This window comes from Coregonus lavaretus, assembly GCF_964263955.1.
Source record: "Coregonus lavaretus genome assembly, chromosome: 27".
NCBI lineage: Eukaryota > Metazoa > Chordata > Actinopteri > Salmoniformes > Salmonidae > Coregonus > Coregonus lavaretus.
The window spans coordinates 10,225,878-10,297,966 of record NC_140014.1 but is presented as its reverse complement, the minus strand read 5'-3'; the positions used below and the strand labels follow the sequence as shown (position 1 = coordinate 10,297,966).

The following is a 72,089-nucleotide window of genomic DNA, read 5'->3' as shown; positions in this document are numbered from 1 at the left end:
TATTTATTTTATGCAGTCTTTTTTGCTCATCTTTATCAAGGGGGCCAATAATTTGTATTAATCAAATATCCTCAAAAAACCCACATTGCAAAGAATCCCACTCTCATCCATGGACAATTTATATCTCATTACTGGTCGCCATATTCATTTATACAGCAGGATGCTTACTGAGGCAATTCAGACTACGTACCTTAGCTCAAGGGTACCATCTGGGACAGGAACCACTATCCTCTCCAACACTCCCATGAACTGCTGACTAAGGGGGAAATGTTTTGGAAACTCACACTTTTCAGGGATCGGAGAATGTATCGGATCATGTCTCCTACCGATTAGGGAACATTAAGCATCAAGAAAGAGCCTGAATGTTGGCAAGCATGAGTTCAGGGATGCCATTTAGGTCAGAGACAGATGGCAAAAGAGCTACATTATACTGAGTGTACTGGACTCAGATAGCTACCTCACGCAGCAACATTATTTGGGGCATTGGTTGGGATGACCTGCATATTGTAGGCTAGTGAAGGGGTTGATTCTCTGACTCAGGGGTTCCCAACCTAGGAGGCGGGGACCTTCAATGACTTGAGGGGTTCGATTATATAGAGATTTTAATTTAGAGATGTTTTACAATTTGTGATTGTTTATACCGATCTTAAATGTTGCATAAATCCATGATGCTTTAGGCTACAAACAAGCTGTAAAATGCCAGAGGAAGACAAGACTCTTATGCACATGAGAATATCTTGGTTTGTCTCTATGACATTCAGAAGCTGAGCTAAGACCTTTTAAAGTCGAGGAGTCAAAGAAATTGGACTTGGGAAGTCATCTTTGTTTACCTCTTTTTCGTGATATCCAATTGGTAGTTACAGTCTTGCCCCATCGCTGCAACTCCCCTGCGGACTCGGGAGAGGCGAAGGTCGAGAGCCATGCGTCCTCCGAAACCCGACACTGCCAAGCCGCACTGCTTCTTGACACACTGCTCGCTTAACCCAGAAGCACCAATATGTCAGAGTAAACATCGTCCAGCTGACGACCAAAGTCAGCTTGCAGGCATCTGGCCCACCACAAGGAGTCGCTAAAGCGCAATGGGACAAGGAAATCCCAGCCGGCCAAACCCGCCCCTAACCCATTTACATTTACGTCATTTAGCAGACGCTCTTATCCAGAGCGACTTACAAATTGGTGCATTCACCTTATAGCCAGTGGGATAACCACTTTACAATATGTTTTTTTCTTCTTTTTTTTTCTTTGGGTTGGGGTAAGGGGGGGTAGAAGGATTACTTTATCCTATCCCAGGTATTCCTTAAAGAGGTGGGGTTTCAAGTGTCTCCGGAAGGTGGTGAGTGACTCCGCTGTCCTGGCGTCGTGAGGGAGCTTGTTCCACCATTGGGGTGCCAGAGAACAACAGTTTTGACTGGGCTGAGCGGGAACTGTGCTTCCGCAGAGGTAGGGGGGCCAGCAGGCCAGAGGTGGATGAACGCAATGCCCTCGTTTGGGTGTAGGGACTGATCAGAGCCTGAAGGTACGGAGGTGCCGTTCCCCTCACAGTTCCGTAGGCAAGCACCATGGTCTTGTAGCAGATGCGAACTTCAACTGGAAGCCAGTGGAGTGTGCGGAGGAGCGGGGTGACGTGAGAGAACTTGGGAAGGTTGAACACCAGACGGGCTGCAGCATTCTGGATGAGTTGTAGGGGTTTAATGGCACAGGCAGGGAGCCCAGCCAACAGCAAATTGCAGTAATCCAGACGGGAGATGACAAGTGCCTGGATTAGGACCTGTGCCGCTTCCTGTGTAAGGCATGGTCATACTCTCCGAATGTTGTAGAGCATGAACCTACAGAACCCGGACCACGCTGGGCCAATTGTGCGCTGCCTCATGGGTCTCCAGGTCACGGATTGAACCCAGGTCTGTAGTGACACCTCAAGGACTGCGATGCAGTGGCTTAGACCTCTGCACCACTCAGGAAGCTGGGAAGTAATGTTATACAATTTGTGACTGTTGCTATAAATTGATCTAATCACTTTCTTTAAAAGAGAATATGTATCATTCAATTGAGGGGTGTATAAATTGTCATAATAAAACATATGATTAGCGGAATAACATTTGGGAAATCAGGGCTAGACTTTATTTTCCTTATCCATTATTATTATTATAATTAAATAGCCTACCTCATGAGTCTTATTAAACTGAGTAGAATTGCAGGAAAAGCTTCAAAACAAAAAACAATTCTAGGTCCCTCAAATACAACAAATTCAAGCTGGTTGTATTTAATATAGGCTCAATAAACAATCAGAAATGTGAATTTCTCAAATGTAAAAAAAAAAAAAAAAAAAAAAAAAAGGAACATGTTTGGGAACCCCTGCTCTGACTCAAACACTGACAACAGCCTATATCCAATGGGTGATCATTGATGCTCATCTGCATGAACCTATGGGGAGTTGATGTTCATTAATAGTAATGTCATGCATATGCATGTTTTGCGCAAAGGAACACAAAAGCTACTACTGTATTATGCATATACTTTTATGGCATGGCGGGAAAGTTCCGTCCGTCCCCAATGCACAAGCGTGACTATGTTGCTAACATCTCACGCAATGGAGTAGCCTAACGTCAGCTTTTGTACTCCAGGAGCCCTACCTTCACTCTGTTCGAAAATATTGCTCCCTCATTGGCGCGCGCGCGGCAGTTGGATAGTGCCAAACTCCCGCGCTTGCGATTTCGTGAGTTCCTCTGAAGTGATGGAGGTCTGTCTGACAGGTCTTTACTCGTGAGATGAGGAATATCTCGAGGTGCGATTGATACTGCCGACTTCAGACATATTTGAGAGTTCCATCACCAACACAACATTTATTTGGATACTTTCAAAGGATGGAAATACATTTGTTGTGATGGATAAACGAAGATTGGACCATTCAGAAGGTAGGCTATGTTCTCACATTTGTAGCATGACTTATGTTGCCCAATTTGATAGCATACCATATAAGATAACGTTGTTTTATTTTTTATCTATTTTTTTTACATTGTTTCATTTTATCATACTGAGACTAGGCCGCTATCATATTATAACATCTAATATTTATATGTAGCCTATTTTATTATGTTGTTACAGTATGTTGGTTAGGGATCAGCTCCCATTTTAATGCTTTTGTTTTGCTCCTTCATCTTCTTTGAATGCATTACGGCATTGCCAGAAGCAAAAATGATAAGTTATAACCTCTACAATATAGGTTATTGAGTTTAATTAGAGATATCAGAACCAACTCAAACAGCACCATGCCAAGCTTTCACCGTGGCACAGGTGCTGCAATGTCTAGAATAGAAGGCATGCGTGTCCTAACAACTGTATGTTCAATGTGTGCAAATGAAAAATAATTGAGGAAAAGTCAGATAACACCCAGCACAAATATTTCATATTTATCAATGGAAGTGACTGAGTGAACTGCATGTGTATGTATGAGCAGTAGACAAAGTGATGAAGGGTGATGACCTTGAATGACCAGTCTCTTTAGCATGAGTCATGCCAGTCACTTGTGGACACAATGCTCTTCAGAGTATGGGACACAGGATGACCATTGTTGTTATGCCACAGAGCGGCTTGGATTGACTTCCAAAATGAAACTATTTTGATGTATAACGCAGCTCAGCTGCTGCCTTGACAAAATAGTTGAAATGCTATAGTGTAAGCCACAGTATGTGATGGCAGGTATTTCTACTCAACAAAGTGGTTAAACTTGAAGAGCTACTAGCTGAAATTACGTAGTTATGACACCATTCAATTATTTGAAGAACAATGATTGCACAGGGCATATATCAATTCTTAATTTGAAAGGGAAAGTGGCATATGCACAAGAAACCATTTGAATATTGTTCATATTAGGCTTCCCTTGCTCAATGGATACACACATCAGGCTAGACATGTTTGTCAATTCTCTTTTCATAATTGTTGTTTTTGTATCAACAGTTGAAACCTTTGGAAGTGTCACTCTGACTGAAATGTGTCATTTTTAACATGGTCTTTAAAACCAATATGCCCCGTATGTAAAACAGCATCTACTCCTGCTCCTTAGTAGGCAATAATAACGTTGTGTGTGCTCCCCATGCTCCTAAATTGAGTTTAGGGCAAAATGATTACATTTAGGGATTTATGCTGAGTATTGACATTAATGTCATGGGGCTGCAATGAGTTAGGATTCTGAACATAACTGCCTCCAATATGACTGAATATTTGGCTCACTGATTTACTTGGCTCACAGATTCCCTGATCAGTTCTGCCACCGTGTGGAGAAAAGTTGTCTGAGTGATCTACTCATCGAGAAGAAGTGACATTTTGAATACAAATAACTAAAACATGTATCTTATTCAATGTACTGTGTCATACAGTGGAAGTCGGAAGTTTACATACACTTAGGTTGGAGTCATTAAAACTCGTTTTTCAACCACTCCACAAATTTCTTGTTAACAAACTATAGTTTTGGCAAGTCGTTTAGGACATATACTTTGTGCATGACACAAGTAATTTTTCCAACAATTGTTTACAGACAGATTATTTCACTTATAATTCACTGTATCACAATTCCAGTGGGTCAGAAGTTTACATACACTAAGTTGACTGTGCCTTTAAACAGCTTGGAAAATTCCAGAAAATGATGTCATGGCTTTAGAAGCTTCTGATAGGCTAATTGACATCATTTGAGTCAATTGGAGCTGTACCTGTGGATGTATTTCAAGGCCTACCTTCACACTCAGTTCCTCTTTGCTTGACATCATGGGAAAATCAAAAGAAATCAGCCAAGTCCTCAGATTTTTTTTTTTTTTGTGGGCAGAACTGAAAAAGCGTGTGCGAGCAAGGAGGCCTACAAACCTGACTCAGTTACACCAGCTCTGTCAGGATGAATGGGCCAAAATGTACCCAACTTATTGTGGGAAGCTTGTGGAAGGCTACCCGACACATTTGACCCAAGTTAAACAATTTAAAGGCAATGCTACCAAATACTTATTGAGTGTATGTAAACTTCTGACCCACTGGGAATGTGATGAAAGAAATAAAAGCTGAAATAAATCATTCTCTCTACTATTATTCTGACATTTCACATTCTTAAAATAAAGTGGTGATCCTAACTGACCTAAGACAGGGAATTTTTACTAGAATTAAATGTCAGGAATTGTGAAAAACTGAGTTTAAATGTATTTGGCTAAGGTGTATGTAAACTTCCGACTTCAACTGTACATAACTTACTCAAATCAATGTTTTGTCACACAAAAATAATAATAAATAATACCCTATTTTTTTTATTTTATTTTTACAGTGGCTTCAAATAACGGAACGCATGGAAGTAAGAAAGAGAAAATAATCTGCATTGGACTAGGTACACAGCCAAATGTAACCTAATGAGAGAAAGAGGAATATATGGTGGATAGTTGTGGAGCTTAAAAGTTTAAACAAACTGCATGTCAGAACCAGGAGGCTGCTTCTAAATGAAACCAGAGAATGATATGGTGCTTGTTGTGATCCTCCTCAGCATTGTGACCCTGATCACTGCCTTATTGAACGTTTCAGTCATACTTGCTATCATGTACACCAAAAAACTCCACCTGCCCGCCAACTACCTGATCTGCTCTTTGGCTGTCACTGACTTCCTAGTGGCCATCCTGGTGATGCCCCTAAGCGTCCTCTACATCGCCACAAAGAGGTGGATGTTGGGATGTGTAGTCTGTGAGGCGTGGCTGAGCGTGGACATGATCTGCTGCACCTGCTCCATCCTGCATCTGTGTGCCATTGCCCTCGACCGCCACTGGGCCATCACCAACGCCCTGGAGTACGCCTGCAAGAGATCCCCGCGCCGCGCCGCCATCATGGTCACCATCGTGTGGACCATCTCCATCCTGATCTCAGTGCCACCTCTGTTCTGGAGGCACAGCGGGGATGACAACTTCGGCAACTACACCAAGTGTATCATCGAGCATGACCACATCGGCTACACCATCTACTCCACCTTCGGGGCCTTCTACATCCCCATGGCCCTCATCCTCATCCTCTACTACAGGATATTCATCACTGCCCGGACCTTGTACCACAAACAGAGCTCCTCTGGGAGCCTGTGTAAGAGGAGAGCTAGCAGCCACAACTGCCTCAGTAGCTGCCGCATCACACCAATGTCTCTCTGTGCGACTGAGCTATCTACCTCAGATCCCGCGCTAAACACAGAGCTGAATAGAGTCAACGGTCCCACCTGCCTAAGTCAGGTGGCATGGGACCGGGGGACTTGTGATGAGAGGACCCAGATCTGTGCCTCCAGAGAGAGGAAGGCTGCCCGCACACTGGGCCTCATCCTGGGGGCTTTTATCCTATGCTGGCTGCCTTTCTTTGTTAAAGAGTTGCTGGTGGGCCTCCGGGTGTTTCATGCCTCAGCACAGGTGTCAGACTTCCTCACGTGGCTGGGATACGTTAACTCACTCATCAACCCCCTGCTCTACACCAGCTTCAATGAGGACTTCAAAAAGGCTTTTAAGAAACTGCTCCGATGTAACAAGTGCAAATAGGACTGCTTTCGTGGCTATGTCTGGGCTGATTGTTGATTGGCTGTAAACAATGTATTAAAGAAGCCATATATCCAAAAAAAATTATACATGAAGAATACATTTTGCTTTTGGAATAAAAGAGGGTTTCATTTGAACTGAGAAAATTGTAGTGTTGTCACGACTTCCTCCGAAGCTGCCTCCTCTCCTCGTTCGTCGTCACCGGCCTTCTAGCCACTGCCGCTCCTCGTCTCATCATTCCATTTGTTTTGTCTTGTCTATTACACACACCTGGTTCATATCCCCTCATTAGTACATGTATAAGTGTTCCCTCTGCCCCCTTGTCCTTGTGGGTGATTGTTTAATGTGAGGAGAGAGTAGCTCGGTTGAGCTACGTGTACTTTGTATTGCAGGGGTATATTTTCCCTGTGTGCCTGTTTTGTTCCAGTGCGCCTGTTTTGCGCACTGGACTGTTTGACGCTATCCAGCGTAACTCTGTACTACGGAATAAACTCTGTATTCTGTGATTTACCCTCCTGCGCCTGACTTCTTCAAATCACCTCTCACAATGTGCCTTTTATCCAGAACAGTAAATAACAGATAATATAGGCTACAGCATGTTACAATTACAAAAGCACTGTACTGTACTGTTCTGTGTTATGCATTTAGTTGTCAATATAAGTAATAAATCACCAATAGCAATTAGTCTTAGTGATTTACAGCAGCCTATACAATTAACATTATGAATCCAGGAATACAATTACTGTAAGAGTGGAGATAAAATAGTTATGATTCATGACATGGTTGCGCCATAAGCTAAAAAGAGCCTTTAAATCTCAGAGATTTCATGTGCCATCCTCAATGCTTATTGAGTTACATCTGCCAGGGCCTAGTCTCCAACGCAACCAAGGCCGGGAGATTTAAAAACACACCGGTAAACAGAAAGATGAAGCGATAGTACTGCATCTTAATGGGGCAAACTGCAGTTTAAACAATAAAAAGCGGCCACCCCACCACTGTTTTGGTAAACAGCTGAAGGATGGGGCTGGAGAAATGTAACCACTCAAATTCATAGACAGAGCAATGGATGCAAGGACTGACCGTCCATGATATCAACATTCTAGTTGTATCTATGTTTTGAGGCTATAAAGTGTTAGTTTACAATTACATTGTTTACAAACAATGGAGTAAAACAAGCTTATATTTTGGGTTCTGATGGGGTACAACAGTTGAAATATTACGTTTAGATGTTATGTGATACTAGGAATGTCGTCATGTCAGATGATCAAACTTTATGTAGCTGAAGATATCAATCCCAACTCCTTTACCTAAATAGTTCATCATTGTCTTACCCTTTTCCCTTCTTTTGCAACGCAGCATGTGGCTTCAGAGGTGATGTTCTTTGGGACCACCATGGTTTTCTTGGACCTTAGTGGGGTTGGATAAGCTCTGGAGAAGCAGCAGCCTGTACACTGGTAGACAGGGGCGCACGGGTTTGGGGGGGAGTCAATATTAGGAAGGTGTTCTTAATGTTTTGTACACTCAGTGTTTATCATTAATATAAAAGTCAAAACATTTATGTAGCAATCACAGATTGCCCCTTTAATATTCATCCTTGACATTTCCAACATTCAGAGGTGGATGGATACACATTCATTAGCATCTAATTTAATTGAGGATACACTGAATCATTAATGTTATTATATGAATATAAACATATAACATTGAACGTCTCTGATGTAAATATATATTTGTCTCTCTGGGATGATAACATTATTTCACATACAATATTCATTGCTTGCACTCATGTTAGCACTGTCCTAGAGGATTACAAAGCACGGCCAGGGACTAGTCCTCATGGTTTATATCACTTTTGTGTGTACATATTTATTTATTTTTGGGGGGTTATAATCCCGAATGGAAAGATGAATCAGATATTAAAAGTATTAAAAATGACTTTAGATGTAATGATTTACAAAGCAAAAGACCATGAACATAAGTTCAACTAATGAACCAATGACCCTGCCTCGCCCTCTGAGACATAACAGCAGTTACCTAGTAACAACATCCCATCTGTTTAAGGGATTAGAAGCTCCCATCCATAGTCAGGATGGAAGGATGGAAGTGTGTTTTGACTTGCGACCGCGTGTGCCATACCTTTTTTCATTTCAAGGATTATGAGGCAGGTAGCTAAGTGGTCAATGCCTCGCAGAGATCACTGATAAGGTTGGAGGGGTTTACCTAATGCCCGTTGAGCACATGGGTAGAGGGACAGCGGTATAAAAGTTCATGGTGGGAGCAGTAGGCTCTTCACTGAACACTGAACAGGCTTCTACCAAGAGACACATACAACAGGTAATGCTTTTTCCACTCAGTATATTGGGTTTCCATTGTATTGTTTCACTGCTGTTTTTGTGTTTATGTGTTTTCAACTATGGTTTCTAAATTTTTCTTGTCAGGTTATTGCCACCCACCACTATGATGTGCTTGTTGAAATTAACTGGAGTATCCCTCATCCTGTCCATTCTTCTGTACATCGCAGACTCTTATCCAAACAGTGACATGACAAACAGTAAGTTTTACATTACTTTGAATGTACTGTTTTTGTTAATGGTATACATGTTCTGGAAACAAAATGACCAGTGAGTTGTTCTTGGAGTAGGTTGTCATTAGAGAGAATATAAATTGGTACATGACCTCCTTACTCCCAAAGTGTGTGCTTACAAGGAAGAGAGACAACACATTGGTGTTGCATGGTGCATCAAGTTTACAGATCAGACTGTTCAATAGATTTTCTATTAATGTATTGTTTTATTATCTTTACAGTGGGCTGTGAGGAATGCAAACTGAAGGAGAACAAAGTCTTCTCAAACCCGGGTGCCCCTGTCTACCAGTGTACAGGCTGCTGCTTCTCCAGAGCTTATCCAACCCCACTAAGGTCCAAGAAAACCATGGTGGTCCCAAAGAACATCACCTCTGAAGCCACATGCTGCGTTGCAAAAGAAGGGAAAAGGGTAAGACAATGATGAACTATTTAGGTAAAGGAGTTGGGATTGATATCTTCAGCTACATAAAGTTTGATCATCTGACATGACGACATTCCTAGTATCACATAACATCTAAACGTAATATTAAAGAACAACTTGAATTTACCGAATGTGTTTTTTAAAACCATCTCACTTTCTCTTGATTCTCTCTCTCCTCTCAGGTGGTGGTCGACAACATCAAGCTGACGAACCACACAGAGTGTCACTGCAGCACTTGTTATCACCATAAGTCATAAACTCTCTGTGAGGGCTGGAAATCTCCTTGTCGCAGAAGTAAAAGCTTGGCAACAGATACTATATATTTTGCACAACTTATTCCTGAAGTTCCTTGTGTTTTAAAAGCCCAGTGCAGTCAAACATGTGATTTTTCTGTGTTTTATATATATTTTCACACTATAAGGTTGAAAAATACTTTGAAACTGTGAAAATGATGATAATGCCCTTTTAGTGTAAGTGCTGTTTGAAAAGACCGCCTGAAATATCAGCTTCTTTTGGTGGGATGGATTTTGGCCTGCCTGGTAATGTCACCAGGCGGTAAATTAGTTAATAGACAAATAAGAGAGTTTCAAACCTCACTGCCAATAACAGCTAGTTTTCATTTTTCCCTTACACTCAGACCACTCCCAGGCAGTCCTAGCAAATTCTTGCTTGAGAAATTGCTCTTTGCTAAGAAGCTATTTTTGTTTCTTTTTGACCATTTGAATTGAAAAAAATCACAGTAAGGTACTTAATTGTTACCCAGAAATGATTTGATATTGAGATAAAAACAGTTGCATTGGACCATCAAGAGAAATCACATATGAGGAAATCATTGCGATCCACCAAAGGTGATGGTCTGCTGAGAATATTTGTAGTGCTCTAATGGTTGCAATTATATAAAGTTGTATTCCTGTACTGTGTTGATCAAATGTAGACTTTACTGTATGAATTGAATAATTATTAAATTGTCCTTAACATGCATATTATTTTGACACATTATCTCTCTGCTTCTTTGAGAAACTGATGCCTTGAGTAAAACCAATGGTTTATGGTTTTACGAGAACAAAAAAATATGGTTCCTCTCCGAAACCACACCACACTCAATAGCATATAGATCAACAAAACATGTGTATAATCACACAGCCTCAGGTAGGCCTAGTATGGCCTATGTTTATATGTCCTCAAGTAGCCTAACAAGCTGTAGGTTAAGCATCATATTTACTCAAATACTTCAGAACTCTGTAGTATTAGATTGCATGAGGGGAACATTATTTGATTACAACAACAGGCCTAGGCTGATGTTCTTTTTATGGGCAATATGCAGTGTGTAGGCTAGGTTATAGCTGGGACGCCTATTAACATAATTATCAACATCTTATAGGAATCTTTCATTAAATAAGTGATTTATTATGTTTTTTTGTTTAGCTCATTTTTATATAAGGTCATGCATGCTTGTGCTGGGGACACCAATGTAGCACTTCTATCGTTGTCTCTCCCCTCCCCCTGTCCGTGCGTGTGCAAGTCTGGCAGCGTAACATCTGTGCGTACGCGGTCGTGATTGTTGTGAAGATGGCGGAGGGAGAGACAGAGAAGGAATATGAAATAAGGAAAGCTATCGAGGGGCTCCGAGAACGGTTCCAGGAATTGACCACAACGCTAAAAGAAAGCTCGGAATCACCGTCTGATACCTCTTTGCGTTTCTGCCAGGAATTCTGCCAGGTCAGCATTTTTGTCCAACTACCCATCCTAGTGGTTTGCAGCCTTCCATCCAGCTTCCAGGCTGATGATGCGCGTGTACGTTAGGTACAACAATGTAGCTAGCTAGCGCTAGCCACATCAGAACATAAAAAAACACAATTACTCCCTGTTTTAACGTCCAATGATAGTAGTTAGTTGACTATATACATCATAAGTGTTTTCCGATATTTAGTTCAATCTCTTACTTTGGAATTATACCATAGCATCACTAATTTTCCCAAGCTAGTTAGCGAGTAGCTAGTTGAATGTTGGCTAGCCAGCTAGTTAAGGCTCCTTAATGCTGGGAAGAGGTAGTTCGCTTTTTGTGCAGACTTGTATTCAAATGCACTAGTGTTTTAGGTTTTGCACTAGACGAAACAAATTTCATCCATGTAAATGTGCATATTTAACTTGAAATTATGGCAGCAGAACGTTTTTCCATTCGTCCATTGTGTTAGTGGATCAATATTGAGTGTGCCTGCAAAAGTATTCTATAGGGCCTGGTAAACCTAATAGTATTCATTTTCATGCACAGCATAGGTTAACTACGTTTGCATAGTTTTAATTGTTAGAAAAACAATATTAACTAATCAGCCTGTTTTGTGGGTAGGTTTATTCGGTTTTGTGCTTCATATATAGTCTTTGGTTTTTTGTGTAGTGTGGCAAACCTGGTGGGCCTTGTTTGAAGCCCAATCTGTGCAAAGTGATGAATTCATTGATCACATTAGTGATTTATGTATGAAGCCCAATCTCATATCAGGCTACATTTGGAGATAAAACGACAATAGTGTTTAAACATCTGACACTGCCTGAGTAATAACAATACACACAAGATCGGCTAGATGGTTACAAGGTTATGTTAACTTACTAAGAAATAGGGTTTTCTCTGCAACCTCTACTCAATTTTGTTGTGTGTTATTATCATGTGCTAAGAATTGTTTTAAAAAATCTTTATTTTTACATGTTGGAGATGCAATGAAATACCATGATATGTTAGGCTACATTTAGCAATAGCCTGAGTTGTAGCCTACTTAGGACTGGCCTTTGAAGACCCATACTCATTGAGCAGAGATTAGGCTTTTCCTTGACTGGGGGAAGGGATGACAGGCAGGGAAAATATTGTCAGTGCTTGTAGTATTCAAGCTCGTCTCACTCAACTTTGAATGTTAGGCCTGCGTCCTGCATGGGTAGCCTACAAACTACTCAGTGTGGTTTAGCCTATTGTAGACTACTGCATTAATTCCATTTGGCCCTCACTATAGGCTCAATTCAGCAGCCGGGTTTATAGAAGTCAAAGCAGCCTCCTGTATAACGCTACAGTGCCTTCAGAAAGTATTCAGACCCCATTACTTTTTCCACATTTTGTTGTTACAGCCTGAATACAAAATGTATTACATTTAGATGTTTTGGTCACTGACACTCAATATCCCATAATGCCTAAGTGGAATTATGTTTTTAGATTTCTTTTACAAATTAATGAAAACTGAAAAGTGGAAATGTCTTGTCAATAAGTATTCAACCCCTTTTATGGCAAGCTTAAGTTCAGGAGTACAAATTTGATTAACAAATCTCACAAGTTGCATGGACTCACTCTGTGCAGTAGTAGTATTTAACATGATTTTTGAATGACTACTTCATCCCTTTGAGCATGGTGAAATTATTCATTACACATTGGATGGTGTATTAATACCACAAACAACATGCTGATTTAGGTCTACACCATCACTGGTATTATCAGGCTGTATAGTTAATTACATTTTCTCTGACTCAGTACATTTATTAGCTAGCCAGCTAACTAGCGATTAGAAGCTAACAAGATTTAGGCCGAGCTTGCAAAGAAAATACAAACTATCTATTTGCAGATGTAAGAAACACAAACGAAGTGTAATTATAGAATGCTAGTGGATTTAACATTGTTGCATGTGCTGCATTGACCATGCAGACTGGACGCAAGTGTCATGTGGTCGAGGAACAACAAATGCGCTCCTTGAGTGACAGGTGTTACGAACCGGCTCGTAGCCCAAAACAGAGGGAGACAACGCGGAGATAAATAAATTAAACATATTTATTAAATAAAGTAAACTATATCCAAGTAACAATGGTGTGTGTAGTCAGAAGAATTTGGCAGACAGTTGGAGGGTCGTCACACATCAATACCGGCATATCGTAAAATACGGTATACCGCCCAGCCCTACTCAGGGATGTGAGATATTTCTGTATTTCATTCTCAATAAATTTGCAATCATTTCAAAAAACATGTTTTCACTTCGCCATTATGGGGTATATTTTGTGTAGATGGGTGAGCTTTAAAAATAAATAAAAAAAAATCCATTTTGAGTTCAGGCTGTAACTCAACAAATGTGGAATAAGTCTAAGGGTTAAGTCTTTTTTTTTATTAGACCACAGAGATGAAGAGGTGAATGTTTGCAGTCCAACAGTGATAGATATAAATATTCCTACAGGAGACTGCAATAGGATTTATACAGTGCATTTGGAAAGTATTCAGACCCCTTGACTTTTTCCACATTTTGTTGTTACAGCCTTATTCTAAATTGGATTAAATTCTTTGTTTTTTTCCCTCATCAATCTACTCACAATACCCCATAATGACAAAGCAAAAACTGTTTTTTATAAATTTTTGCAAATGTGTATAAAAACAAAAAAGAACTGAAATATGACATTTACATAAGTATTCAGACCCTTTACTCAGTACTTTGTTGAAGCACCTTTGGCAGCAATTACAGCCTTGAGTCTTCTTGGTATGATGCTACAAGCTTGGAACACCTGTATTTGGAGAGTTTCTCCCATTCTTCTCTGCAGATCCTCTTAAGCTCTGTCAGGTTGGATGGGAAGCGTCGCTGCACAGCTATTTTCAGGTCTCTCCAAAGATGTTCGATCGGGTTCTGGCTGGGCCACTCCAGGACATTCAGAGACTTGTCCTGAAGCCACTCCTGCGTTGTCTTGGCTGTGTGCTTAGGATCATTGTCCTGTTGGAAGGTGAACCTTCGCCCCAGTCTGAGGTCCTGAGCGCTCTGGAGCAGGTTTTCATCAAGGATCTCTCTGTACTTTGCTCCGTTCATCTTTCCCTTGATCCTGACTAGTCTCCCAGTCCCTGCCGCTGAAAAACATCCCCACAGCATGATGCTGCCACCACCATGCTTCACCATAGGGATGGTGCCAGGTTTCCTCCAGAAGTGACGTTTGGCATTCAGGCCAAAGAGTTCAATCTTGGTTTCATGGTTTCACCAGAGAATCTTGTTTCTCATGGTCAGACTCCTTTAGGTGCCTTTTGGCAAATTCCAAGCGGGCTGTGATGTGCCTTTTTACTGAGGAGTGCCTTCTGTCTGGTCACTCTACCGTAAAGGCCTGATTGGTGGAGTGCTGCAGAGATGGTTGTCCTTCTGGAAGGTTCTCCCATCTCCACAGAGGAACTCTGGACTGCTGTCAGAGTGACCATCGGGTTCTTGCTCTACGGACAATTCCTTCGACCTCATGGCTTGGTTTTTGCTCTGACATGCACTGTCAACTGTGGGACCTTTATATAGACAGGTGTGTGCCTTTCCAAATCAAGTCCAATCAATTGAATTTACCACAGGTGGACACCGATCAAGTTTTAGAAACATCTCAAAGATGATCAATGGAAACAAGATGCACCTGAGCCTCAATATCGAGTCTCATAGAAAAGGGTCTGAATACTTACGGTACCAGTCAAAAGTTTGGACACACCTACTCATTCAAGTGTTTTTTCTTTATTTTTACTATTTTATACATTGTAGAATAATAGTGAAGACATCAAAACTATGAAAAAAAAAACATTGTAAAGTGGTTATCCCACTGGCTATAAGGTGAATGCACCTATTTGTAAGTCGCTCTGGATAAATCCAGGCTCTGTCGCAGCCGGCCGCGACCGGGAGACTCATGGGCGGCGCACAATTGGTCCAGGGTAGGGGAGGGAATGGCCGGCAGGGATGTAGCTCAGTTGATAGAGCATGGCGTTTGCAACGCCAGGGTTGTGGGTTTGATTCCCACGGGGGGCCAGTATAAAATTTAAAAAAATGTATTCACTAACTGTAAGTCGCTCTGGATAAGAGCGTCTGCTAAATGACAAAAAATGTAAATGTAAAATGATAAGAGCGTCTGCTAAATGACGTAAATGTACATGTAAATGAAATAACACATGGAATCATGTAGTAACCAAAAAAGTGCTAAACAAATCAAAATATGTTTGAGATTCTTCAAATAGCCACCCTTTGCCTTGATGACAGCTTTGCACACTTGGCATTCTCTCTACAAGCTTCACCTGGAATACTTTTCCAACAGTCTTGAAGGAGTTCCCACATATGCTGAGCACTTGTTGGCTGCTTTTCCTTCACTCTGTGCTCCGACTTATCCCAAACCATCTCAATTGGGTTGAGGTTGGGGGGTTGTGGAGGCCAGGTCATCTGATGCAGCACTCCATCACTCTCCTTCTTGGTAAAATAGGCCTTACACAGCCTGGAGGTGTGTTGGGTCATTGTACTGTTGAGAAACAAATTATAGTCCCACTAAGCCCAAACCAGATGGGATGGCGTATCGCTGCAGAATGCTGTGGTAGCCATGCTGGTTAAGTGTGCCTTGAATTCTAAATAAATCACAGTGTCACCAGCAAAGCATCCCCACACCATAACACCACCTCCTCCATGCTTTACGGTGGGAAATACACATGCGGAGATCATCCGTTCACCCACACCGCGTCTCACAAAGCCACGGCGGTTGGAACCAAAAATCTTCAAATTGGACTCTAGACCAAAGGACACATTTCTAATGTGCATTGCTCGTGTTTCTTTGCCAAATCAAGTCTCTTCTTCTTATTGGTGTCCTTTAGTGGTTTCTTTGCAGCAATTCGACCATGAAGGCCTGATTCACACAATCCCATCTGAACAGTTGATGTTGAGATGTGTCTGTTACTTGAACTCTGTGAAGCATTTATTTGGGATGCAATTTCTGAGGCTGGTAACTCTAATGAACTTATCCTCTGCAGCAGAGGTAACTCTGGTTCTTCCATTCCTGTGGCGGTCCTCATGATAGCCAGTTTCATCATAGCGCTTGATGATTTTTGCGACTGCACTTGAAGAAACGTTCAAAGTTCTTGAAATGTTCCATATTGACTGACCTTTGTCTGAAAGTGTTGATGGACTGTCGTTTCTCTTTGCTTAATTGAGCTGTTCTTGCCATAATATGGACTTGGTCTTTTACCAAATAGGGCTATCTTCTGTATACCCCCCTACCTTGTCACAACACAACTGATTGGCTCAAATAAATTCCACAAATTCCCTTTTAAGAAGGCACAGCTGTTAATTGAAATGCATTCCAGGTGACTACCTCATGAAGCTGGTTGAGAGAATGCCAAGAGTGTGCAAAGCTGTCATCAAGGCTACTTTGAAGAAACTCTAATATAAAATATATTTTGTTTGGTTACTACATGATTCCATATGTGTTATTTAATAGTTTGGATGTCTTCACTATTATTCTACAATGTAATTTAAAAAATAAATAATATAACAACTTTGAATGTGTATGTTTGTCAACTTTTGACTGGTAGTGTATGTAAATAAGATTTCGGTTTCTAAAAACGTGTTTTTGCTTTTTGGGGAATTGTGTGTAGATTGATGAGGGGAAAAAATAAATTTCATCAATTTTAGAATAAAGCTGTACGTAACAAAATGTGGAAAAAGTTAAGGGGTCTGAATACTTTCCGAATGGCTGTTGAATGGAGTGTCCCAGGACTGAGTCTCAATAGGCTAGGTTTTGGCTTGACACATTTCAAGACATAAAGGAAAATGAACTAGCCGATAACATCCAAGGGGTGCTGCTAGACAGGCCATTGCCTAATATATCTGGCTGTGATACCTTTTTGGTTGGTTACATAGTCTGAAACGTTGCACTGCAAACATATGTTTTTTTACGTTTCCTCTCAGAACCTCTACAAGCCAGAATGTTGAATAAAATTACATTTGAATTTACTCTACCAGTTATCGGTTCGGTTGGTCCTTTTGTTTCTCGAAATCTGAGAAGAAATATCCACAGGAAAGTATTATTAAAGCTGCAATATGTAACTTTTTGGCCGACCCGACCAAATTCACATAGAAATGTGAGTTATCTAGATCTGTCATTCGCATTGAAAGCAAATCTAAGAAGCAGTAGATCTGTTCTATGGCGCTATTTCTATGCTTCCCGTTATAACGTTGTTCATTTTTGCGTCTTTTACTTTCAGTTTTGTACACCAGCTTCAAGCAGCTGAAAATACAATATTTTTGGTTATATAAAATATATTTCACAGCGGTTTAGATGGTAATGATTCTCTACACTATACTTGCTTGTTTTGTCACATACTGAAATTAGCAACCAGCTGCATAGTGCTGCTTTAAACCGACTTCAAAACAAGGGTCTCTGTGGCTCTCACAATTTGTTTGTTCATCGCCTGAGGCAAGCGCACAAGACGTAAGTACATGTACGCGATGCACGCATGCTAACCGATGTCTTGCAGGTGTTTACATGGTTTTGAGCATGTGCCAAGTAATAGAAATTGCAACAGCAGTAACAGCGTTTGAAAAGGCGGTTTAATACTTTCCTGTGGATTTATTTTTCTAAAATTGAGAGAGAAAAGGATAATCCGCACAGGTATCTGGTAGAGTAAATTCAAATGTAATTTTATTCAACATTCTTGCAAGTAGATGTTGTGAGTTTTAACTTTCCAATTTTGTGCAGTGCATTGTTTGACTGTGTAACCAAAGGTATCACAAACCATGTTTCCAGCCACAGTTTTATGCGCGTAAAGTCATACCGTATTTATAAAAATCACAACAACTGTGATTGAAACAAAGTTTCGGTTACATTTTATAAATGCTGACAGATAATTAGTATGTGGGGGGATCTTTTTGTCAGTTAAATTAATTATGAGAAATGGCGGTGGAAACGCCTTTTTAATGCGCAAATATTGATATAATAACCATCCTATCGAAGTTAACTTGGAGTCACGCGATGACTCGGGAAACCATGCACTTTATTAGGCTACAGATAAAATAAGTTATGAACTTCACAGGGTGGTGAAAGTGCACTGTGATTAGTTTGATGCTCCTTTCCAATAAATATTAAGGTGACATGATGATCGATTTTTGGCTCCGTTTTACAAATAGAAATATTCTCACTGTTATCCATAATAATCTCAAGCCTACCCGCACAGCCTACCCGCTGGATCTGCGAGCTGTTGGCTAGAGCACACGTGCCAAGATCAGAGTGGGCACATTTGCACTAGGTCATCATGCACTGACGTTTATCCACAACAAGTCCGTTTGGTGAAAACACCACTGGTGGGAAAATGTGTATATTTTCTTTATGCAGATTTTAGGATATTCGCATGAACATCTAATTGGATGGAAACCTAGTTACGATCTGATTATATTAGGTATGACAGGGCCATAGGCTAGCGCAGGGATGCGCAGGGATGGGGAACTCTAGTCCTCGGGGGCCTGATTGGTGACACTTTTGCCTCATCACCTGCTAACACACCTGACTCCAATAATCAACTAACCATGGTCTTCAGTTTAGAATTTAATTTGTTTAATCAGGTGTGTTCGCTGTAGGGCTGGGGGGGAAAGTGTGACACCAATCAGGCCCCTGAGGGCAGGAATTGCTTATCCCTGGGCTAGAGTATGGATTATTATTTCTAGGGCTGGGACGATACTAGAATCGCAGTATGTTTTCCATGGCAAAAATGTAAACACTAAGCAGGCCAAACCCTTTGGTCCTTTAAAAACCTGCTGTATGTGCTATTGCTTAAAAAAATTAATAAAATGTGACTCTGGATGAGGGCTGTTAGAGCTGTTTTCCTAAAGAAGTTAAATCCTTGTTTCGTTGCTATCGATACTGGTATCGTCCCGGTTCTAATTATTTCACAATTGTTTTGGTAGTTGTGGTTTTCTCAATTTGCTATTTTAATGGAATGTAGCCTAATTTACCTGGAAGGACTAATAATTAATGAAATTAGGCCATTTGTCATTTTGTATGATAATTGTCAAGTAGTTGGAAAGTTGAAGAAATACTAATTTAATAGCAAGCACTAATCAGCTTGCTACACTTCATTCCAGACTCTGAGAGCATGCCATGATTTTGTCATTTGTTTCCAGATCCTTGTGGAACATGCAGGCCGATGGAAGACTGAGGAGGAGCCACTGCCTTTACTGGAGGCGTACATAGTGGCTATACTCAGTTATGCCAAGGCCACCTCCTGTCTCTCCTCCGAATGTGAAAATGTGCCACTCGTACTTGAAAACCTAGCACTGTGAGTACTCAGAGAAAATGTCAATATCTGATTTAAATGCATGGTTGCTTCATGGAGCCAGCTGTGCAGTATTTCAGATGGTGCTAGGCCTATGCTGTTGAATGACCGTGAGCATTCCACTTTGACTAGTGCTACTGACCAATAAAACTGTATCCTGCCTAGGGCTGTTATGTTGACCGTATTACTGCCACACCAGCGGTCATGAGTCATGATGGCAGTCAAATTCAAGGTGACCGTTTAGTCACAGTAATTAGGCTTCTCCAAGCTCTGATGCTCTGATGGTCATTAGGAGCCTACCAAACTTGCTAACTGCCTGGTACTCAGCACTCTGTTGTCCCCCTAATCACTCTGACAAAAATCTAATCAAACACTTCATGAGCTCATGTTCTGCAACATTTCTATAGGTTATGCAATTACGTAAGAAAACAGAGTGATGACCTCTATTAAAAAGAGGAGGATTCCATCTGCTTTCTATAGACTAGGCCTACTATTTATTTCTCAACTTTCCTAATATTAAGCACTTTGCTACACTTTACAACAGGAGAATAGTCTACCTGGCTGGCAAAAATGAAAATGAACCACGGGAAAAGCATCCTCCATTCGGTATTTAAGTGCATAGATGACTTGTATTTTTTCCCGCTGTCCCTGTTTCGAGACAGGTGCATGATAATAGTCCATTCTAAATCAAACAAATTTCACACACATATTATTTAGTATATGTAAAGACAATATTAAATCAATAATAGTGTGATGGGTGACAATATTAGCCTATCACTTGTGAATGATATATTATTACTTGTGAATGATGCCCAGCTTAAGGCAAGAAACAGCGCATTTTCAAATCATAGTCGCACACCTCATGTAGCCTACGGGTGTAGAGCCTAACTGGCATACATGCACAGCGCATGAGTATCAAGTTTGGGGAAGATAATTTCCCCCTTAAAAATGCACCTTTATGGGCCTCCCGAGTGGCGCAGCGGTCTAAGGCACTGCATCACAGTGCGAGAGGCGTCACTACAGACCCGGGTTTGATCCCAGGCTGTGTCGCAGCCGGAAGCGACCAGGAGACCTATGAGGCGGCGCACATTTGGCCCAGCGTCATAAGGGGAGGGTTTGGCCGGCTGGGATGTCCATGTCCCATCGCGCTCTAGCGACTCCTTGTGGCAGGCACATGCACGCTGAATTCGGTCGCCAGTTGTACGGTGTTTCCTCCGACACATTGGTGCGGCTGGCTTCCGGGTTAAGCGAGCAGTTCGTCAAGAAGCAGTGCGGCTTGGCAGGGTTGTGTTTCGGAGGACGCATGGCTCTCTACCTTGGCCTTTCCCGAGTCCGTATGGGAGTTGCAGCGATGGGACAAGACTGTAACTACCAATTGGATATCACGAAATTGGGGCATTGCTGCGCTTATAATGTGAAGAAATAGCCTAATAGTTTATCAATATTTTAAGCTAAACGTTCTCATCTATTGTGTCAGGCTCATTGCTTAAAATAGTTTTTTTATGCTAGTGGTTGTATTAATTTGGCATCTATCGCACCCCACAACTGTCCGAGACTATGTTTGGAATATTTATTTCTCGCACAGAATAGGTCAACTTTGGTACTATGGGGGATAGTAGATTGACATAGGCTAGTGCCTTTGCTGTTTGTTAGGCCTACTCCTCTTGTTGGCTGACGAAAAGTAAATGTGGACAGCTGACGAAAAGTAAATGTGGACAAATGTGGACATATCTTCAATATGCTCCTCGGAATTGGATAAGGACACGCGCAGTTGCTTCCCCGATGTGTCCGTCTTCACTTGTAGCCTGTGAGAAAGACCCGATCACGTGACGGAGAGCCATGTGAGTGAGAGGTGCCGAGTGCTTCGGCACACAGCTGGGAGAAGGGAATTATAATTATTATATTCAGCCCAAGGGCACAACGGCCACTGGCTGCAAAAGGCATGGATTTCTTTAGGGGGCATTACGGCCACGCAAAGGGGATGCAGCCGGGAAATGTAAGTGCTTGTCAAATTGTGAATGAGAGACTGATGACGTGTGTACAGCCTGCGCAAAAATTAAAAAAGCAGAGCTCATGCAACTTTTTTCAAATCATCATTAGTCGCATCATGCAGCCTTAGCATGTATAAAAAATCAAAACATATAGCCCAACATTTGTATTACAACTAAAGTTATATAAATAATTCTAAATTAAGCATATAGGAGTACCTGTTTCTTTGTTAAACGCTCAATATCCTTTCTATTTTATTCAGCTTTGTTCAGTTGTATTCTTCATACTATAAAATAATGCTACGGAATTCTAAGCAAATGTTATCTGCTAAATGAACTAGTGTAGCCTACAGCCATATGGCATAGCCAGATCAGGACCTAACGTAAGGACAACTCAGAGTATGCTATTCTATTATTCTGAAATAGACTACATTTCCTTCATATTATGTTTCTTTAGACCTGTCTAAAATAAATAATGGATTTATTGTGATGGTGTAGGTTATATTAAATGGATTTATTAGACTTTTTGTAAATGTAGATGTTCCAAAGGTCCGCATCAATGGCTTGTAGGCTATGCGTGGAAGCCAGGAGATGCTAAATGTGTTTATGTTAATTTACGGTCAATTACCGTGAGACCGGCAGTTATTTGCTTGACAATCACCGGCTGACAATTTCATGACTGCTACAGCCCTAATCCTGCCTCACTCATTTCACAAGCTAAATAAATGAGGCTTCTCTTATAAGATCTGCGGCAGAAGGGGGTAGTGCTTCTTTCATTTTAGTCATCTGCACACACAACTTTAGCATCATTTAGCATGAACCTAAACAAACTAATTGAATGACCCTGTTTTACTTGCAGGAGCTGTCTGGAGCTCCTGCTCTCACTGCCTGAGCATGTCCCTGGTGCCTTATGGGGGGAGTTTCAGTCCTCTGTCAAGGTTAGTCTCCAATGCTCAGTAAACCTACATTTATTTTATTTTATTTCTACTGCCAATTCTCTCTAGAAAAAGAATGACATGGTGACCCAATGAAAGTACAATGAAAACATGAAGTCGCTTCTTTGAAGCTGAATTGGAACATGCATGCACATATCACAAACCCTATTTGACATAATTAGAGAATCTTATGTTTTGAAAAGTTTTGGTTTGTATAGCTGAAAAGTTTTGTGAAGTTATTTCCTCTCCTTTACAGTCGGCACACAGCCTTTTGCTAGAAAATGGGAACACACAGCTTCACATGCTATCAGCTATGGCACAGGAGCCTGGTGTGTGGACCAACACCACTCTGTGCAGCATTCTGTCTAATGAGATACCGGAAATTGACAGAGGTTAGTTTTAGCCTACCTGTGTTTTTTTCCTAATAGCAAAAACGTTCTACATGTGAGATGACTGATTAAATGTTGTGGTGACTGCTCAGTAATGCTATCTGTAACAGTGTTCTCTTTCTCTACTCCCCAGTTAATGAGTTCCTGCAGATGGAAGGTCCTACACTCCTTAATATGCGAATAAAGCACCTTATCAAACAGAATCGAGCAGAGAAAGCAGCTGTCTTAGCGAAGATGTGCTCTGAGTATCCAGAGTACGAAGGAAAAGGGAACTTCAAGCAGACATACCTTGTTTGCCTGTGTATGACAAAAACACAAGAACAACTCATGCAAGAGGTGAGTGAATAGCATTTACATAAAGTCGTTTACCAGACAAGTGCGTTCAAAAAAAGGGGCTGACCAACGGCTTGTCTTTTAAGCACTGATGGAGATTTGCTGAGCAAATGAAAAACTCCTGTTTGATAATGAAAATGACCCTAATGGAAAACGATAAACTGTGGGTGGCAATGAATTACCATCATTATGACATATGTTTTCTCTGGGCCAGATCACTCAGGTAGACTGTAAGGAGGCATTGGAGATGATTTGTAACCTGGAGTCGGATGGGGATGAAAAAGGAGCCGTTTGTTTGTGCTCTGCATTCCTCAAGCGGCAGCTTCTCCAGGGAGATGTGTATTGTGCCTGGTGAGTATTGCCCTCTTTTCATTTTCCACTCGCTCTCACAGTTTAGTGCAGATATTGTATGTTGACAACAAACTATCTCTTGTAAAGCCCTTCATGTGAGGCAGACCAATAATGATATACTTTTCTTCTTACAGGGAGCTCACACTATTCTGGAGTAAGCTTTTAATCCGGTCCGAGTCTTCAGCAGATTCATTTCTTGATCAATGCAAAAAGTTGGTCCTGCTTTCAAGGAACGTCTGTCATATCCTCTTCCTCATCAAGGTTATACAATCCGAGGTGAATTTTTTTGTGTAAAATTGTGTATGTTTCTGCCTGGATATAGCCTGTAGCGATTTATATTCTCATGACTGACTTTGGATTTATTATTATCTCAGGTTGGAGAAGTGGGACTGCCTGTGTGCATTGAAATGTGCATTCGAGCTCTACAAATGGCATCCAGTGACAACACGGACAGCAGGACCACCATCTGCAAAACTATTTCCTGCCTTTTGCCCACTGATTTCGAGGTGAAACAGGCATGCCAACTAACAGAGTTCCTCATTCAGCCTACTGTGGACTCATATTATGCTGTTGAATCACTCTATAATGAACCTGATGAAAAGCGTGAGGATGAGAATCTTCCAGTACCCAACTCACTACGCTGTGAGTTACTGTTGGCCTTGAAGACACAGTGGCCTTTTGATCCAGAATTCTGGGACTGGAGAACTTTGAAGCGCAATTGTTTGGCATTGATGGGTGAGGAGGCATCCATTGTGTCATCTATCGACACTCTCAATGACACTGAGGGACTTGAAGACGATGCAGCAGAAAAAGGTCCAGAGTTCAAAGACCTTGAGGACTTTATTTTGAACACAACAAATGAATTGAATGAAATTGCAGATGAAAAAGAGAAAAATAGGGAAGCTAAGAAATTAAGGGAGAAAGGGTTTGTATCGGCAAGATTTAGGAATTGGCGAGCATATATGCAGTATTGTGTTCTATGTGATAAAGAGTTCCTTGGCCACAGGATAGTCCGTCATGCACAGAAGCATTTTAAAGATGGGGTCTACACCTGTCCAATTTGTGCTGACAGCTTTAACACGAAGGAGATCCTTGAGCCACATGTAGCGTCACATGTAAAGGAATCTTGCAAAGAGCGACTTGCTGCTATGAAAGCAACTAGGAAATTGCCCAAGCCAATGCAATCCACCAGCACTCATTGGAATAATTTGAAAGATAGAGCTGTGGTTAAGCTTGAGGCAGAGACCAATGTCAGTCCAAATGAGGCACATTTTCTGGATGGAAATCACAACAGTGCTGAAACTGTCCAAGTCAGTCCTAAAAAGCCAATACAAAATCAAGTAACTCCTCCAAAGCCTGTACCAACTAGATATGAAGTGGAATTTACAGAGGATTGTGTCTGCCCTGTTACATACTGTCAGAAGGTATTCAAGTTTTTTCGGAGTCTTGTAACACATGTAAAAGCCCACAAAAATGACGAGGAAGCAACACGGTTTTTGGAGATACAACGACAGAAGGTTGTTTGTCAGTATTGTCGTCGGCAGTTTGTTAATGCCAGACATCTCAATGATCATTTGCAAATGCACTGTGGTGCTAAGCCATACTATTGCATACAGCTGAATTGCACAGCCAGCTTTCACTGCAATTCGGAACTTCTCATGCACAAAAGACAACACACTGACTTTAAGGCACGGTGTATGTTCCCTAATTGTGGAAGGATTTTCAATGAGGCCTACCTGTTGTATGATCATGAGGCACAACATTACCTTACATTCACTTGCAAAATAGCTAATTGTGGGAAGATTTTCTATTCACAGTCCCAACTAAATTTGCATCAGCAGAACCATGATAAAAATGAAGTGCCCATCACAAGTGAGAACCATCCTGTACCTAAAATGGAACCTTCCACCCAGTGCTCCGCTAGGCAAGAGGAAACCTGCTCTGCCTCTGTCAGTCTAGATCAGAAGACTGCACAGGATTATGTGAAGGAAGGAGTGGTTAAATCGGGTTCATCAACATCAACAGTTCCTGAGAACCCAAATGGCCCAGTGAAAATAAAACATTCAGTCGAGAGCATGTTGAATTCTGTTATCAATCCTAAAAAGGAGTTACAGAAGTGTTATGTTCCACTCATCAAAACTAAACTCGGATTGGAGAATGCAAAACTATCTCCTGCTGTCCCACACCCATGCCAAGATATGATTGGCAATTGTGAGGATCCCCAAAATCACTGTGGAACCAATCCCTTGAAAGGGTACCCAAAAGAGGAGCTGGATAACCGACCAACTCAAGCTGTTCAGAAAGTGTTACCACAGGCCTTTCCTCTACCAGAAATTAAGAGTGAACCCCCATTTTTGCTACATCCATATCAAAGCACTCCTGCAATAACTGGTAGAGATGAGGACACACATAGTTGTCCACTTGAAGCATGTGACCGCAAATACAGCACCCCCAAAAGTCTCTCCCGACATGTAAAGAAAAACCATCCAGACATTTTTGAAGACTGGAAACTGGCAAAGAAGTACAAGAAAGTTGCCAAAATAACTTCGAGAAAGGTTCCATCCGTGAACAGGACTTCACAGGACCCAAAGGACAAAACATCACTTCATCAAGTATCACAATGCAGAAATGCTGGACTACAGCAGTTCGAATATCCGATGGCATGTTCAAGTTTACCTGCTGTTTGCCCCCCTTGGGAAGCCCCACCAAATCAGACTGGGCTAATGCAGTCAGAGATGGGTGAAGGATGGACATCTACATTGAACAACTGCTATGCAGATGCCTTCCATCTGAATGAATACCCCAATAAGAGCGTAGCTCCTTGGCAATCAGAACCGCATCAAACTGGCTATCCATTAGAAAGGGGCAGAGAACATCCACCAGCAAATATGCATGGTAGTGCCATCCAACCCATTAAATCAGAATCAAGTTTGATGAATCAGATGTCAGAATATGTGTCAAGCTCACTTATGCTAGATAATGGAGGACACATGCACAGTGGAGGACAACACTATGAGATAATTAACTCTGGGATTAATGCAGAAAGTGTTGATGTTTCCCTAATGAGAAAAAACTATTCCAATATGTTTGCCCAAGAAAGTAATGGTAACAATTTGTCAGCTGGAGGTTTCCATGCTTCATATGTCCCAGATGAATCTTCCAATCTTAATTCAAGATCAAGGCCATCAACAGACATTCCAAGCAATGTATTGAGTCATGATGGCCAAGTAGCACCAATAAACATAGTGGAGATGACCAACATGGAGAACATAACCCATTTTACATCACCCAATTATGAGAATCAGATGAACAGCTCTGTAGGTGACATGCTTCTTAGTCCACATGCTTCTATCCAAACAGATTTCCCGTATGATGAGGGCACATGTCATACAGAATCTGAAGCTATCCCTGCAGACGCCAAGAATGTTGATCATGAGACACAGACAGTAAAACGCTGCAGACTCAGCAAGAGAACGAAATGGCCTGCTATTATAAAGGATGGTAAAGTTATCTGCCGAAGATGCTTTAGAGAATTCTCAAGCACGAAATCTCTCGGAGGTCATCTTTCAAAACGCTCCCAGTGCAAACCATTAGATGAAATGGACTTAACAGCAGATTTGCCTACGTCATTTCTCGACTTTCTCAATGACCCAAATGTTCCTGAAACCAATGGATCAATATACAACTTGCTAAATGTTGAATTCCCAAATCTCTCCACACCAAATCCCTCTGATTTGGCACAAAAGGAAACCCCAACACCACTGGATTCTCATTCATTAAACACCAGTCCTTCAGTTTTGACCGGTGGACAATCCAAACTCTGCCCAAATAAAACAGAAGTTTGGATAGAATTGATACAGTCAAAAAACTATGCTGGTAGTCAGCAGAAGGATGGAGAGTCGAATGATAGTCTTGCTGAAAAAAGGTCAAATACAACTTCCATTGCAGCATGTCAAGATGACAACGTTATAGAAATTCAAAATGCCTTACAAATGTTGGATTTAGTTGAAGCTGCACATGAGAAAAGTTTGCAGGAAAATTGTTCCTCAAAGTACAATGACCGCCAAATCAATGCGATCTCAAACGATAATGTCTGTCAAAAAGATAGTGATCAAAGCACGACAACAAAACCGATTGTAAAGGAGGACCAGAATCGTGACAATGGCCCCAAGCCGTACAAGTGTGAAATGGATAATTGTGAGTATGGGTTCATGACAAAAGAGGCATTGTTCAGACACCTTGCTAGAGTTCATGATTACACAATTGAGATGATCGAGGACCTCAAGAAAACCCCAGTCAAATTCTCTCCATATCCTTGTCACATTTGCCCAAAAACATTTACCAGAACCACAGGCCTAAGAATTCACTATGAAAAAGTTCACCACCTGACGCAGGCAGAGATGAACAAGTTAAAGGTTGGAAGTCGCAAAAAAAAGTCAAGCAACTCTACTATCGAAACAGAGATAGAGAGTAGTAACGGAACTGGATCTTCTGTTGTGTCGACCTTCATCAAACAAGAGCCACTTGATATTGACATTGGCTGTCCAATGCAAAGCACAAATCAAGAGGGACATGCACAGTCCTCTGAGATCATTACAGCAGGAGATGTAGTACAAGAGGATTCCTTCCATCGGTTAACAGTTGAGAGAGTGCAATCACCACAAGATACTCTGGAGGACCTTGACAAGTCATTTTACCAATTAGAATCACCATCAAAGACAGGATACACCAAGAATGAGCCATCAATGACAGCCATGCATATGAACCACACCCCAGTGTTGAAGCAGAAATGTGATGCAACAGAGGCGATATCCAACCAGGCTGTGAAACCCTCACCAGAAAAAGCAAGTTGTTCAAAAAACACAATATCTAAAGATGAGGTTTATGTGCAAAAGAAAGAAAAGGTTCAGAAAAGGTTGGGGCTTCAACTGTGCGATGCTGACAATTCTTTCAGCCCATATAGGCCGTACCGTTGTGTTCATGAAGGATGCGCTGCAGCTTTTACCATCCAGCAAAATTTGATACTTCACTGTAGGGCTATGCATCAGTCATCCCTTCCCCTGCCTTCAGGAGACCTTGATACTGAAATCCCTGGTGAACAAGCTGCTGAAGTCCAGAATAATGAAATCAGATGTCAAGTGAAAGACTGTTCAAGGATATTCCCGGGGATCACAACCTTAGTGCAGCATTACCTCTTACTTCATAAATTCACTCGAGATAAAGCCACTGCTATGATGTCAAGCATCAATGTAGGGACATTCCAGTGTGACCGGTCAGAATGTACACTCTCCTTCACCTCTGTGGAGAAATACATTGACCACATAAAAAACTTTCACATGGAAATAAACATCTCTGAGCGAGGCAGTGTGGATCAGACTTTCAAGTGTGAGTATGATGGCTGTGACCGGGTCTACACTACAAAGTCAAACCTCCTTCGCCATGAGATGAAAAAGCATGATTTAATTTATATACCCAGAACACAGCAACAGAGAACAACAGGCGTCATTCCCAATAATGGTAAAGAGAACATTGAAAACAAATTCAAAGTGAAGAAGAAAAACACTAAGAAGAAAGATGACAAATCACCTGACCACTGGACTAGCTTTGGAAAACCCTCTCTGAAATCTATGGATGAAGCATCTGCCATGTGCACAAAAAACTTCTCTTTGCAATACCCATGCATGATAAAAGGCTGTGATGCTGTTGAACGGGCTGAACGGAATATATTCAGACATTACACCACACATGGCCTCACTGAGAGATATATAGAGGATCAGAGAAGTCAGTTCATATTCTGCAAAAAGTACCCACGCTCAAGATTCAAAGATGCAAACAAATCCGAGGGTATGTCAACAGACGCCTCCGCTGAGGAAACTGACCCTATTGAAAGTGAACCTGAGATTTCAAAGACCAACTGTCAGAGGCAAGAAGCGTTGGATGGTATCATTCAAGCAGAGGCTAAACTGTCAACTGATGCTAGTTCTGAATTGCAGTCTTCTACTTCAGAGGTCAAAAAGAGGGGGCGTCCACTAAAATCGGAGCGGCGAGCATTAGCTTGTCCGGACAGAAGGTTGACTCTGAGAAATCGTCCGGCAGATAAAGTTTACCAGTTGACAGACACTTCAGATCAGGGCTTCACTGCTTCTCAAGAGGAAGAAACAGAGGATGGTGTTGCACTGGACACTTTCCTAAAGTTCCTGGAAACTTCACCATCGACCCACACTCCCAAAAGAAAAATGAGTGGAGGTTCAAGGACTGAGTTGCCATTAAAACGGCAGCGTACCCCTCAGCAGAAGACGGCCAATATTACATGCAAAACACCTGATATATTTATTGGAGCCTGTCAAAACCTTGTAGACTTCAGAAATCCTCTCAGTCTTCAATCGGTGAACAATGTGAAGATAGTAATGGACAAAACTTTTTCCAATGGTGCTGATCTTTTGCTAAAGCAACTTCAAGATATGCGACCCATGGTTTTAATAAAAAAAGTGGCTTCATAGTTGATGGATCGCTCACAGCCTGATGTTTTTATGTTTTACTCTTAACTCAGGATTAGAAAAGTAACATGCTGCAAACATATGTTAATATTAATCAGATATCCAATGGTAAACAGTTTTGACCATTAAACAATTGAAGATAGAGTATTTTCTACTTATGACATGTTATGGTTGATTTTAAGTTTGGATAATGTTAGTCATATAAGAACCAGGTAATCTATAGGAACATAGACTTTAGAACATGTTTGTATTTATGAGGCTTCTAGTACTAAAATTGTTTTTGCTAAATGAAGAATTTTAAGGAAAAACAAAGTTTTTATATATCCCTATGGGATTATATTTTTTGTTTATTTATTTTGTTTTTTCGACACTAGTATCTGTAATATTTACATGTCTTCCACAAAGTGTTCAATAAAATGTAACTGTTTGCTTTTGTAAAACTTTGTTTGCAGGATGTTATTTACATTCAGTATTATAAAGCAACTATGTGGAGAGCTCATTTGATATCATTACATTTGACTGGTGGTTTTGACACACACACATTGAGTTAAACACAGCCATAACCCTGACCCTTATTGAATGCATAAGAGCTGACTTTTTATTTGTCATTGATGTATTTATTCAGCCAGACCATTTGAGCCCTGATTCTGCAGTCCCACCCTTCACATGGCTTCATCTACTACTAGGTCCATACAGTGCCTCAGCTAAGTAATAAAATAGTGGTTTCAGAGCATTGGGTTTATGATGACAAAACAATAACTCAAGACATTGCATCATTTTTGTTAATTCGTTGGTTTGTCCCTTTACATTATATTGTTGGGTGAGTGTTTTAAAGAATAATCAAAGATTGTTGAAAATGTGCTATAATGATCTTGTCAATCTTGAATGAACCCCAAATAGAGTACCACCGTATGAGTCATAATAGGGAAATGGTCAAACACGGAAATGGTTCCAATCGTTTTTCGACCATTTATTTTTCTCATAGGGGATTTTAGAAACACTTCAAATAAGGGCTGTGTGTTATGTAGGTTTACCCAGGTGTGATGTTTTTATAACCGTGTAAATCTCTCGGACAAGGTGACTTATCAATAGATTTATCCCCCCCCCCGAAAAAAATTATGAAATGCTAATGTGGCTATCATACAGAACTACAAATGCCTGTCTCAAGCTTCACATCACTCACAAGGGCCATGATTATCTGGATGATACTGCCAAATTGAGGTAAAGGTAAGAATCTCTGGATTAACGTTAATGTTAGCAACATTTTGTAAGAAATAAATGTGTTACATTTGTTTAAATGGACAATTCTGTTAACTGTCTTGAGCTAGTTTTACATTTACACTAGCTGTTATCTTGCTAGCTTAAAACGGGAACCCTGGGGAAGTCCATGGCACAAAATCAGCTAAAAAAGGGGTGGGAACCCAGTGTAAATCAGTGATGCCTTGCAATATGTCAAACCAATCAAAAGCCTTGTTTGGACGGATGCCTGGGGAAGTTACTAGATTAGTGTCATAGGTGCAACTGTGTGAGGATGGCCGTGAAGTCGCAGATTTAAAACCCCATCAAAATATGTTAATGTAGGTGTGTTTGTGGTGAACCATACGACTTTAACAGGAAGAAACATAACCTTTTGCAAGGTAAATCGTCTTCATTGCGATTGGACTACACACTGGCTTTAGAAAAGATAACAGGACCTGTCATGCAGAGCGATTGGGTTTTCAAAAGCAGTATGTGGCTGCTGTCGCAATCTTCTACTCAAATATAAAAGAAGTACCAATGATGTGGAAAGAATCAGCTGTTTTGTGAGGGAAAGAGTAAAGAACGAAAAGATGTGCTGCGGCTGTCTCGACCCCCAGAATTACCAATAGTGTCTGTTCAGGAAAGCACCGAGAGGCCTATTCAGGGACCCAGTGACAGATGACCAGCCGCCAGAATTAACCCGCTACACGCACCGGTTTTTGGTGCATCATCGGCTGTAGGTGACAATAACTATGTGGTGATCACTTTAGTTGAAGTGCTCTACATTTGAACAACAAAGCTATCTACAGCTAACTTGTCAATGCAATAGGCCATGCAGTTACAGGTGAACATTTGTTTGATTGTTTGTTTATCCTGGTATGAATCATTACACTCTTCATAGACTTATCATAGAAAACAGTGTTGCACAAGTCCTACAGGCTCACATTTGTAGGCTACATTTAATATCTTCAGTTGATCATAGTGACAATTGCAGCCTAGATAATTTATACCGTTTTTTTCTTTTGACTATGAAGTAACTGATGAAGCCCATTTTATGTGGCACATACAAAGTTTATCATTGCAAATGTGTTGCAAAATGCATGTTCCAGGTTTGTCACAAGTTGTTATCAAGCAAGCACTAAATATTGTGACTGCGGCGTGTAGAGGATTGACCAGTAACATGGTGGACTTTATACTGCAACACACAAGTCCCTCAGTACTGAAAGAGTGTTCATGTGATAAAGTTTGAGTGGAAAAAGTCAGCCCCAAGATTTCTGGAATCTTGGCGTTACAAGCGCCGTGCTCTACCGGCTGAGCTACAGAGGACAGGAACAAGGAAGAGGCTTCAGAATGCGCAAATAAGTGTACAATGGCCATGGCAGGTGCCACCATTTTAAGGGCATATTCAAAATGTATGTGTACACCAATGTTTCGTAATGCGCTTGTCATACATCATGATGGGGCCAAAAAGAGATGGTCTGTGTGTCCAGGAAGAGTACAATGACAAAATTTAAACAGATTGGCGAGTCACAGGATGAGAAATGCCTCCAGTGGAAGAGAGATATGGGACATACTGTACAGTTGTGGTCAAAAGTTTTGAGAATGACACAAATATTACTTTTCACAAAGTCTGCTGCCTCAGTTTTTATGATGGCAATTTGCATATACTCCAGAATGTTATGAAGAGTGATCAGATGAATTGCAATTAATTGCAAAGTCCCTCTTTGCCATGAAAATGAACTTAATCCCCCAAAAACATTTCCACTGCATTTCAGCCCTTCCACAAAAGGACCAGCTGACATCATGTCAATGATTCTCTCGTTAACACGGGTGAGAGTGTTGACGAGGACAAGGCTGGAGATCACTCTGTCATGCTGATTGAGTTAGAATAACAGACTGGAAGCATTAAAAGGAGGGTGGTGCTTGAAATAATTGTTCTTCCTCTGTTAACCATGGTTACCTGCAAGGAAACACGTGCCGTCATCATTGCTTTGCACAAAAAGGGCTTCACAGGCAAGGATATTGCTGCTAGTAAGATTGCACCTAAATCAACCATTTATCGGATCATCAAGAACTTCAAAGAGAGAGGTTCAATTGTTGTGAAGAAGGCTTCAGGGCGCCCAAGAAAGTCCAGGGCTACCATCAGTCCTGTGTCATGCCAACAGTAAAGCATCCTGAGACCATTCATGTGTGGGGTTGCTTCTCAGCCAAGGAAGTGGGCTCACTCACAATTTTGCCTAAGAACACAGCCATGAATAAAGAATGGTACCAACACATCCTCCGAGAGCAACTTCTCCCAACCATCCAAGAACAGTTTGGTGACGAACAATGCCTTTTCCAGCATGATGGAGCACCTTGCCATAAGGCAAAAGTGATAACTAAGTGGCTCGGGGAACAAAACATCGACATTTTGGGTCCATGGCCAGGAAACTCCTCAGACCTTAATCCCATTGAGAACTTGTGGTCAATCCTCAAAAGGCAGGTGGACAAACAAAACCCCACAAATTCTGACAAACTCCAAGCATTGATTATGCAAGAGTGGGCTGCCATCAGTCAGGATGTGGCCCAGAAGTTAATTGACAGCATGCCAGGGCGGATTGTAGAGGTCTTGAAAAAGAAAGGTCAACACTGCAAATATTGACTCTTTGCATAAACGTAATGTAATTGTCAATAAAAGCCTTTGACACTTATGGAATGCTTGTAATTATACTTCATTATACCATAGTAACATCTGACAACAATATCTAAAAACAAATCAAATCAAATCAAATCAAATCAAATTTTATTGGTCACATGCGCCGAATACAACAGGTGCAGACATTACAGTGAAATGCTTACTTACAGCCCTTAACCAACAGTGCATTTATTTTAAACAAAAAAAGTAAGAATAAAACAACAACAAAAAAAGTGTTGAGAAAAAAAGAGCAGAAGTAAAATAAAGTGACAGTAGGGAGGCTATATATACAGTAAAATAAAGTGACAGTAGGGAGGCTATATATACAGGGGGGTACCGTTGCAGAGTCAATGTGCGGGGGCACCGGCTAGTTGAGGTAGTTGAGGTAATATGTACATGTGGGTAGAGTTAAAGTGACTATGCATAAATACTTAACAGAGTAGCAGCAGCGTAAAAAGGATGGGGTGGGGGGGCAGTGCAAATAGTCCGGGTAGCCATGATTAGCTGTTCAGGAGTCTTATGGCTTGGGGGTAGAAGCTGTTGAGAAGTCTTTTGGACCTAGACTTGGCACTCCGGTACTGCTTGCCGTGCGGTAGCAGAGAGAACAGTCTATGACTAGGGTGGCTGGAGTCTTTGACAATTTTGAGGGCCTTCCTCTGACACCGCCTGGTATAGAGGTCCTGAATGGCAGGGAGCTTTGCCCCAGTGATGTACTGGGCCGTACGCACTACCCTCTGTAGTGCCTTGCGGTCAGAGGCCAAGCAGTTGCCATACCAGGCGGTGATGCAACCAGTCAGGATGCTCTCGATGGTGCAGCTGTAGAATTTTTTGAGGATCTGAGGACCCATGCCAAATCTTTTTAGTCTCCTGAGGGGGAATAGGAAAACACTGAAGCAGCAAACTTTGTGAAGACCAATAATTGTGTCATTCTCAAAACTTTTGACCACGACTGTACACACATACATAGCCTATTAGCTTGAAAAAGGTAACTCCCAATTTGTTTTCGCGAAAAGCAGCTGTTTAGCTGGTTAAAAAAAGGTGAGCCATGTGTTGGCAAAAATGTATGTCCAGGGCCCTGTTTCCCGATAGCGATGGAATTTAGGCTTACAAGGAAACACTGTCACCAACGATAAATCTACAATCATCGAGAATTTCAACAAGCATTTTGCTACGGCTGGCCATGCTTTCCACCTGGCTACCACTACCCCACGGCCACCAGCTCTGCACCCTCCGCTGCAACTTGCCCGTGCCCCCACCGCTTCTCCTTCACACAAATTCAGACAGCTGATGTTCTGAAAGAGCTGAAAAATCTGGACCCCTACAAATAAGCTGGGCTAGACAATCTGGACCCTTTCTTCCTAAAATTAGCCGCCGAAATTGTCGCAACCCCTATTACTAGCCTGTTCAACCTCTCTTTCGTAACGTCTGAGATCCCCAGAGATTCAAAGGGGGTGACACTCTAGATCCAAACTGTTACAGACCTATATCCATCCTGCCCTGCCTTTCGGAAGTATTTGAAAGCCAAGTTAACAAACAGATCACCGACCATTTCGAATCCCACCGTACCTTCTCCGCTATGCAATCCGGTTTTTCCGAGCTGGTCATGGGTGCACCTCAGCCACGCTCAAGGTCCTAAACGATATTATAACCGCGATCGATAAAAGACAGTACTGCGCAGCCATCTTCATCGACCTGGCCAAGGCTTTCGACTCTGTCAACCACCGCATTCTTATTGGCAGACTAAATAGCCTTGGTTTCTCTAATGACTGCCTCGCCTGGTTCATCAACTACTTCTCAGATAGAGTTCAATGTGTCAAATCGGAGGGCCTGTTGCCTGCCGTCTCTATGGGGGTGCCACAGGGTTCAATTCTCGGGCCGACTCTGTCGCTCTTGCTGCTGGTGACGCTCGGATCCACCTCTATGCGGACGACACCATTTTGTATACATCTGGCCCTTCATTGGACACTGTGTTAACAAACCTCCAAACAAGCTTCAACGCCATACAACACTCTTTCCGTAGCCTCCAACTGCTCTTAAACACTAGTAAAAATAAATGCATGCTCTTCAACCGAACACTGCTTGCACCCGCCCACCCGACTAGAATCACTACTCTCGGCGGGTCTGACCTAGAGTATGTGGACAACTACAAATACCTAGGTGTCTGGTTAGATTGTAAACTCTCCTTCCAGACTCACATTAAGCATCTCCAATCAAAAGTTAGATCTAGAATCGGCTTCCTATTTCGCAACAAAGCCTCCTTCACTCATGCTGCCAAACATGCCCTCGTAAAACGTACTATCCTACCGATCCTTGACTTCGGCGATGTCATTTACAAAATAGCCTCCAACACTCTACTCAGCAAATTGGATATAGTCTATCACAGTGCCATCCGTTTTGTCACCAAAGCCCCATATACTACCCACCATTGTGACCTGTACGCTCTTGTTGGCTGGCCCTCACTACATATTCATCGCCAAACCCACTGGCTCCAGGTCATCTATAAATCACTGCTAGGCAAATCCTGTTTTATCTTAGCTCACTGGTCACCATAGCAACACCCATCCGTAGTCAGCGCTCCAGCAGGTATATCTCATTGGTCATCCCCAAAGCCAACACCTCCTTTGGCCGCCACTCCTTCCAGTTCACTGCTGCCAATGACTGGAACGAACTGCAAAAATCTCTGAAGCTGGAGACTCTTATCTCCCTCACTAACTTTATGCATCAGTTGTCAGAGCAGCTTACCGATCACTGCACCTGTACACAGCCATTATGAAATTAGCCCACTCAACTACCTCATCCCCATATTGTTATTTATTTTGCACCCCAGTTTCTCTATTTGCACATCATCTTTTGCACATCTATAATTCCAGTGTTAATACGAAATTGTAACTATTTTGCACTATGGCCTATTTATTGCCTTACCTCCATAACTTACTACATTCGCACACACTGTATATATATATTTTCTGTAGTATTTTTGACTTTATGTTTTGTTTACCCCATATGTAACTCTGTGTTGTTGTTTTTATCGCACTGCTTTGCTTTATCTTGGCCAGGTCGACGTTGTAAATGAGAACTTGTTCTCAACTGGCTTACCTGGTTAAATAAAGGTGAAATAAAAATAAATACAATAAAATTACAAGTGTTTTAACATGCATCTTCCCAACAACGGCCAAAGATGTAACATGCGTTTCCCAAAACACCATGCAAAACGAACGGTCTCTAAGTGCGAAGTTGGGGCATGTGTCGATCCTAATAGGATCGAAAGAAAGGGAGCGCTGCTCTCAGATCAGCTTTCTCCATTCAAATCTTAGCAGAGAGAACAGTCTATGACTTGGGTGGCTAGAGTCTTTGACAATTTTTAGGGCCTTCCTCTGACACTGCCTGGTATAGATCCTGGATGGCAGGGAGCTCGGCCCCAGTGATGTACTAGGCCGTACGCACTACCCTCTAGCGCCTTGCGGTCGAATGCCAAACAGTTGCTATACCAAGTGGTGATGCAGCCAGTCAAGATGCTCTCAATGATGCAGCTATATAACTTTTTGAGGATCTGAGGGCACATGCTGAATCTGAAGGGGAAGAGGCGTTGTCGATTTAAAACAAAAAAGAATCTGAGGGAACGAATACAAAATCAGAGGGAATGGATTTTAAGAAATGAGGGAATTGGATTAGTCTGGTCGTTTTTTCTCCTCTACCATGACCCCTAAGGGGCTCCTTACAATCGGTTTGTCAAATAATAAATAATATCTTACAGAATATAGTCTGTCTGAGACAGTCACATTTCGGCTGGAAATGACAACTTCATCGGTTTCAAACGTAAACTAATGAGTTTATTTTTATTGAGATTTCCTTAGTTCACCACTCTCTCCGAATACGCCATCTTGCCAATTTTTTTTTACATTTTCGTCATTTAGCAGACGCTCTTATCCAGAGCGACTTACAAATTGGTGCATTCACCTTATGATAGCCAGTGGGACAACCACTTTACAATGTTTTTTTTGTTGGGGGGGGGCCTAGTACATCACTGGGGCCGAGCTCCCTGCCATCCAGGACCTATACCAGGCAGTGTCAGATGAAGGCCCTAAAAATTGTAGGGTTTCAAGTGTCTCCGGAAGGTGGTGAGTGACTCCGCTGTCCTGGCGTCGTGAGGGAGCTTGTTCCACCATTGGGGTGCCAGAGCAGCGAACAGTTTTGACTGGGCTGAGCGGGAACTATGCTTCCGCAGAGGTAGGGGGGCCAGCAGGCCAGAGGTGGATGAACGCAATGCCCTCGTTTGGGTGTAGGGACTGATCAGAGCCTGAAGGTACGGAGGTGCCGTTCTCCTCACAGCTCCGTAGGCAAGCACCATGGTCTTGTAGCAGATGCGAGCTTCAACTGGAAGCCAGTGGAGTGTGCGGAGGAGCGGGGTGACGAGCTTCTACCCCCAAGCCATAAGACTCCTGAACAGCTAATCATGGCTACCCGGACTATTTGCACTGCCCCCCCACCCCATCCTTTTTACGCTGCTGCTACTCTGTTAAGTATTTATGCATAGTCACTTTAACTCTACCCACATGTACATATTACCTCAACTAGCCGGTGCCCCCGCACATTGACTATGCAACGGTACCCCCCTGTATATATAGCCTCCCTACTGTCACTTTATTCTATTGTACAGGTAAAAGTCAGTAAATTAGAATATTTTGAAAAACTTGATTTATTTCAGTAATTGCATTCAAAAGGTGTAACTTGTACATTATATTTATTCATTGCACACAGACTGATGCATTCAAATGTTTATTTCATTTAATTTTGATGATTTGAAGTGGCAACAAATGAAAATCCAAAATTCCGTGTGTCACAAAATTAGAATATTGTGTAAGGGTTACATTTTGAAGACACCTGGTGCCACAAATTAATCAGCTGATTAACTCAAAACACCTGCAAAGGGCTTTAAATGGTCTCTCAGTCCAGTTCTGAAGCCTACACAAACATGGGGAAGACTTCAGATTTGACAGCTGTCCAAAAGGCGACCATCGACACATTGCACAAGGAGGGAAAGACACAAAAGGTTATTGCAGAAGAGGCTGGCTGTTCTCAGAGCTCTGTGTCCAAACACATTAATAGAGAGGCAAAGGGAAGGAAAAACTGTGGTCAGAAAAAGTGTACAAGCGATAGGGATCACCGCGCCCTAGTCAAGATTGTGAAAAAAAACCCATTCAAAAATGTGGGGGAGATTCACAAGGAGTGGACAGCTGCTGGAGTCAGGGCTTCAAGATCCACCACCAAGAGACGCTTGAAAGACATGGGTTTCAACTGCCGCATACCTCGTGTCAAGCCACTGTTGACCAAGAAACAGCGCGAAAAGCGTCTCACCTGGGCTAAGGAAAAAAAGAGCTGGACTGCTGCTGAGTGGTCTAAAGTCATGTTTTCTGACGAAAGCAAATTTTGCATTTCCTTTGGAAATCGAGGTCCCAGAGTCTGGAGGAAGACAGGAGAGGCACAGGATCCACGTTGCCTGAAGTCTAGTGTAAAGTTTCCACCATCAGTGATGGTTTGGGGTGCCATGTCATCTGCTGGTGTCGGTCCACTCTGTTTCCTGAGATCAAGGGTCAACGCAGCCGTCTACCAGCAAGTTTTAGAGCACTTCATGCTTCCTGCTGCTGACCTGCTCTATGGAGATGGAGATTTCAGGTTCCAACAGGACTTGGCGCCTGCACACAGCGCAAAATCTACCCGTGCCTGGTTTACGGACCATGGTATTTCTGTTCTAAATTGGCCAGCCAACTCCCCTGACCTTAGCCCCATAGAAAATCTGTGGGGTATTGTGAAAAGGAAGATGCAGAATGCCAGACCCAACAACGCAGAAGAGTTGAAGGCCACTATCAGAGCAACCTGGGCTCTCATAACACCTGAGCAGTGCCAGAAACTCATCGACTCCATGCCACGCCGCATTAATGCAGTAATTGAGGCAAAAGGAGCTCCAACCAAGTATTGAGTATTGTACATGCTCATATTTTTCATTTTCATACTTTTCAGTTGGCCAACATTTCTAAAAAATCCCTTTTTTGTATTAGCCTTAAGTAATATTCTAATTTTGTGACACACGGAATTTTGGATTTTCATTTGTTGCCACTTCAAATCATCAAAATTAAATGAAATAAACATTTGAATGCATCAGTCTGTGTGCAATGAATAAATATAATGTACAAGTTACACCTTTTGAATGCAATTACTGAAATAAATCAAGTTTTTCAAAATATTCTAATTTACTGACTTTTACCTGTATATATAGCCTCCCTACTGTCACTTTATTTTTTACTTCTGCTCTTTTTTTTCTCAACACTTTTTTGTTGTTGTTTTATTCTTACTTTTTTGTTTAAAATAAATGCACTGTTGGTTAAGGGCTGTAAGTAAGCATTTCACTGTAATGTCTGCACCTGTTGTATTCGGCGCATGTGACCAATAAAATTTGATTTGATTTGATTTGATTTGATTTGACGTGATGTGTACATCTTTCCCACGTATGTCAGCTGGTTTACTAACTTTAGCCTTACCTATCATTTGTTATCTAGCCACAATACTTGTTTGTTAAGTTATTGCTTGTTGTCAGCCCACTGAAGTCACAATCATCGTGTCATCATGTGTACATTCCCCGCATGGCTAGGGTTGCTTTGTGTTCAAGCCCAGTGCCAAAAAGGAAAAGAAGAGACCAACTGTGGGTGGGTGATCTAATAGATAACTATCAGGGTCGCTGGACATATTTAAACAATAGTATTTGAATAATATGTATACTTTGTTTTGTGAAAACGGAATATTCAAAGTATCCTGTAGTATTGACTGCCAGTGCCATTTGTATTTATCGCGCGTGCGTGTGTGTCTGTTCTCCAGAGGATTATTTCGCTCATGGCAGTGAGGACACAGAGAACAGCATACATTATGGAAGAAAATGAAGGCAGACAGAGGTGAGAGTCTACCTGCACTCAGTTCATTATCCTCTCAACATTGGGCATTGCCATCATTGTGCTTATGCCAGTCAGCAGTGCCCTGTTTAGGAGGAAGCAACGTTACGATATAAATATATTATATTGAACAGATATAGTTGTCTGTCATGCAGAATAGGGAATTGTGTCGGCTCTATTTATTACATTTCTATCTGTAACGTTGTGAATGTTTTACCTCACTGAAAAGTTACAAGCTTTTATCAGGCATGAAGAGTTTATTAGAAAGAGTGCCTCCACTTTCCAGCTTGGCATGGATGACTGGGCATCACATATGAGAGCCAATGAGATTCCCACAGCTGCTCTAGTGCTTGGTATGTTACTCAAAAGATAGGGTGCACATGCAAAAGTCTTTGGTATGAACAGGGCTCATGCGATATGCCTAAATTAGTGTATTTTGATATGTTGTCTATGGGATAGGGATTAACTAAGTAACTGCCTGTCTCCTCTCTTCTTCCTGTGTAGGAGTGAATGTGCCAGATCATGAAATGACCTTCCAGAGCCTCTCTGACCAGCTGCAGCAGTCGGTGACTCCTTTTGTTGTCTCCATACAAGCCAAAGAGTGTGCAGGTCAGTCCCATGTATGTGGTACTTGACAAATACATCTTATTTCTATTATTAGGCAACAAGGGAATTTGTACAACAGATATTATGGCTATTTGAGGTTGGTAATTGGGTAGATTTGATTTATTTATTTATACTTTGATCTAATAACATTTGACATTTTAGTCATTTAGCAGATGCTCTTATCCAGAGCGACTTACAGTTAGTGAGTGCATACATTTTTCATACTGGCCCCCCGTGGGAATCGAACCCACAACCCTGGCGTTGCAAGCGCCATGCACTACCAACTGAGCTACACGGGGCCCTGTGTATGTGCATGCCTTTTTTATTATGACACGTGGATACTACCTAACTCAATTCATAATCTTTTCATTTCGTTATGTCCTCAGCCCTGAAGCACCTGATGCAGAGGGTTCTAGAGAGACTGATGGGTACTGGTGTGTCAGTGGATGTTGAGGATGAGCCTGAGCAACACAGTACCAATGTTAACCAGAAGAGGGTGCACTGCTCCCTTGGCACGCTCTGTGACCGGTACAAGAGCGTAACACAGGTACGAAGCTACTGCACTCGATTAAGGACTAATATGAGGCTTTTATGTAAAACTGTCACATTTGCTCTTGGCATTCTCTCAACCAGCTTCACCTGGAATGCATTTCCAACAGTCTTGAAGGAGTTCCCACATATGCTGAGCACTTGTTGGCTGCTTTTCCTTCACTCTGCTGTCCGACTCATCCCAAACCATCTCAATTGGGTTGAGGTCGGGGGATTGTGGAGGCCAGGTCATCTGATGCAGCACTCCATCACTCTCCTTCTTGGTAAAATAGCCCTAACACAGCCTGGAGGTGTGTTGGGTCATTGTCCTGTTGAAAAACAAATGATAGTCCCACTAAGCCCAAAACAGATGGGATGGCGTATCGCTGCAGAATGCTGTGGTAGCCATGCTGGTTAAGTGTGCCTTGAATTCTAAATAAATAACAGTGTCATCAGCAAAGCACCCCCACACCATAACACCTCCTCCTCCATGCTTTACGGTGAGAACTACACATGCAGAGATCATCCGTTCACCCACATCGCATCTCACAAAGACATGGCGGTTGGAACCAAAAATCTCAGATTTGGACTCCAAACCAAAGGACAGATCTCCACCGGTCTAATGTCCATTGCTCGTGTTTCTTGGCCCAAGCAGGTCTCTTCTTCTTATTGGTGTCCTTTAGTAGTGGTTTCTTTGCAGCAATTCGACCATGAAGGCCTGATTCACACAGTCTCCTCTGAACAGTTGATGTTGAGATGTGTCTGTTACTTGAACTCTGTGAAGCATTTATTTGGGCTGCAATTTCTGAGGCTGGTAACTAATGAACTTATCCTCAGCAGCAGAGGTAACTCTGGGTCTTCCATTCCTGTGGCGGTCCTCATGAGAGCCAGTTTCATCATAGCGCTTGATGGTTTTTGCGACTGCACTTGAAGAAACTTTCAAAGTTCTTGAGATTTTCCAGATTGACTGACCTTCATGTCTTAAAGTAATGATGGACTGTTGTTTCTCTTTGCTTATTTGAGCTGTTCTAGCCATAATATGGACTTGGTCTTTTACCTAATAGGGCTATCTTCTGTATACCCCCCCCCCCCCCCATTAAGAAGGAAATTCCACAAATTAACTTTTAAGAAGGCACACCTGTTAATTGAAATGCATTCCAGGTGACTACCTCATGAAGCTGGTTGAGAGAATGCCAAGAGTGTGCAAAGCTGTCATCAAGGCAAAGGGTGGCTATTTGAAGAATCTCAAATATAAAATATATTTAGATTTGTTTAACACTTTTTTGTTTACTACATGATTCCATAGTTTTGATGTCTTCACTATTATTCTACAATGTAGAAAATAGTAAAAATAAAGAAAAACCCTTGAATGAGTAGGTGTGTCCAAACTTTTGACTGGTAGTGTAGTTGTATTGGACACATAGTGCTCATGCTCCTCTGTGCCCTATTCCTAAACCCAATAGTGTTCTAAAGTTGCAGTTGAATACCAACTAGAGATCAACGTACATAACGCACATTTTCACTCAAGACCCCCATTGATGATGGCATGATTTTTTAGTTGCACATGTCTATCTCAAGTTAGAATTCAGACTTTAGTGTGAGTATTGCTTTTCCCCTATGTCTCAAGGTGATCCTGACCCCACTGTTTCCCTTTAAGCCCAGTGGCAAGGTGCTGCAGGTGCTGGTCAGCATCTTCCTCTTCCACGACTTCTCTGTACGCAACTTCATCAAAGGCCTTCTGGTGAGGACTGCCCTCTGATTGTTGGTGTGATTATTTTAGAACTGTTCAAATGTGCTGAAATGGAATTCTCCTTTAACTGATGTTTAACTGACTGACTGAACACCGAATGTTGATTGTGCTCTGTAGTGTCTTTCAAAGACTAACTTTGAGATATGTGGGCTGGATGTATTATTTTGGACTGTGTATTCCTGTGAATAGTTACCTTATCTTTTGCATTGCTTGTTCTCAAGTTTGTTTGTGTGTGTGTTGACCTTGGGGACCCCTCCCCAGTTATCTCTGCTGGAGCACTTCCACAGCCAGCGTCTGAGCGTGCTGTGCTGTAAGAAGGAGGAGGCCCTGGGCCACGCCACTGGGCTCAGCCGCCGGGATGTAGAGAGGATCCAACAGCTGCGCTCCTTCATGAGGTGACTGTCACACACACACACACGCAGGCCAACGAGTCCCCAACACACACACTCTTCTACCCATATGATGGTTGAGTAACATTATTTAAATGTTGTGTGGTTTGTCTGTATAAACAATTGTAAGGTAAATATTATTGAGTGCTGTTGAGAGGTACTGAACCTCATATTGACAAGACTGAATTATGCGCTTAACGTAATGTATTGACACTGGTCTTGGGTGATTGTGTGTCCTGCCACTCCTTTTAGAAAGTGTGTCAGAAACGACTGAAAGTTCTTCGCAAATACCATAAGAACTACTACCCCATTCTGAGTTGTCTCCACAGTCTAACATCTTCTCTATCCAAATACCCTCTGGGGAAACAGGTTTGAACATTTTGTATATCAAGGTTGCCATTGAAATAATACATAATATGTTAGGAATGTAATTGTAGAGCATGGCACCGACTGTCTCGCCTGTTCTACACATGTCTCTATTTTCAGATAAGGGAACTGCACATATCCTGTCTGGAGAAGAATGTCTGGGAGAATGAAGAAGATGCGTCTGCCATGCAATTTCTGAGGTAATGATGGATTCCCAAATCGTTGTTTAACGTTGATATAAAGCACAAACATTGCTTTACGAAACATATTTCAAAGTTCTGTACAAGTTGTAATTTACTCGGTTACCTGCTAAGATAAGAAAGTTCAGTTTGTTTGCTCTCCTTTCTTTTGAGAACACTCTACGTTTCACCCCAGGATGATGGCCAAAGAGGAACTTGTAGCAGCGCTGCAAAACCTGAAACCTGGCAAGACCAAGAAAATGAGAGCTGCACTGCTCCAACTGGAGGATTTACTCGCCAAATTTGACCAGCCGGACAGTAAGTAGCAATGATGATGAGTTTTTTACCTTGACCATTTAAATGGATCTCTGACACATTAAAATAGCAGACTTTAAATATATTTCTATAGAGGTCAAACTTACTTTTTGATTGCTTCTACCCTATCAGATGTTGCTGCTGCAGAGGGTGCAGCTGGGGAGGACATATCTTCTCCAGGGAAAGGCCTCCAGAAGAAAACAGGCCTGTTCCAACTGCAAAAGGTAACATTTTTGTAATGTAAGAGAAAGAAAACGATTGAATACACTTCTGATATGTAGTGCCCCCACCCGAATCCCAGTCGCTGTATGAGGTGTGCTACTACAGCTCCTCTGCTGTCCTGAGACCCCACCTCAACGCCACACCCCGCACCGCCATCCAGACTGCCCTCAGCAACCCCTACCATTACCTGAAGGTAAACAACTTACCACTGAGAGGCTTTGTCTCAATAGTGTCTAGTAAACTCCTTTCCTCATATCCTCTCCCTAATCTGGAAAGACTTGATGGGTGTAAGCAATATGGTGGACTACTATCATTGGGCTTACTTTCACCTGTTCACAATTCTTTCAGATCAGTGCAGATGAAGCAAAAGGAAAGGAGATAAGCCAAGTCTCTTTAGACAGCTGAGTATCAGCCAAAGCTTTAAGTGTTGAAGCTACAACAGCAGCTGATACTGATGCTAATGTTGTGTGGTTCAGAATGAAAACCTGCGGACCGAGGACGGGACAGTCTCCAATGCGGCTCCAGACATCTGCATTGTGTACAAACTCCATCTGGAGTGTGGGAGGGTCATCAACCTGTAGGACTGGTTGGAGGTAGATTTTTTATAAAGAATCAAATGAAACACCATTGTTGGTATTCTTTACTGAACAAAAATATAAATGTAACATGCAACAATTTCAAAGATTTTACTGAGTTACAGTTCATATAAGGAAATCAGTCAATTGAAATAAATTCATTAGGCCCTAATCTATGGATTTCACATGACTGGGAATGCAGATATGCATCTGTTGGTCACAGATACCTTAAAAAAAAGGTAGGAGCGTGGATCAGAAAACCAGTCAGTATCTGTTGTGACCACCATTTGCCTCATGGAGCACGACACATCTCATTCGCATAGAGTTGATCAGGCTGTTGATTGTGGCCTGTGGAATGTTGACCTACTCCTCTTCAATGGATGTGCGAAGTTGCTGGATATTGGCGGGAACTGGAACACGCTGTCGTACATGTCGATCCAGAGCATCCCAAATGTGCTCAATGGTGTGGTGACATGTCTGATGAGTATGCAGGCCATGGAAGAACTGGGACATTTTTAGCTTCCAGGAATTGTGTACTGATCATTGGATGCGACAAACCGCTCGCCGACACAACGCCATACACGCTGTCTGCCATGTACAGTTGAAACCGGGATTCATCTGTGAAGAGCACACTTCTCCAGCTTGCCAGTGGCCATCGAAGGTGAGCATTTCCCCACTGAAGCTTGAGAAAATGTTTACTTGTGAAACAAAATCTCTTTATCTGATATTGTTAGTAAAATACATGGCCCCTTGTTTTTTTGCATACAATCTACAAGTGTAGAAAACATTAGGAACACCTTCCTAATATTGAGTTGCACCCCCTTTTGCCCTCAGAACAGCCTCATTTCATCGGGGCATGGACTCTACAAGGTGTTGAAAGCGTTCCACAGGGATGCTGGCCCATGTTGACTCCAATGCATCCCACATTTGTCAAGTTGGATGGATGTCCTTTGGGAGGTGGACCATTCTTGATACACACGGGAAACTGTTGAGCGTGAAAAACCCAGCAGCGTTGCTGTTCTTTACACACTCAAACAGGTGCGCCTGGCACATACTCCCATACCCCGTTCAAAGGCACTTAAATATTGTCTTACCCATTCACCCTATGAATGGCACACATACACAATCCATGTATCAATTGTCAAAAATCCTTCTTTAACCGGTCTCCTCCCCTTCAAACACTGATTTTGAAGTGGATTTAACAAGTGACATCAGTAAGGGATCATAGCATTCACCTGGTCAGTCTGTCATGGAAAGAGGTGTTTCTAATTTTTTGTACACAGTATTTGCATTGTCTTTTTTTCTCATCTTTATCAAGGGTACAAATCATTTTGGACCTGACTGTACATAATTAAATTATGCCTTTTCCACATTGTTGTTCCTCAACTCCTTGAAGTGTTTGTTTTATCCAGGGATTCATAAAATCCACCAAGCAGAAGACTGATCACGTGTCATGACTGACCTGGGGAGGCTGCTGATTCACTGTCTCTGAGCTTGTGTTGTGTAGTATGTATGTGTCAATTGTTTTTGAATAAAAGGTGACTTCAATTGAGTATCATGATTTGCTCCACAGTGTGTTCTTAAAGGGTGTGGAAAATGTAAACATGTTTACAGTTTACCCCAGTAACAAACACTGACTCAAAGAGAAGTGTATATACAATATTATATAAAACATTGTCATCAAGTAGCAGTATCACAAAATGCAAAAACAATAAAAGCAGAAAACCACCCATGTTAACAAGTTCTAAGGGGTGCATTCATATGTAATGAACAGATGGGTCCTCATGCGGTGGTTGAAAATGGGTGATGAAACAGCTGCAACAGGATCATTCCACCACTTCAGGGCTAAATGAAGATGAAGTGCAACTGGGATGAGCATTCAGATAATCCTTACACGCAGGGGTGTCAAACTCATTCCACGGAGGGCCGAGTGTCTGCAGGTTTTAGGTTTTCCTTTTTTTTTATTTTTCTATTCAGACCTAGACAACCAGGTCAGGGGAGTTCACTACTACAGACCTTAATTCACCGATCAAGTACAAGGGTGGAGCGAAAACCCGTAGACACTTGGCCCTCCGTGGAATGAGTTTGACATGTGCCTTACAGTGATTTGGTAACTCCATAGTGGGGGCAGGGAGCTGTGGTGGAACACAAGCGACTGAGTTGACAGATCCTGATATCGTAGCTATTATTTCTACTTGATTACTTTATTAGCTATTTACCATTGAAATATTACAGTTAGTACTTCAGTTAAAGCATTACCCTGTTATGACGGCATGAAACGTAACATTTTTATTGTTTGGTTTTTCTACTAAGTACATATGTTTGAAAGTAATACCAGGAAAACAATGTCAATGAAATAAAGAAAAACATTTTGAAAGGGAAAAAATCGAATGAATTCTAGTTAGTCTTTGTAAAGCCCCATACAAAAAAGGCTCTGGGGCATTGCAAATTCTCTTCTGCAAACCGTACTAACCTGTATCTTCCACTTGCTCATAGATTGACCAGCAAACCTTGGATTTCTACATTGCTTTATCATATATACATGTGTAACAAATAAATAAAACAGTGAATGAAGTCTGGAATGCCAGATGTCTTTATAAAAGTAAGAGTGACAACTTATTGATACAGGTGCAGCAGAAGAAACGTAGGCCACTGGTAGAAGGGGTCCATAAATTTACATTAGGAAGCACCTAGTTGCTTACGCAAGAGAGAGATTACCACTGATAACGGCTTAGATAAACCTTTGCCCAAAGGAGAAATATGGCACAGTAAGAAGTTTCATTAAACCAACAATCTCTTGCAGGGATTTCCAAAGATTTAAACTTGATAGCTTGCAGCAAGAGAAGGTCGACTGGCAAAGTCTGGGTCTCTCAGGAAACATCTGGAATATAATAGATAAAAGCAGAAAACCAGCCATGTTAGCATAACCTTTAGAGGTTTTCCATTCAGGTGTCACAGTTGCCTTCTCACATTCAGCAATGGAATGGTACATGCACTGAGAATTGAATAGAAAAATGGGCAGAACAATACTCACAGCTTGCAGGTTGCTCTCCAAATCTCCGCATCAACTGGTCATGTGTAAACTTAACAAAAGTGTCATATTGTTCTGTAATAGAAATGTGGGAGGAAAGGGAGGGATTTAATTAGCCTGTAACTGTAAAAATCACATATTGCCACATGGTGCACTTTGTGAATTGTGTTTGACTGTACACACCTGCCAACTTGGAAGTCATGGTCTCCTCATATTCCTCCCGCACTTTCTCTTCACGCTCCTTCAGTAGACGTTCACAAATCATTCCAACTTGTCTAAGAGTAAATAAGGGCTGTTCTTTCTTTGATGGAGAAGAACCTCCAGCAGATGTGCCTGCAGAGGACACAAGTAGAGCAATTAGGTCATTTGCATGTTGGGGGGGAAAAAAGGAGTCTAGTTCCTTTAGTACATCATCTATTGTGGATCTCCCCTACTCACCAGGGTTTAGGCTAACAGTACACTATAAGCTCATATAACAAACCTGGCATACTGGATCCACTAAGAGGGGGTGGAGACTCTGGGGAGTAGCAACCCTCCGTCTGTTGGTAAACTCCATCGATGTGCTTTCGCTTCTGAATGCGTTTGTACTCCTGCTTGATGTTGTTCAGAATTTGCTCTAGAATAAGATAGTACACAGAGAGTCTAAATTATTCAGAGAGTTGGTCAAACAACTGTTGTCACATCTAATGGAGGCCTCGCTCTACAGTGCAATCCTTATCACTCCTTATGGCCGACAACATGTCAACATCATGTTATCAAAGACCGTACAGTATGCTTTCTCAAACAGCTGTAACTGTATATGCATTCGTAAATCAGGTCCTTTCTTGAGTTGGGCTCTGGGATGTAACAACCGTTGAGCATCTGAGCTTATGTTTGATTGTGGAGGAAAGGATTTGAGTATGTAAGTGTGTGTGTGTGTGTGTGTGTGTGTCCGACATCTGTTGCAAGGGGGTAAGGATGTTAGGGAGAATATAGGATGAACCACAATAATTGTTTGCTAAAATAATAATTGCTTGACAAAAATGTTATGTAATACAATGGCAATCCGGGTTATAGGTAACAATCCTTCTCATGAACTGCCAACATTATTACGCATATTAATTGATAATGAAATTAAGATATGCAAGATATTGTAATAGATACAGTGGGGGAAAAAAGTCTTTAGTCAGCCACCAATTGTGCAAGTTCTCCCACTTAAAAATATGAGAGAGGCCTGTAATTTTCATCATAGGTACACGTCAACTATGACAGACAAAATGAGAAAAAAATATCCAGAAAATCACATTGTAGGATTTTTAATGAATTTATTTGCAAATTATGGTGGAAAATAAGTATTTGGTCAATAACAAAAGTTTCTCAATACTTTGTTATATACCCTTTGTTGGCAATGACACAGGTCAAACGTTTTCTGTAAGTCTTCACAAGGTTTTCACACACTGTTGCTGGTATTTTGGCTCATTCCTCCATGCAGATCTCCTCTAGAGCAGTGATGTTTTGGGGCTGTTGCTGGCCAACACGGACTTTCAACTCCCTCCAAAGATTTTCTATGGGGTTGAGATCTGGAGACTGGCTAGGCCACTCCAGGACCTTGAAATGCTTCTTACGAAGCCACTCCTTCGTTGCCCGGGCGGTGTGTTTGGGATCATTGTCATGCTGAAAGACCCAGCCACGTTTCATCTTCAATGCCCTTGCTGATGGAAGGAGGTTTTCACTCAAAATCTCACGATACATGGCCCCATTCATTCTTTCCTTTACACGGATCAGTCGTCCTTGTCCCTTTGCAGAAAAACAGCCCCAAAGCATGATGTTTCCACCCCCATGCTTCACAGTAGGTATGGTGTTCTTTGGATGCAACTCAGCATTCTTTGTCCTCCAAACACGACGAGTTGAGTTTTTACCAAAAAGTTATATTTTGGTTTCATCTGACCATATGACATTCTCCCAATCATCTTCTGGATCGTCCAAATGCACTCTAGCAAACTTCAGACGGGCCTGGACATGTACTGGCTTAAGCAGGGGGACACGTCTCGCACTGCAGGATTTTAGTCCCTGGCGGCGTAGTGTGTTACTGATGGTAGGCTTTGTTAATTTGGTCCCAGCTCTCTGCAGGTCATTCACTAGGTCCCCCCGTGTGGTTCTGGGATTTTTGCTCACCGTTCTTGTGATAATTTTGACGCCACGGGGTGAGATCTTGCGTGGAGCCCCAGATCGAGGGAGATTATCAGTGGTCTTGTATGTCTTCCATTTCCTAATAATTGCTCCCACAGTTGATTTCTTCAAACCAAGCTGCTTACCTATTGCAGATTCAGTCTTCCCAGCCTGGTGCAGGTCTACAATTTTGTTTCTGGTGTCCTTTGACAGCTCTTTGGTCTTGGCCATAGTGGAGTTTGGAGTGTGACTGTTTGAGGTTGTGGACAGGTGTCTTTTATACTGATAACAAGTTCAAACAGGTGCCATTAATACAGGTAACGAGTGGAGGACAGAGGAGCCTCTTAAAGAAGAAGTTACAGGTCTGTGAGAGCCAGAAATCTTGCTTGTTTGTAGGTGACCAAATACTTATTTTCCACCATAATTTGCAAATAAATTCATAAAAAATCCTACAATGTGATTTTCTGGATTTTTTTCCCTCTCTTTGTCTGTCATAGTTGACGTGTACCTATGATGGAAATTACAGGCCTCTATCATCTTTTTAAGTGGGAGAACTTGCACAATTGGTGGCTGACTAAATACTTTTTTCCCCCACTGTATATATTTTTAATAGCTATATACACACTTGGGATGGGGATGGGGAGGGGCTTTAACGGGGGGAATAGTGGTGAACAATTGGAGGGTTACTTAGTAGCAATGCAAATATCATGGTACAGCTATATGGACACTCAATCACTATGGTACTTTTTATTGGTACATTTACAGACATTAAGTTCAAGTGTAATATATTATAAAAATAAAGCAAACTGGATGGAATATGGTGAAAAATGCATCAAATTATTTTTTTATCTTCAACATAGAAATGCTACCAAAAGAATTTACTGAAACTGGTTACAAATGACGGGAGTCACCCATGATTCACCAAATTATATTTTGAAGGAGGAAGTAAAGTACTTTAAGCATATGATTTCGTTTCAGTCGCCTCCATCTCCTCTAACTGAAGCTAATTGTAGGGATTTTCTTTCTATTGATAATGTAAAATTAACAGCCATACAGAAAGACTCATGTGAAGGTGGAATTACAGAGGAGGAACTTCTGGATGCAATTAAAGACTAAGTCCGGGAAAACTCCAGGGTTGGATGGCATACCAGTCGAGGTATACCAAACCTTTTTTGATATACTCAGAGGACCGTTATTAGCATGTCTTAACCACTCCTATGTAAATGGTAGATTATCAGACACTCAAGAAGAAGGTCTGATTTCATTATTACTGAAACAGGATACAAGTGGGAAATATAAAAGATCCAGTCCATTTTAAAAAATGGAGGCCCCTTACACTTCAGTGTTGTGATGCAAAAATTCTAGCAAAATGTATAGCGCATAGAATTAAAAAGGTATTGTCGGACATTATTCATTCTAATCAGACAGGTTTTTTTTACATGGACAATACATTGAAGATAATATAAGGCAAGTACTGGAAACAATAGAACAGTATGAAAAATCTGGGAAACCAGGCCTGCTATTCATAGCAGACTATGAAAATACATTTGATAATGTATGACTGGAGTTTATATATAAATACCTGGAGCATTTCAATTTTGGAGAATCTCTTATAAAATGGGTTAAAATCATGTATAGTAACCCTAGGTGTAAAATAGTAAATAATGGCTATTTCTCCAAAAGTTTTAAACTGTCAAGAGGAGTAAAACAAGGTTGTCCACTATCGGCATATCTATTTATTATGGCCATCAAAATGTTAGCTATTAAAATCAGATCCAACAATAATATCAAGGGACTACAAATCCAGGGCTTAAAAACAAAGGTGTCATTGTACGCTGATTCATGTTTTCTTTTAAATCCACAACTTGAATCCCTCCACAGCCTCATATAGGATCTAGATAAATGTTCTAACCTCTGGATTACAACCAAATTATGATAAATGTACTATATTACGTATTGGATCACTTTTTTTTTTTTTTTTTACAATTTTTACATTACCATGTAGTTTACCAATAAAACGGTCTGATGGTGATGTGGATATACTCGGAATACATATCTCAAATGAAATAAATGATCTCACTCCAATACATTTTAATAGAAAGTTAGCAAAAAATAGATAAGATCTTGCTACCATGGAAAGGTAAATACCTGTCTATTTGTGGAAAAATCACCCTGATTAACGCTTTAGCATTATCCCAGTTTACCTATTTGCTTATGGTCTTGCCTACGCCTAGCGAACAGTTTTTTAAATTATATGAGAAAAAAAGATTCCCTTTTATTTGGAACGGCAAGCCAAAAAAAATTAAACGGGCCTATTTATATAATTAATATGAATTCGGAGGACAGAAATTATTAAATATTAAAGCATTTGACCTATCACTAAAAGCTTCAGTCATACAAAAGTTATACTTAAATCAGAACTGGTTCTCTAGCAAATTAGTAAGATTGTCTCATCCCATGTTCAAGAATGGCCTTTTTCCCTTTATTCAGATTACAACCTCTCACTTTCAGTTATTTGAAAAGGAAATAATTTCCCAAATATCACTATTTCTAAAACAAGCCATAGAAAGTTGGATGCAATTTCAATTTAATCCTCCAGAAACGACAGAACAAATAATGCAACAAATATTGATGTTAAACTCAAATATACTAATTGATAAAAAACCATTATATTTTGAAATAATGTTTAAAAAAGGTATAATCTTCGTAAATTATATAGGTAGGACTGGTGGAGTTATGTCGCACATGCAGCTAACAAAAACATATGGAAATGTCTGCTCTACCCAAAATTACAACCAAATAATTGCAGCATTACCGCAAAAATGGAAGAGGAAAGTGGAAAGGGGAAAAAGTAAGGAACTTGTCTGTCGGCCCTGCATTAAAGACCATAATTGGTTAAAGAAAATTGTGATAAATAAAAAAGTATACCAGTTTCATTTAAGGACCAAAGGATTGACAGCCGTCCCATATAGATTGCAAAATAGTTGGGAAGAGATTTTTGACGTACCGATTCCATGGCATAGTGTTGATGAACTGATACGCAAAACGATGCCGGATTCAAAACTTAGAATTTTTCCATTTAAATTATTATACAAAATTCTTGCTACCAATATAATTATTTATATGGGGGATACAATCTTCCCAGCTCTGCAGATTTTGCTGCGAAGAGACAGAATCATTAGATCATTTGTTTTGGTACTGTCCATTTGTAGCTTGTTTTTGGTCACAGGTCAAGGAATGGCTGAAGGATTGCAATATTTACCTGAGCTAACCCTGCAGATAGCACTACTGGGTGATCTGAAAAATAATAGTCAATCGATCAATAATATAATAATACTTTTAGCAAAAATAATTATTTTCAATTTACAATCTGTAGAAACAATGAGAATAGAAGGGTTCAGAACTTTTGTGAAACATCACAGTACAGTTGAAAAATATATGGCAAATAGAAATCCAATATGGATGGTGTTAAGAGATAGATGGGAGGTGTTGAATGGAGCTGAAGGATGGGACTAATAACAACAACTAATAACAACAAGATAACTAATGTAAAGCATACTGTTTCCATAATAAGTATATAGGTTATAGGTTGAGAGCTTTTGTGAAAGAGCACAGTTAGAAAGATATGGCATATCGGATATATGGCAAACCGGATGGACATCATGAAAATGATCGGAGAGGTTGAGGGTAGAGGAATTTCAGGAGTAAAATCAAACAAAATAGAATTATTGTAAAATTGACTGTGTCCATAAAATGTATATAGTATGTATAAGCTGGAAGTAGAGGCCTAAGCGGTTGTTGTTCACTTGTTTACTCCAATTAGGGAAGGGGTGGTGGGGTTGGAAAGTAATAAAGGGAAATATATATTTTTTAAGGCTATGTATGTATTTATATGTATGTATGTATGTATGTATGTATGTATGTATGTTTGTACAGTGAGGGAAAAAGGTATTTGATCCCCTGCTGATTTTGTACGTTTGCCCACTGACAAAATCATGATCAGTCTATAATTTTAATGGTAGGTTTATTTGAACAGTGAGAGACAGAATAACAACAACAAAATCCAGAAAAACGCATGACAAAAATGTTATAAATTGATTTGCATTTTAATGAGGGAAATAAGTATTTGACCCCCTCTCAATCAGAAAGATTTCTGGCTCCCAGGTGTCTTTTATACAGGTAACGAGCTGAGATTAGGAGCACACTCTTAAAGGGAGTGCTCCTAATCTCAGTTTGTTACCTGTATAAAAGACACCTGTCCACAGAAGCAATCAATCAATCAGATTCCAAACTCTCCACCATGGCCAAGACCAAAGAGCTCTCCAAGGATGTCAGGGACAAGATTGTAGACCTACACAAGGCTGGAATGGGCTACAAGACCATCGCCAAGCAGCTTGGTGAGAAGGTGACAACAGTTGGTGCGATTATTCGCAAATGGAAGAAACACAAAATAACTGTCAATCTCCCTCGGCCTGGGGCTCCATGCAAGATCTCACCTCGTGGAGTTGTAATGATCATGAGAACGGTGAGGAATAAGCCCAGAACTACACGGGAGGATCTTGTCAATGATCTCAAGGCAGCTGAGACCATAGTCACCAAGAAAACAATTGGTAACACACTACGCCGTGAAGGACTGAAATCCTGCAGCGCCCGCAAGGTCACCCTGCTCAAGAAAGCACATATACAGGCCTGTCTGAAGTTTGCCAATGAACATCTGAATGATTCAGAGGAGAACTGGGTGAAAGTGTTGTGGTCAGATGAGACCAAAATCGAGCTCTTTGCCATCAACTCAACTCGCCGTGTTTGGAGGAGGAGGAATGCTGCCTATGACCCCAAGAACACCATCCCCACCGTCAAACATGGAGGTGGAAACATTATGCTTTGGGGGTGTTTTTCTGCTAAGGGGACAGGACAACTTTACTGCATCAAAGATGTACCATCAAATCTTGGGTGAGAACCTCCTTCCCTCAGCCAGGTCATTGAAAATGGGTCCTGGATGGGTATTCCAGCATGACAATGACCCAAAACAAGGCAACAAAGGAGTGGCTCAAGAAGAAGCACATTAAGGTCCTGGAGTGGCCTAGCCAGTCTCCAGACCTTAATCCCATAGAAAATCTGTGGAGGGAGCTGAAGGTTCGAGTTGCCAAACGTCAGCCTCGAAACCTTAATGACTTGGAGAAGATCTGCAAAGAGGAGTGGGACAAAATTCCTCCTGAGATGTGTGCAAACCTGGTGGCCAACTACAAGAAACGTCTGACCTCTGTGATTGGAAACAAGGGTTTTGCCACAAAGTACTAAGTCATGTTTTGCAGAGGGGTCAAATACTTATTTCCCTCATCAAAATGCAAATCAATTCATAACATTTTTGACATGCATTTTTCTGGATTTTGTTGTTGTTATTCTGTCTCTCACTGTTCAAATAAACCTACCATTCAAATTATAGACTGATCATGTCTTTGTCAGTGGGCAAACTTACAAAATCAGCAGGGGATCAAATACTTTTTTCCCTCACTGTATGTATATGTCCAGTTGAAGTCGGAAGTTTAAATACACTTAGGTTGGAGTCATTAAAACTTGTTTTTCAACCACTCCACACATTTCTTGTTAACAAACTATAGTTTTGGCAAGTTGGTTAGGACATCTACTTTGTGCATGACAAGTAATTTTTCCAACAATTGTTTACTGACAGATTATTTCATTTATAATTCACTGTATCACAATTCCAGTGGGTCAGAAGTTTACATACACTAAGTTGACTGTGCCTTTAAACAGCTTGGAAAATTCTAGAAAATGATGTCATGGCTTTAGAAGCTTCTGATAGGCTAATTGACATCATTTGAGTCAATTGGAGGTGTACCTGTGGATGTATTTCAAGGCCTACCTTCAAACTCAGTGCCTCTTTGCTTGACATCATGGGAAAATCAAAAGAAATCAGCCAAGACCTCAGAAAAATAATTGTAGACCTCCACAAGTCTGGTTCATCCTTGGGAGCAATTTCCAAATGCCTGAAGGTACCACGTTCATCTGTACAAACAATAGTACGCAAGTATAAACACCATGGGACCACGCAGCCGTCATACCGCTCAGGAAGGAGACGCGTTATGTCTCCTAGAGATTAATGTACTTTGGAGCGAAAAGTGAAAATCAATCCCAGAACAACAGCAAAGGACCTTGTGAAAATGCTGGAGGAAACAGGTACAAAAGTATCTACAGTAAAACAAGTCCTATATTGACATAACCTGAAAGGCCGCTCAGCAAGGAAGAAGCCACTGCTCCAAAACTGCCATAAAAAAGCCAGACTACGGTTTGCAACTGCACATGGGGACAAAGATCGTACTTTTTGAAGAAATGTCCTCTGGTCTGATGAAACAAAAATGGAACTGTTTGGTATGAAAAAATATATATGTAAAAAGTATGCTATCACTAACTGTAAGTTTCTCTGGATAAGAGCGTCTGCTAAATGACTAAAATGTAAAATAATGAACATTGTTATGTTTGGTGGAAAAGGGGGGATGCTTGCAAGCCGAAGAACACCATCCCAACCATGAAGAATGGGGGTGGCAGCATCATGCTGTGGGGGTGCTTTGCTGCAGGAGGGACTGGTGCACTTCACAAAATAGATGGCATCATAAGGAAGAAAAATTATGTGGATGTATGGAAGTAACATCTCAAGACATCAGTCAGGAAGTTAAAGCTTGGTTGCAAATGGGTCTTCCAAAAGGACAATGACCCCAAGCATACTTCCAAAGTTGTGGTAAAATGGCTTAAGGACAACAAAGGGGGATAGGAAGTGATACAGACAATTACATTGATGGAAGTTACAATCTATCTGCAATATTAAAGCTGATATACCCCCTAAAAATTAAAATTAAATAATTATCATTATACATTTTTAAAAAGACAGTACAGTATGAAGATATGCAGAAACTGCTTCTCCAATAGAAATCCCTGATCACACTTGTCGGCAATGTCATGACGATGTTAGCTAGCAAAGCTCATGCACAGAAACATGTCATCAGGTCTAACAGTCTTGTCGCGCCGAACTGCGCATGTGCAGGTCGTCAAATTAAAGGCACTCCTTCGATAAAGTTTGTCACTTTCACAAGGTTGTGGTAATGACAGTTGCAGCTACTTAAGACACTGGCTCGAATCATCTAGGTTTTGGCTTTAGATTTCAAGAAAATTAACAACGAATGACGAATTTCACTTCTCCCATTGACTTTCCAAACCCTGGTCTGGTCCGTATGAAGCGAGATAGCTGCCAAAAGGTTGAACGTCTGTATCAGTAGGATCGTAAGAAAAGCCATTAATGAACGGTAAACATTAAATTAGATCTGTAAATGTAGAAACCCTATGTTATGACTATGAATGAACATTTACACCTTCAATTCTTACTTTGTCTCCCTTTACTCGGCTACAGATCTTTTTTATGCGCACAAACTTTTGTCAGTAATGTGGCATCTGCAAAGAACATTGACTGAACGTAGCTAGTCTATGAAGCAACTCTAGCCCAGACGTTAGAGTTGCTTTGCAGCTTCCGGTTTCAATTCTAAAATAAAAGTATTATTTTAGATCTGCATTCACTAACAACGTTATACCAGTAGATGGCGAAGTATAGGCTTGGGCTTTCAGCAAATGACTTGTGTGAGAATGATAGACACAGAGCCTTGTCTACAATAATCGTCTGAGCTGCAAAATAGAAAGTAAATATGATTTAGGCTAGGCCTATTCCGCTATCTAAATATGCCGTGCTGTTGTGTGTTATTTAATGGCCATATAATTGCATAATTTATTTGTATAGCCGCATGGGGCTACTGTGGTGATTATGTAACCTAATGAATCACACTTTTTCCAGTATTTGGGAGCACAGACTGAGTGAATTCCACTCTGTATGTTGGCTTGTTATAGCCATTTGCGTTGCACAACCCCATCACACAGAGGCTATATCCATATCAATAAATGAGATAAAACAAAATATTGATTAAGTATTGGCTATAACCTGTCCTGAGCGAAATAGCCAAGGGGTTCCAAAGACTATCTATAGCCTATTCTTATTGCCAGATCTGTTTTCCCTATCAGCCACTGCATGTGCTTCTTCAACTATTTGGTTTACAATGTATTTAGAGGCTATATTTAGAGGCCTGTGAGTAAGCCTCTTTAAGGGGAGCCCTATAATAAAAACACAAATAGAGTTCTAAAATTATTCCGCAAGACACCAGTACCCAAAAATGAGCCTAAATTGCAATGCCTTCAAGTTGAAGGCCTATTTTTTATTTGGATAGGCCTAAATTAAACATTTAATTAAAATGATAGGCTAAAGAACCTTTAGAGAATTTTGAATACACATGGATTTCAATAACCAAATGGATAAGAACATTCTCTTTGATTTAGTTCCTATTGCAACTCAGACAAATGACTGAATGGATGACATACTGACTGGCTGAACTGAACAAAGGATTAATTCAATGTTCAAATATGTTGGAATGACAAGTTGCACGCATCATGCATGCTCTTCACTTTATTTGGCTAGTAGGCAAATAGGCCTACATTAGGGTATAATGACTATGGCTGCATGCCTCCAGAAGGGCATCTTCTGCGGCTGAGGTGTGCTTTTCCGTAGGCGCATGGTGCTGCATGGAGATCACAAGCTCTTCAACTGGGCAGCAGTGTCGCGATGGAGGGAATAGCCTATACGGAGACTACTTAAGACCATTGCAACAGAGTTATTGTAAAGTGTGGGAATAAGCTTATGCCCGACTCAGCCTACGGTTAACCTCTCCCTTGTTCATTTCAAAGTTCATATAAATCATGTACAATTATTTTAAATTCATATTAACCCCTCCTACAGAATATGCTTTGGCAAGATTGAGTGATTAAATAAATATCAAAATATTCTATAAAAAAATATTTTGAGTGGCAAAGACTCCAGTGGTCATACATAATTAATAGATTCATCAAACATTTATCGTTGTTGTTATTATTATTATTATTATTATTATTAGTTTCATTATTCCTGGTAGATACTACTGGTTTTGTTTGCAGACAGAGCCCAGAGAATGGGATGGTGCAATATTGAATTAGTCATATAGCCAGATATACAGTGCATTTGGAAAGTATTCAGACCCCTTCCCTTTTTCCACATTTTGTTACGTAACAGCCTTATTCTAAAATGGATTAAATCGATTTTTTTCACCTCATCAATCTACACACAATACCCCAAAATGATTTATTACAAATAAAAAAACTGAAATATCACATTTACATAAGTATTCAGACCCTTTACTCAGTACTTTGTTGAAGCACCTTTGGCAGCGATTACAGCCTCGAGTCTTCTTGGGTATGATGCTACAAGCTTGGCACACCTGTATTTGGGGAGTTCTCCCATTCTTCCCTGCAGATCCTTTTAACCTCTGTCAGGTTGGATGGGGAGCGTCGCTGCACAGCTATTTTCAGGTCTCTCCAGATATGTTCGATTGGGTTCAAGTCCGGGCTCTGGCTGGGCCACTCAAAGACATTCAGAGACTTGTCCCGAAGCCACTCCTGCGTTGTCTTGGCTGTGTGCTTAGGATCGTTGTCCTGTTGGAAGGTGAACCTTCACATTTTTACATATTTGTAAATTTTTTGTCATTTAGCAGACGCTCTTATCCAGAGCGACTTACAGTTTGTGAGTGCATAAATATTTTTTTCATACTGGCCCCCATGGGAATCGAACCCACAACCCTGGCGTTACAAGCGCCATGCTCTACCAACTGAGCTACACGGGACGAGTCTGAGGTCCCGGTTTTCATCAAGGATCTCTCTGTCCTTTGCTCCGTTCATCTTTCCCTCGATCCTGACTATTCTTCCTGTCCCTGCTGCTGAAAAATATCCCCACAGCATGATGCTGCCACCACCACGCTTCACCGTAGGGATGGTGCCAGGTTTCCTACAGACGTGACGCATGGCATTCAGGCCAGAGTTCAATCTTGGTTTTTCATGGTCTGAGTGTCCTTTAAGTGCCTTTTGGCAAACTCAAAGCGGGCTGTCATGTGCCTTTTACTGAGGAGGGGCTTCCGTCTGGCCACTCTACCATAAAGGCCTGATTGGTGGAGTGCTGCAGAGATGGTTGTCCTTCTGGAAGGTTCTCCTATCTCCACAGAGGAATTCTGGAGCTCTGTCAGTGACCATCGGGTTCTTGGTCACCTCCCTGACCAACGCCCTTCTCCCCCGATTGCTCAGTTTGGCCGGGCAGCCAGCTCTAGGAAGAGTCTTGGTGGTTCCAAACTTCTTCCATTTAAGAATGATGGAGGCCACTGTGTTTTTGGGGACCTTCAATGCTGCAGACATTTTTTGGTACCCTTCCCCAGATATGTGCCTCGACACAATCCTGTCTCTGAGCTCTACGGACAATTCCTTCGACCTCATGGCTTGGTTTTTGCTCTGACATGCACTGTCAACTGTGGGACCTTATATAGACAGGTGTGTGCCTTTCCAAATCATGTCCAATCAATTTTATTTACCACAGGTGGACTCCAATCAAGTTGTAGAAACATCTGAAGATCATCAATGGAAACAGGATGTACCTGAGCTCAATTTTCGAGTCTCATAGCAAAGGGTCTGAATAGTTATGTAAATAATGTATCTGTTTTCTATTTTTAATACATTTGAAAAAAATCAAAAAACCTGTTTTCGCTTTGTCATTATGAGGTACTTTGTGTAGATTGATGAGGAAAAACATTTATTTAATCAATTTTAGAATAAGGCTGTAACAAAATGTGGAAAAGGTCAAGGGGTCTGAATACTTTCTGAATGCACTGTAGGTGCTGCAATAACACAAGTAGCTATTGGCTAACACCTTGCATGATCTTGGAAAAATAGCATGCTAACTTAAGTGCCGTTAATGTGATTTTCCTGTGTTTTATATTTCCACACTATGAGGTTGGATTAATATTGTGAAAAATGCCCTTCTAGTGTAAGAGCTGTTTGAAAAGACCACCTAAAATTTCAGCCTGTTTTGGTGGGATGGAGTTGTGGCCTGCCAGGTGACATTACCAGGCGGTAAATTTGTTAACAGCTAATTTTCAGTTTTCCCCTCCCCACTCAGACCACTCCCAGACAGTCCTAGCAAAATTATTGCTTGTGAAATTGCTCTTTGCTAAGAAGCAATTGTGTTTCTTTTTGAACATTTTAATTGAAAACAATCACAGTAAGGTACTTAATTACCCATCCATTTTTTTTAAACTGTTGCATTGGACCTTTAAGGGTTAGCTGCCCGCTGACCATGCAGCAAGCTAGCACACTGCCTGGCTTGCTAACGTTAGATGTCCGGTATGAGTTGGGTTCATCCGGTACTTACCAGCTGATAGTTTGGATGACACCTCTCCAAATGGTGACGGCTCCATGCGAAGGTATTTCCGTGGTGATGAGGAGGATGATGATGATGGGGACACCGGAATACATCTTCTCCTTTTAGGGGACGTTGGACTCATCAATGGATCAAAATCCATGGTCCTTTTCAGGGTCGCTCCACATGCCATGATTTGAATCTAGGAGGGTCTACAAAGACCGAACGAGGTCAGTGTGGCTAATGCGAAACACAAAAGAAAATGGCTTTCTAACGTTCGTTAGCTAGCTAGGAAAGAGCTTATCCTGATGGCTTTTCAGCTAGCTTTGCAACTTCGACAAGTCCAGGAAGGGGTCTTGCGACTGTTGATGTTGGCTACCGTTAGCTAACTTATCAAGCTAGCTAACCAAATGAAAACAAATTCCCTTCACCTTTCCGGGGAAAAGTTGCCCTCCTTTCCTATCAATCCGACGCCCGTGTATCGTTGACTTTTGTTTCACTCTTACCTATCTTATAACGTTATCTATTTGGATGTCCTTCGCTAGCTAAGTTATACATTCAGACGAAGATATAACTTGCTGCCTAACGTCATCATCTTGAAAGCCAGCTAGCTTCTTCTTCTTTTTGACCAACCGAGCCGTCTGCTTCTCGTATTGGTGACGTCAAATATTCAACTATGCTCTCATGCCGGGTCGTTTGGGCATGCGCTGATGAGACTGATGATGGTAGGATTTGGAGTGCGGTCCTTGCAATTAAGGATCCTTAGGACGTCCCAGCTCTGACGTTAGCCCATTGAAGTTAAAATGTAAAATGGTTAAAGAGTTAGGTAAGTTTAGGGTTTAGGGTAGGGACGTCTCACGGATTCCGGATAGCACTAACCTTTGTAGTGCAGAGAAAAGTTGGTAGTTTGTATGGTTATGGAATTACATAATACATTAAATCATTTTGCGCTGCTATCCATATACATCCGTATATATCCAGTAGGCCTATTCATACACATTCGTGTTACTTTAATCTTGAAGATTGGTGTATTTCCGTTAGCCTTTGCCAGTCTCTTTTGCTCTGCAAATGCATGGGCCCATAATGTAAAATTGCTTGTTTCACTTATAGTTTTTTTGCCTTTTCTGTTACAGTTTTTCACTTTATTTTTATTTTTAAATTGGGTTTAAAAACGTTGTGGTTTTACTTTTCCAAGGCAGTACAGTACCTCACACAACATGGCACATTATCTCATGTGCCACTACAACATGGCACATTATCCCATGTGCCACTGCCTACACCTCTTTCTCCTCCAGACTGACACAAACATAAACGACCAAAGCACGTCTCTGATAAGACTATATCGTACATGCCTTATGAGTACTGTGCACACTTGACTTTATTCAGAGGCTTGGAAACTAAACCACACAAAGGTGATTAAATGGGGAAACCACAATAATTTTGAATATAAATTATTATGATTGTAAATTAAGTATTTGCACATTTTTATCCTAGCAGAGACATCTTTAAAATGCACATTCCTGTGATCCTTCACTGACTTGGTAGATTTTATTTCATTTGTCATTATTTTGACAGTTCTTGGTTGGTGATGGATTGTAAAGCTTTTCGTGTAAGCACAGCTGCAATAAAATACACTGGCTATTGTGTTTCAATTGCTATGTTCAGATGAAAGCATTCATATACATTGCTTATTACTAAATTAGTCTGTTTTGGAATTAGTAACTACACAAAAAGACTTAATCTTTTTTCTGTCTCTGTAGTTTCATGAGATAACAAGGTCTGTTCTTCACAGTAGCATTGCAGTGCAGCCATCAATCTCATGAGATGCAAAAACTAATACATATGTATTATACTGTATGTGTGGTTCACAAGCTGCTTTCCTGAATGCTTTTATTTGAAACAGAAATGTAAAGGTTTATTCACAGAAAAACACTTATTTAATGCAGATGGAGAGGGGAAAAAACATTTAATACTGCGCAACATTACATGTCTTTGTGGTTGTGGTTATTCTTTGGGGGAAATCTGTCTCTGCATAAGATGAAATAATGTGAATAATTGAAAAGATGTACATGATCTACTCTTGTATGGCATAACATGGCCCTCAATTATGCATCACTCAAAAAATAAGGAAATCAAAACAGTTTCATACAACATACTTTATGACAAGAACTACAAACCATCACAATGTACTAATTTACAATGTACTTCACAGATGAAAGAGCAGCCAATTTCACCTACAAGCACTTTATAGAGACAAACGATACAGTCAAAGGGCAGATCAGCGTGCCGCTAAATACACAACTGTGCAGTTTAACAAAGCTTATCGCCACTATTTCCCTATGAAAATAAATGAATGAAGTGCTTCTGAAAGATTGAAATAAAAAACCACATTCTCTTATCCTACAGCTACATAGATTTCAAAGTGCTGAATTTGAAGTTCATGTTTGGCAAACTTTCAGGGCTGTGCTAGTTGGGGTAGTGACTATTCTACATGATTCTTCAGAGTTGATTCCTTCACAGTCACATGATGGCAGACTGTATCTCAGACCGCCTCTGCAGATATCTCGGCGGAGACCAACAGGGTGACTTTGGCCACTTTCACAGTGGTGTTTTCACAGCTAGCCGTGGATTTGTAGGCTGTGGCTGTGCCTTTTAAGCTCCTCCTGCTGTGGCAATCGGACTCAGCGCTGTTGTCCAGTGGTTGAGAAGTTCCCCTGCATGTCTGGCAGATGTTAAGAAAGGCCCGGCGCAGGTCCTTACTCCTCAGGGCGTAGATGATGGGGTTGACGGTGGAGTTGAGCAGGCAAAGCATGCTGCAGAAGGCAAAGACCGTCTTGATAAAGTTGTTCATCTTCCAGAAGAGGTCGTAGACCATGATGGCCAGCACAGGACCCCAGCAGATGATGAGGACCACCAGGATCAGCACCAAGGTCTTGGCCAGGCGGATATCCATGCGGGCCTGCTCAGGCCGCATTGTCTGCACCTTGGTGCCGTCCGCTGTGTAGACGATGATGCTCTTCTGGGAGCTGCGGCTCATCATGCGCACGGCGTGGTGGTGGGCCTTCCACAGGATGAACATGTAGGCGTAGATGATAAACAGCAGCAGCACACTGGTCATCCCTATCCAGAACATCAGGTACTTCTCGTCGATGAGTGGGAAAATGTCAGAGCACACTGAGTTCAGTTGCTTACAGTTCCAGCCAAGTAGGGGGAGCACCGCGATGACGATGGAGATAGTCCACATCATGCAGAAGGCGATGACAGCCTTGGTCTTGGTGACGATCCGCTTGTAAGCCATGGGTCTGTGGATGGAGATGTAGCGGTCTATGGCCGTGAGAAAGAGACTGCCCACAGAGGCACTGAAAGAGGCGATGACTCCACCAAGCTTAAAGAGAAACACATTAGGGCTGTCCTTCCGGTGTAACACATGGAAGTCCAAGAAACTGTACACAAATATGACACTGCCCAGAAGGTCGGCCACAGCCAGGCTGCCTATGAAGTGGTAGGAGGGCCGACAGCGCAGGGTGTGGGAGTGGAGGATCACACACAGTACCATAAGGTTCTCAAGCACTGTAAAGGTTCCCAGGGTGAGTGCCATGACCGCTACTACCAACTGCTGGCTGGGGGTCAGAATCATGAAGCACTCCATGTCCACAAAGTTCTCCCCGCATTGGATAGAACCCCCGCCGTCCAAAAAGGTCCCATTGACAACCAGTTCAGAGAAGTTGGTCTGGTAAACGGAGTTGCCATTAAAGATGAGCTCCTCGTCTCTAGGTACTCCAGGGAAGGAGTTTCTAAGTGGGGCAGAGTGAGCCTTCTGTAAATGGAATCCAGTCTTGGCAAAGCCAGAATCAATGGACGGGTCATTGTAGCTCACATCGTTGGAGCCAAGATATTGCAAACCAGTAGTTATTGTTCGGAAAGTGGTGTCAGCTATTCCATCCAGAGCAGACTTCATGGCTGTTCAGTTGGGAGGTAAATGATGTAACATAAGATGAGTATCTAGAGAAAAAAGTTCAAGACAATTTAGAAATCATCAATACTTTGTATTATTTCGTTAGTTTAATTTTGTTTAATTGTGACGTGGGGGATGGAAAATGTGTATGTATTTAACTGTGGGTAATGTGGGTATGTTGCTGGGTGATATTATTGACATCCCTGCTGTATCAGCCAGCTGACTCTCCAGCAGATGCATCTCAGACAATAGTGAGAGAATGAACAGTTGATGACAAATTAATGAGACCCACATCTAACCTTCTGTGCTGCCCCCAGGATAAAAACATTGCATTAAGTAGCCTAATGTAGGTCAATCTTTCCTTTTAATTAAGGGGCAATAAAGGATTACTTTTCAAAATAATGATTCAATTAATTATGCATCAAGGGAGGTAGTTATATTCTCTCAAGACAAGATTGATTTGTTGAATCAATCTATAGAATTTTACATGACTATGTTTTGCTCTCATAAGCAGTACATAACCCTGCCATTTGATAATGAATATATCTGTACATTTCGTAAAAAATTACAATAACCTACAAAGGCCTATTCGACAAGTTTGTTTTCATTAATAAAAAAGTATAGGCTATTGAGAATAATTGTTATAGCATTTTCATGCAGATGTTTCTAGATAAGCAAACCATTTACTGTTTGTGATATAGGCGATTCAACAATGTGACGATGCCCCTTGTCCCATTCATGAATTAATAAGAAAGACCAGCAATAACTAAGGTTGTGGAGAGACTGCAGCAAGTAATTAGACTCGCATAAGAAGATACACTATCATAAAGTTACAGCAGAATCAATGCAGTAAAACATTTTTGTCTATGCATTAATGCAACATTTGATTTTATTAAAACAAAATTAGTTTTTACCTTCACATTCTTTGCACAAATAACTTGCGTCGATCCATAGGCCAGATTTCATTTATTACATGAAGACAAGATAAAGTGTATCCACATATCCAATCTCAGGAATCGTAGCCTATTGATGTCAACAGTTGCTTTATCAAAGTGTATCAAAAGTAGTTTTTAATTCGAATTTTCGTCATGATGAGCCTCGCATCATTGTTTAGTAAAGCCAAGAGACAGCGATGTGTCTGTCTGAGGTATGGGATTATTATTTATAAGAAAGGAGTCGCTTTGTGCGCTTCTGTGTCACGTGCTCCGAGGTGCCACAACGACGCTCGCATCGCATCCGAACATCCACGCTCACTCAATAATGAGACACTCCATAATTTTGAACACCGACCCAATCATTATCGACCAGTGTGGTTAAGGAAAACGAAAGCATGAGTACCATTATTCTAATTAATGTTAAAACACTAACATTTATTTTGTAAACCACCTTTTATTACTATTGTTTTTCGATTCTCACTTCAACCTTTAAGAAATGATGACCTCCTCCTATCTTGGGTAATATGTGTGTATGATGTGTTCTTGTTCTTGTATGTATGCAACCATCACTGATGGTAGAGTATGCCATTTATTGTGACTGGCAGAAAGGCATGATGTGTTCTATAGCCTGGAAGGAAGGTAACCATTGATGGGTTTTCAAAAATCCAGCCAAGTTTGATATATTTAACCACATGTAGCATTATGTGTAGAAAAATATATAATATCAGGAGCTGCATAGGTGTAAAAATTAGGTGGTGGGTGTGTAGTGGGACAATTGCAGAGAATATGCTATATGTCTCTGGTAAGTGGGTTATTCGAGTCAGCTGTCCATCATGTGAATTCAGTCTGAGGATCACTTAGCATTGAGGAAGTTAATTATTTATTATTTATCTATTCAGGGAAAAACTCATTGAGACCAGGTTCTCATTCACAAGGCTGCCCTGATCCCAGTAACAACAATCAAATACAATATGAAACAAAACAGTGAGCAATACAATGTAAAATAAAAATACAGCACAACACAACATTTGTCCTCAATCAAAAACTTTAAATTACCTGAGCGGCACCAGAATATTTGGCTGACTGATCTAGTCTCGAAAATCCGACCCTAGGCAACAGTGACTAGGGTCTGGTTTAGAGAGCAATAGTAGGCTAATGGCGTCTTTTTGTATGCACAAACTCCGCCATGGCATCGTCGGTCAAAGGAGCTAAGGGGAAATTCATGTTTTTTGTTGTTGTCGGGTTTTATGATAAACGCCCAAAACAAGCAACCTGGTCTCAGAGAAAGACGTATAATACTATACCTCCTCGAAGCCGTATAATAAATTACATAATCCAATTCGTATGCTATTGTAAGACCGGGTAAGGCATATGATACTATACGTCCTATAATTTCTACGATATTGTACTATTCTGTTCATAATGTAACCAAACATTACATAATATGTCATACTAAATGGAGTGTCATATTTACGAACAGAATAATATAAATTGCCCTGAGACCACGCTGCTGTTGCTTAGGGTTGGGTTTTGAGACACATTTTGAACAGACAAGTCTGTGGAGGTTTGTGAGGGTGACACAAGGTTTGTGAGGCTGGCTATTTTTGCTAGCATTATTTGTGTGGGGTGTGTGCCTTTTTCCACTTTTTGCCCATAAAAATATTGAAATAATGTGTGAAGATTAGAGTAGTTCCTCTCTGTGTTGCACAGCTGCAAAATTACTTCCACCATGCACCATGCACCCTGACCCCAAACACCACCCTCCACTAAATAAAAACTACTTTTAGGTATAATAACATGCTATTTTGGGATGCAGCATTTTGGAAAAGGTTCGGACACTTTTCATTGTGTATGTGACCTCTACAACATAGCAAAGATGGAATTCAGCACTTACTCTTGGACTGTCACAGAAATTGTGTCCAAAAGCAACACTGTATTCAAATGCCAATGATAATGTTTTCATTACACTTTATCAGGCCCATTAAGTCTTATCTGTTCCATGTCTCTGTATTTGTAAGACTGTAAAAGGTCAGGTGTTATTAATGTAGGACTGCATTAATTTGTTTCTGCTTGTCTTTTCTGCCTCACATATGTAGCCTATGAGACATGTGTCAGGGTTCAGACAGACGACCAGAGGACCACAATTGCGTCACACCAGAAAGTTTATTAAAACTTAAGGGAAAAGGGAAGTAGGGAGTGAATGAAGGCTCCAGGGGTAACCGGGATCCCGTCCAATGAGCTGGGTCTGTGCCCCCCCCAGTGGCAGCGATGCGTCCTATGAAGCCGGTGGTGGGTGGTCCAGAAGTCCTGGGGGGGGGAGACACAGACACAACAGGGCGGAATGAAACAAGGCAGCAGTACAGTTCAAGGGAAATCCAAAATACGTAGTAGCAAGGCAGAAGGCTGGTCAGAGTTACCGGGATTGAAGAGTAGTCAGGAGTCGTTATGGCAGAAGCAGGTCTGGATCTCCTGGGGCAGAAGAGTATCCAAAAATCAGGCAGGTCCGGGGTCACAAAACCAGGGTGAGCCAGAAGCGCGAGCAAACAGGTTCCGGGTGTGAGCTTTGCAGACGATCTGACACCGGAGAGCTGAAAGACAGGGCCTTAAATACTGGGAGAGGTAGTGGGTAATGCAGCGCAGCTGGCAGAGTAATTAGAGCAGAGCAGAGCAGGGACAGGTGGAGCTAGTTAGGCTGAGTAGAGAGAGTGGTGAGCAGAGTGGCAGAAAATTAAGGTGGTAACCCGGTGGAGTGAGAGGCTCATGACAACATGGACAGAGTAACATAGCGTTGATAAAAAGTGCTGTCTCTCACTTCATATGAAACAAAACATTACAGTCTTTCCATCCAGCTCTATTACAGTCATACGTTTGAAGTGTCATTAACAAGGAAAAGCACCATAATGCAAAGGGACTTCCAGAGGCGGACTGGGACAAAAATTCAGGCCACGCGCCAGGGGTGAAAATAGATGTAATTTCTTACAGGAACGGGGCACCCAAGCAGGCGCGCAAACTTTTTTATAACCTAGGTGTAATCAAACAATTACATATAGAATCCTAAAAAATTTAATATGGTCTGTGTGGGACAAGTAGCCTATTACCTTTTAATGTGGTATAACACAACCAGTCATCATGTTTTCATCTGATTGTCAAACAATCACTTCAAAAGGCGCTCCTGTAGGCTACCCGTGCACGTTCGTCCACTCAAAATAATTCCAGCATTCAAACAGTGCACTGTTCACCCGCAATTTGATGAATGGAAAGACACAACCATTACAAAACAACTAAACATGTATTGTAATGACATTCTGCGATTGTCATTAGGCCTACACTTGCAGCCTGAATTGATGCGTCCATAGCTGTCTGCCTGCGTCTCGGTCTCGACCACTCATCTCTGCTTGGAAAAATGTAAGTGTTCTCGTTGAACCACAATTCAATTTGGAGCATATACCATTTTTCATTTGGCGATATGCGGTAATGTTATTTTTTACAAATTAATACAAAATGAAAAGCTAAAATGTCTTGGATCAGTAAATAATCAACCTCTTTGTTATTGCAAGCCTAAATAAGTTCAGGAGTAAACATTTGCTTAATAAGTTGCATGGACTCACTCTGTTGCATGGACTCACTCTGCATGCAATAATAGTGTTTAAAATTATTTTTGAATGACTACCACATCTCTGTACCCCACACATACAATTATCTGTAAGGTCCCACAGCCGAACAGTGAATTTCAGACAGATTCAACCACAAAGACCAGGGAGGTTTTCCAATGCCTTGCAAAGCAGGGCACCTATTGGTAGATGGGTAAACTTTTTTTTAAAGCAGACATTTAATATCCCTTTGACCATGGTGAAGCTATTAATTACACTTTGGATGGTATATCAATACATCCAGTCACTACAAAGATACAGGCGTCCTTCCTAAGTCAGTTGCCAGAGAGGAAGGAAACCATTCAGGAATTTCACCATGAGGCCAATGGTGACTTTAAAACAGTTACTGAGTTTAATGGCTGTGATGGGAGAAAACTGAGGATGGATCAACAACATTGTAGTTACTCCACAATGCTAACCTAATTGACAGAGTGAAAAGAAGGAAGCTTGTACAGAATACAAATATTCCAAAACATGCATCCTGTTTGCAAAAAGGCACTAAAGTTATACTGCAAAAAATGTGGCAAAGCAATTAACTTGTTGTCCTGAATACAAAGTGTTATGTTTGGGGCACATCCAATACAACACATCACTGATTACCACTCTCCATATTTTCAAGCATAGTGGTGGCTGAATCATGTTATGGGTATGCTTGTCATCGGCAAGGACTAGGGAGTAATTTTTAGGATAAAAAGAAACGGAATGGAGCTAAGCACAGGCAAAATCCTAGAGGAAAACCAGACACTGGGAGATTAATTCACCTTTCAGCAGGACAACAACCTAAAACACAAGGCCAAATCTACACTGGAGTTGCTTACCAAGAAGACAGTGAATGTTCCTGAGTGGCCGAGTTACAGTTTTGACTTAAATCTACTTTGACTTAAATCTATGGCAAGACCTGAAAAGGGTTGTCTAGCAATGATCAACAACCAATTTGACAGAGCTTGAAGAATTTTGAATAGGAATAATTGGTAAATGTTGCACAATCCAGGTGTGGAAAGCTCTTAATTACCCAGAAAGACTCACAGCTTTAATCGCTGCCAAAGGTGCTTCTACAAAGTGTTGACTCAGGGGTGTGAATACTTATGTAAATGAGATATTTCTGAATTTATTTTTCAATATATTAGCAAACATTTCTAAAAACATGTTTTCACTTTGTCATTGTGTGGTATTTTGTGTAG

General features: G+C 41.2%; 5 protein-coding genes and 2 pseudogenes across 7 annotated transcripts; 5 read left to right on the top strand and 2 right to left on the bottom strand.

Moving 5' to 3' along the window:
* Nucleotides 1-5,468: 5,468 nt before the first annotated feature.
* On the top strand, nt 5,469-6,533 carry LOC311102600 (5-hydroxytryptamine receptor 1E-like; the record flags this gene model as incomplete). Its single annotated transcript, XM_084143972.1, has 1 exon — nt 5,469-6,533. The coding sequence occupies one exon, from the start codon at nt 5,469-5,471 to the stop codon at nt 6,531-6,533; it is 1,065 nt and encodes a 354-aa protein (XP_084000098.1).
* Nucleotides 6,534-8,987: 2,454 nt separating this feature from the next.
* On the top strand, nt 8,988-9,792 carry cga (glycoprotein hormones, alpha polypeptide; the record flags this gene model as incomplete). Its single annotated transcript, XM_084143817.1, has 3 exons — nt 8,988-9,081; nt 9,336-9,523; nt 9,718-9,792. The coding sequence occupies 3 exons, from the start codon at nt 8,988-8,990 to the stop codon at nt 9,790-9,792; spliced, it is 357 nt and encodes a 118-aa protein (XP_083999943.1).
* A 1,305-nt stretch (nt 9,793-11,097) lies between these two features.
* LOC311102599 (zinc finger protein 292-like) lies at nt 11,098-25,509 on the top strand (the record flags this gene model as incomplete). The annotated part of the gene is made up of 10 exons (XM_084143971.1): nt 11,098-11,254; nt 19,438-19,592; nt 22,437-22,515; nt 22,769-22,904; nt 23,035-23,237; nt 23,449-23,585; nt 23,720-23,861; nt 23,960-24,878; nt 24,975-25,457; nt 25,499-25,509. The coding sequence occupies exons 1-10, from the start codon at nt 11,105-11,107 to the stop codon at nt 25,507-25,509; spliced, it is 2,415 nt and encodes an 804-aa protein (XP_084000097.1). The 5' UTR covers nt 11,098-11,104.
* A 2,830-nt stretch (nt 25,510-28,339) lies between these two features.
* Nucleotides 28,340-30,089, top strand: LOC311102598 (zinc finger protein 292-like; annotated as a pseudogene). Its single transcript has one exon. The product of its transcript is annotated as a zinc finger protein 292-like (transcript).
* Nucleotides 30,090-37,787: 7,698 nt separating this feature from the next.
* On the top strand, nt 37,788-45,872 carry LOC311102597 (origin recognition complex subunit 3-like; annotated as a pseudogene). The gene is made up of 13 exons: nt 37,788-37,811; nt 40,642-40,692; nt 41,166-41,289; nt 41,441-41,545; nt 41,929-42,089; nt 43,698-43,811; nt 44,082-44,215; nt 44,390-44,408; nt 44,462-44,578; nt 44,696-44,775; nt 44,951-45,072; nt 45,202-45,484; nt 45,768-45,872. The product of its transcript is annotated as an origin recognition complex subunit 3-like (transcript).
* Nucleotides 45,873-48,057: 2,185 nt separating this feature from the next.
* Nucleotides 48,058-63,038, bottom strand: LOC311102338 (akirin-2-like). The gene is made up of 5 exons (XM_084143646.1): nt 62,381-63,038; nt 49,379-49,513; nt 49,081-49,230; nt 48,901-48,972; nt 48,058-48,747 (listed from the first exon to the last, which is right to left on the bottom strand). The coding sequence occupies exons 1-5, from the start codon at nt 62,559-62,561 to the stop codon at nt 48,737-48,739; spliced, it is 549 nt and encodes a 182-aa protein (XP_083999772.1). The 5' UTR covers nt 62,562-63,038; the 3' UTR covers nt 48,058-48,736.
* A 1,872-nt stretch (nt 63,039-64,910) lies between these two features.
* Nucleotides 64,911-66,359, bottom strand: LOC311102321 (cannabinoid receptor type 1A-like; the record flags this gene model as incomplete). The annotated part of the gene is made up of 1 exon (XM_084143625.1): nt 64,911-66,359. Exon 1 carries the CDS (start codon nt 66,324-66,326, stop codon nt 64,911-64,913), a length of 1,416 nt encoding a protein of 471 aa, XP_083999751.1. The 5' UTR covers nt 66,327-66,359.
* Between the last annotated feature and the right edge of the window lie 5,730 nt (nt 66,360-72,089).

Coding starts and splice junctions, on each gene's coding strand:
- LOC311102338 (XM_084143646.1), bottom strand. CDS start 62,561: ATGGCATGTGGAGCGACCCTGAAAAGGACCATGGATTTTGATCCATTG. Junction 49,514..62,380: donor GTCATCCAAACTATCAGCTG/GTAAGTACCGGA, acceptor ATCTTATTCTAG/AGCAAATTCTGAACAACATC. Junction 49,231..49,378: donor TAGTGGATCCAGTATGCCAG/GTTTGTTATATG, acceptor TGTCCTCTGCAG/GCACATCTGCTGGAGGTTCT.